The sequence below is a fragment of the Ricinus communis genome, chromosome 4 (assembly GCF_019578655.1).
Source record: "Ricinus communis isolate WT05 ecotype wild-type chromosome 4, ASM1957865v1, whole genome shotgun sequence".
Classification (NCBI taxonomy): Eukaryota; Viridiplantae; Streptophyta; class Magnoliopsida; order Malpighiales; family Euphorbiaceae; genus Ricinus; species Ricinus communis.
The window spans coordinates 18070569-18142657 of NC_063259.1; the positions used below are offsets into that span (position 1 = coordinate 18070569).

Below are 72089 nucleotides of genomic sequence, written 5' to 3' on the forward strand. Positions count from 1 at the left end.
CATACTTAGCAGAAAAAGGAAGTTGGAGGAGGTAGCCTATGTTCAGCTTAACGAGGAGTGCTCAGCAGTGTTTCAGAGCAAGTTGCCAGAGAAACGTCACGATCCAGGGAGTTTCACTATTCCTTGCACTTTAGGTAATTTGTGTGTTGATGATGCATTAGCTGATTTAGGGGCTACCATAAATGTCATGCCCACTAGTTTGTTCAATAAGCTAGGTTTGGGGGAGGCAAAATCCACTAGGATGTGCATTCAATTAGCTGACCGTTCTGTTAAGCTTCCTAGGGGAATTGTGGAGAATGTGCTAGTTAAGGTAGATAAGTTCATATTTCCTGTGGACTTTGTGGTTATGGATATAGGTAATGAGAATGGTGTAACATTGATTTTGGGGAGACCTTTCCTTGCCACAGCTAGAGCTAAAATAGATGTATTTGAGGGAAAGTTAGAACTTAATGTAGAGGATGACTGTGTTACCTTAAATTACCCCCATTTGATAGTTCTTCAAAATTGCAAACCCATAGCCAATCGGCTCTACACAGTTCCGATTAGCCAAAACTCGGGCTTTAATATCATTTTTTGGTATTTTCTAACTTTAAACATCTATAATTGACTTTCTAGAAGGTTTTTATTGATAATTATTTGAATTATAAATATCTTTATGATTAAATCGATTTTTATCAATAATTTTCATTCAAGAGTTCTGATAAGTCTTTTAATTATTAATAATTATTTTTAATTATCAATAATTAAAAAGAATATTTATCTTAGCATTTAAGGTTTCCTCTTTCCTACTCTATGTATAGAAAAGGAAACCCTATACTAAAGGGTTGGCAAGTATTGGTGGACAACTCATAATACAGAACGATCAGTAAGCTGACATACTAGATTTCCAAACACCAAACACCAAAGCCTAAAATGCTCTGGATTCCTACCCAATTTTTAGATCGACCTCTTCCTCTACTCTTGAGACGGGAGGATCTCTATAATATGGTGACAACTTGAGAATTTCTAATTATGATTTTCTTTTTGAATATAGTAACATGCTTAGGATCTATCTGAAAAATGCCATCAAATAATTGCTTGTTATGTTTCATATGTTTAGATCTAAGATTGTCATGATATTTTTATTGAAATTATGTTATTTTCACTAAGATTGGAATAATAGGGTTTTGAATCTAATAATTCCAATGTGTTTGCATGACTAGATCTAGGTATTAAATTCACATCATTAGTTTAGATCTATTGATTTCTATTTCTTTTAGGAAACTTGCCATATCTAATTAATCTGCTTGTTTATTGTAAGTTCATTTAAAGTCCATGTCACATTGTTTTGCCCTAGAAATTGGTTATTTTACGTGTTTTATTGCACTTTTACACATGTACTAACTAATATTCTTGCATTCTTTTGCATGTGCATCAACTACTTGAGGAACTTAGAGTGTTTGTTCATCAAATCCGACTTAGGAAAGCCCCTAGAACCAATCATCTCTATGAAAAGCCAATTATCTTGGTGTCACAACCAACTGATTATTCATTCTTTAGTCGCCTATTTTGCTGATTTTTAGGATTTTCAATGGTTGTTGTCCATTTATTACATATTTTTGTCAATTTTAAGTTATTTAGTTGTAGGAGGGTTGTAATGACTTAGTTGTTTTTACTTTCCTTTATTTTTGTTTATTTTCTTTGTGATATGTGATGGAAAAATGCATAATATATAATTGATACTTAAAAATGATCCAACTACACTTAGGGCTTGTAATTGGGAATTGGCATGCAATTTGTAGCCCACTAGGTTAATAAGTGTTAGATGTATGTTTTAAAAGCCAATTGGATGTTTTGCTTTTTGGTTCATACATTGTGGTATTAATATATAATGAATATCTTTTTATTTATGGTAGTTGTCTTTCATTCATTTTTATAGTAATATAATTATTGAATGACTCCAATTATATTTATTAAAGACTCCATTCTTAAGAGTTGAGAATATGAGTGACAGATGATCTTTATAATAAATATTATATAATAGTTCTTGGTCATAGGATTAAAGATTGGACATTTTTAATCCGGAAGACTAAGATAATGCGTTTAACCCTATAATTAGTATGAGATACTAATATATATAGGATGGTGAGTCTCATGCCATTTAGTATGAGTTACTAAGTTAATCATTATGGATCACTTGTAAGACAAGTGGACTGAATATGACTTGCAGAAATAATAAATCATATGGATATTTTACTTAAGTCATTGATTTATTATTAATTTGTGATGGTGTAACTAATCCTTAGACCTGAGATGACAAAGTCATTTCATGAATATATGTAATTGGAATTTGCTTATGCTATAGGTATCTATTCATGATAAGAATGGGTACTTGTAGATAGTGGCTCTAGTTGCATATACATAGAGGCGGGTATTCATCAACAAGGAATCCATTGCCTTAAATAAATAAGGAGAATGTCCTATATGATCCAAAAACATCTTGATTAGGAAATTCTTGGTCGAAGTAATTATGATTAATGGAAAACGGGGTTTTCAAATTAATTATATTTAGTCGAGATGTATCATGGATTTGGTCAAAGTATCAAGTTAGTAGATTTGACTATTCCATAATCCTCACTTGATCGGGATATTGTTCAGTGGATGGATTAATTACATGGTAATCATAAATAATGGGTTCATGGATAATCAATACCTTTATTATTAATTAGGTTATAATATGTTGTTAGATGTCCCTTATAATGTATGGAAACAATTAAGGGACAATTATTTCATTATTCCTTTAATTGATTAAATTGGTTTAATTAATATTAAAGAGTTTAAAATTAAATTTCCTTTGCCAATTAATAATGAACGTAGAAAGTCACATACATTAAGATCGACTCAGGCAAAGCGAAGGACTTGATTTATATCTCGAGTAGGAATACTAGCATCTTCTGTAGTTAAAGTCTGAAGATTAGGAATGGAGCAAGTGTTGCTACAGTCACCAATAGGAACTGCTTTTATTATTTTTTCTACTGGATGAAATTAATATTAGAGGACTGCTTATATGTACCTAATGCATATAGAAACGTCATTTCACTTTTGTTTTAGTAGTTAAGAATTATAAATTCAAGTTTATAAATGATGTTTGTCAAGTTCATTTTGGAAATGAATATATTGCATATGGTACTTTAATCAATGGTCTCTATTATTTAAATTTATATATAGATAAAATTGAAACACATAATGTAAATATAAATGACAAAGCATCCAAAGATCTAAATTTGAGATATTTGTGGCATCTTAGATTATGTCATATTGCAGAAGAAAGAATCGCTAAATTGGTTAAAATGGGATTAGTGAATTCCATTGGTTCTGAACCATATCTGATGTGTGAATCTTATCTTCAAGGCAAAATGATGTGATCACCCTTTACGGGACAAGGGGAACAAGCCTCGAATGTTTTAAGACTGATACATAGTGATGTATGTGGACCTTTTAACATTATGGCTAGTGGTGGTTACACTTACTTTATTGCCTTTACTAATGATTTATCACGGTATGGGTATTTGTATCTTATGAGATACAAGTTTGAATCCTTTGAAAATTTCAAAGAATTTAAAGTTGAAGCGGAGAATCAGACATGCCTAAGTATTAAAGCCCTTCAATCTAATCGAGGTGGTGAATATTTGAGTAGTGAGTTTGATCAGTTCCTAAAGGAACATGGCATTGTTTCACAGTTAACTCCCCTTAGAACACCATAATTAAAGGGTGTATCTGAGAAGAGGAATCGCACCTTGTTAGACATGGTACAATCAATTATGAGCTTCACTGATTTACCAACTTCCTTATAGGGATATGACCTCCTTACAGTATTATATCTTTTGAACAGAGTTCCTTCCAAGTTTGTTCCTAAAACCCCATATAAGATATGGACTGGTAGGGAACCCAGTCTTAAACATGTTAAGATTTGGGGTTGTCCAGCTTTTGTTAAAAAGCTAAGAATATGAAAAATAGAACCCCGATATGTTAAAGGGAAATTTGTTGGATATCCTAAAGAAAACAAAAGGATATTATTTCTATCTTCTTGTTGATTTGACCATCGTTATTAGCGGAGATCCTCTCTTTCTTGAAAAACAGTTTATTCAAGATAGTGGGAGCAAAAGGAAGATAGAATTCAACGAATCAGTCAAGAACTAGTTAATGAACCATCGCCTATCAACTTTGTCACTACATTACCTCGAAGATCTAGTAGAATTTCTCATCCACCAAAGAGATACGGCATGCTCCATAGAATGTAAAGAATTATTCATTTATGGAGATGTAGATCATACAGATGATCCTACTAGTTATGAAGAAGCAATATCATATATTAATTCTAGTAAATAGCATGAGGTAATGAGATTAGAAATGGATTCCATGTATAAGAACAAAGTCTAGAATCTTGTAGACCATTCTGAAGGTACTGTACCTATATGGAACAAATGGGTTTATAAGAGAAAGACTAATTCTGATGGGAAGGTTGAAACCTTCAAAGCTAGGCTAGTTGCTAAAGGGTATCGCCAAAGGCAAGGAATTGACTATGAGGGGACTTTCTCACATGTAGCCATGTTCAAATCCATTAGGATTTTATTAGCCATAGTTGCACACTATGATTTTGAGATTTGGCAGATGGATATCAAAACAATCTTCCTTAATGGATACATTGAGGAGGATATCTATATGGACCAACCTAAGGGCTTTGAATCTAAGGGCACTTATAATCAAGTATGCAAACTTAAGAGATCCATTTATGGTCTTAAGCAAGCTTCAAGGAATTGGAACATCCGTTTTGATGATGCAATCAAATTGATTGGTTTCATAAAAAATGTAGATGAACCATGTGTGTACAAAAAGGTTAGTAGGAGCGCTATCACTTTTCTTATACTTTATGTAGATGACATATTGTTGTTCGAAAATGATATAAGCATGTTGACTTCCACAAAACTATGGTTGTCAAAGATTTTCTCCATGAAAGACTTAGGTGAAGTAACCTATATTTTAGGAATTCATATCTATAGAGATAGATTGAAAAGGACTATAAGGCTTTCCCAAGGTTTTTACTTAGACAAGGTATGAAAGAAATTCAACATGCTTGATTCTAAGCGAGGATTGTTACCTTTTAGGCATGGTATTCATCTTTTAAGGAACATGTCTCCGAAGACATCTGGTGAAAGAGAACAGATGGCCAGGATTCCATATGTGATATGCATTGTCTTACACATGTTTATATGCCTAATTACTTCCATTTTTGTGCATAGTTATCTTGTTTTACTCTAGAATCACCTGTGTTTTGGTTCCTTTCATGTTTTAAGTGATCATCGATGGACATTATCAATAGTCGAGGGAGATACGTGCAAATACGGACTAGAATCTATCAAAATTGAGCAAAGGCTACCATTTCGACATTTGACCCTCAAAAGTGTCCTTTAAGCACGGTTTCCGAGGCCATCACTACCTCCATCATGATCTGTGGTGGCTCAGCACCAACGAGGGCACAGTTAGGGTGAAGACTATTTTTCGAAACTCAGAGGTCCAGCACGGCCTGGACTCTTAATCGTGCTGATTAGCACGGCCTGGACTCTTACTTGTGCTGACCAGCACGGGCTTGACCATGGCCGTGCTGAGACAATTATATTGGCAAAATCGAATTATTTTGCTAAGGTTCGATTTTCTGACTTGAGATCTCACATACACACGCGAGCCGCCCTTTCTCAGACTTCGATATTCGACTTTGGGAGACTATTTCGCATATTGAAGGACGGATTCTAGTGGTTCAAGCATCACATTGAAGATCATGAATGGATTTCGAGGCATTCAAGATGCAATTTGATGTTCATTATTCAGATTTGGGGATTTAGGATTGTTCATCTGACTTGAAGAAGAAGGGTGTACATGTCTTCAATTTGTTTTTTTGTGTTTATTCCTTATTTTTGCGTTATTTGTTAGCATGAGTAGCTAGAACTATTGAACCCATTGGGGTTCCTTTGTTTGTTGGATTACACTTAATGTTTATGAGATTTTGATTATCAATGCTTGTATTCTTCTTGCTTTCATTATTAATAAGAAATTGCATTATTCATGAGACGTCATGAATTGTGTCATTCAGATTGCTTTATGTAATTGAGAAATTCATTTAGTAATTGGAAATTTGAATAGCAAGAACTGGTTAATGATCACTTAGAGATAAGGGTAATTGACTAGCCGGATTAAGAATTAACAACTCTTAATAGCAGTGGATTTTAATCTTAAAGCTAACTTAAAATCAATCGTTAGGAAGAGATTCCATTATTTAGGTTCTTAGGTTTAGGATTTCGATGTTCTCGAGAGGGAAATCGGATTCAATTTAGAATCCGCTCACGGGTAATCACAATTAGTAATCAATATAATCTCTACCTTCAATAAAATCCAACTAGCTTAGGTCCCCTTGGGTTTGCTTTCTCCCTTTGATTGTTTCACTAAATCTTTGCAGACTGTTTGACATTTAGTTAATCATTTAGCTTGCATCTAGTCATAGAATAGTAACTCCATCAATTTTTTTAAGGTTAGATAACATAAGACACTGTAGTAGTTCTAGGATCACCCTTTCTCGAGAATACGACCTTGATACTCGCCATTAGTGCCAGTCTGCATCAATATGTTCACTACCTTAGATTGTAGCTACATAAATAGCCTATCAATATGCTTCAGCAATTGAAAGTTTAATGTATGCTATGTCGTGTACTAGGCCGGACATTGCCCATGTTGCCAGTGTGACTAGTAGGTTTCAGTATAGCCTAGGCGAGGAGCGCTAGGTAGCGATCAAGAATATCTTTAAGTACTTGTGAAGGACTAAGGATATATTATTGACATATGGTGGAGGAGAATTGAGTTTACATGGTTATACGTATTCTGATTTTCAATCAAACGTGGATGATAGAAAGTCTATCTCACAATTTGTATTTATATGCAATGGAGGAGCAGTAAGTTGGAAAAGTTTTAAACAGGGATACTCTGCGGACTCCAACTGCGGAGAAATGAGTTCTTGCATCGATGCAGTAGGGAAATGGTTTAGATTAAAAAGTCTGTGATAGAAATTGGAGTGGTTCCAACCATCGCGTTAGTAGTACCTCTCTTCTATGACAACAATGAGGCTATTGCACAAGCCAAGGAACCTAAGTCTCATCAGAAATCCAAATATATCGAAAGACGCTTCCATATCATATGTGAAATTATTAGTAGAGGCGATATAACCATGCAAAGAATAGAATCAAAACAGAATGTAGCTGATCCCTTTACCAAAGCTATGACGTAGATACAATTGGATTACCATCTTGAGAAGGTGGGTTTCAAATACTGTCCCGGTTGGCTTTAGTACAAGTGGGAGATTATTAGATGTATATCCTAAAAGCCAATTGGACGTTTTGCTTTTTGGTTCATACATTATGATTTATTATGTAATGAATATCTTTTCATTTATGGCAGTTGTATTTCATTCATTCTTTTAGTAATATAATTATTGAATGAGTCCAATTATATTTATTAAAGACTCCATTGTTAATAGTTGAGAATATGAGTGACAGATGATCTTTAGAATAAATATTATATAATAGTTCTTAGTTGTAAGATTAAATATTGGATATCTTTAATCTGGAAGACCAACTAATATATGCCATTTAGTATGAGTTACTAAGTTAATCATTATAGGTAACTTGTGAGACAAGTAGATTGAACATGACTTGCAGAAATAATAAATCACATGGATAATTTACTTAAGTCATTGATTTATTATTAGGTTTTGATGGTGTAACTAATCCTTAGACTTAAGATGACAAATTCGTCTCATGAATATGTAATTGGAATTTGCTTATGCTATAGGTATCTGTTCATGATAAGAATGAGTACTTGCAAATAGTGGCTCCAGTTGCATATGCATGAGGTGGGTGTTCATCAACAAGGAATCCATTGCTTTGAGTAAACAAGGAGAATTTCCTATGTGATCTGGCAACATCTTGACTAGGAAATCCTTGACCGAGGTAATTATGATTAATAGAAAAAGGGGTTTTCACATTAATCATATTTATTCGAGATGTATCATGGATTTTATCATAGTATCAAGTTAGTGGATTTGACTATTCCATGATCCTTACTTGATCAAGATATTGTTAAGTGGAAGGATTCTATTACATGGTAATCATAAATAATGGGTTCATGGACAATCAATAACTTTATTATTAATTGGGTAATTATTATATATTGCCATACGTCACTTATAATTTATGGAGAAAATTGAGGGACAATTATTTAATTGTTCCCTTAATTGATTAAATTAGTTTAATTAATATTAAAGAGTTCAATATTAAATTTTCATTGCCAATTAATAATGAACCTAGAAAGTTATACATGTTAAGATCGATTCAGACAAAGTGAAGGACTTGACTTATACCTCGGGTAGGAATACTAGCATCTTTCAAAAGTCCATATTGATAATGTTAAATATATATTACGGGTCTTTTGTACATATCATCACAAAAGATTTGTGATGACACGTATAAGGAGATAAATATGTTAATGATAATTTGCCATTAACATTAGGGACCAAAATGTAATTTAGATACAAAATGGTTTTGGCATGTACTTGTAACCTAAATTTTGAAAAGAAAGGGATACAGAGGAAGAAGAAGAAGTTTTCTTATTTTTCTTCAAAGAATTCAAGCTTTACCAAAGAGTCAATTGTGTGAGATAATCTAGAGGATTTGCATCTGCAAATCTCTATTTGATTCTCTATCAGAATCAACATCAAAACAAGAGAAGAAATCTGTTCTTCAAGGTTTTATGTTCTTCATTTCTTCATTAAAGGAAGAATTTGTTTTCCTAACCTAAACCTCGATTTCAACTTGTAAACCTAATTTCCAAGTGTTGTGAATCAGTTTCATGATTCCGTGCGCTATATATGTGATGTATAACAATAAGATTGCAATTGAGTCTAAATATAAAATTCAATTAGACTTAGTGTCAGCATCCATTTTTGAATTTAGATATTAAGGAAATTACGAGACACTTGATGATGAAAGTAACTGTTTTTCTCGAATCTCGAGAATGTAAGGACGGGCGAATCCTAATTAGGATTGTAAGTAATCGAGCCAATAAGCTCTGTGTACAACTAAATCACCTGCATGTAAAGCCAATAGACTCTGCATAGAGCCGATTGGCTCTACACAGTCCCAATTGGTCTTTATTTCAGTTTTCGATGTCGTTTTGTGTGTTTTCTTGATTTAAAATTCCAAAATTGGTAAAAATACACCTTATAAACCCTTTTACTGATAATAATTTGAATTTAAAATAATTCTTAAAAGATATTGATCGACAAAACATCTGATAAGTCTAAAAGAATTTTTTTTAATTATTGGTATTATCAGATAGATATTCCTAAATCCTACTTTTATAAATAGAAAGATAAGCTCTAGTATAGGGTTAGCAATTATTAGCACTTATTAGCATTTATTTTCAGTCATTAGTATTGATACCTAGTAACTAAGAACTCTCATTTTAGGCCACTTTCATAGAAAAATAATAGTTTTTTTCAAAACACTTTCACAAATCAAACACCAAAAACAAACCCTAAAGCTCTAGATTCATATCCTATATTTGATTCTACCTCTTCCTCATTACTAAAGACTTGAGGATCAATATAATACGGTGACAACCTGAGGGTTTCCAAATCCAACATCATCAGCATCCTCAAACACCAAAAACAAACCCTAAAGCTCTAGATTCATATCCTATATTTTGTTTTACTTTTATGTTATTAGAAATATGTTAGGATTGATTACGATCATTGTTGATGTCTTGAATTTTCTACATGCCTAGATTTCGGGTTTCAGTATATTTCTATAATATGTATGCCTGTTGGATTTTGAATTTGATAAAGTCTTCTCCATTGGGTTTTGGATCTGATGAATTATATGAGTAGATCAGTATGTTAAATTTGTTTTGCCTTTATGGTCATCCATATGTTTTATGATCATGTCTTATTTTAAGGTCACATGTTTAGTCTTAGGAAATTACCATGGAAAAGTTTTTGTCTTCTGTAAGTTTTCTTTTACAAGTTTTATATGTTTTTGCTTCTTAATTCAATTGTTTTATGTCCCTTATTTCCTATCTTTTACATACTAATCACTACTTTATATGTAAATCGGTTTTCAAGCGAGGGAGGACTGAAAATCAAGCCAAATCGGCATGAACTAAAGCCGATCGACTCAGTGACATCATGTAGTCAACAATTTGTTGAAGAAGCCCTAATTTTTGGACTTTCGACCCCTTTTAGCGATTTCTTTTGTATTTTATGACGTAAATTAGTTTATTTTAGTTTATTAGTTGTAGGAAGGGTTGTATTAGTTAGATTTATTTTTTGCTTATTTTGGATCTATAGCAAATATGTTATTACTCAATTGTTAATTGATATGCATAGTTTTACACATGTTTGCTTGCATATTATTGTGCATTTTCTTAGCATTTATTGTGTTTTTATTCCAAGATCACCCGTGTTTTATGTCTTTTCATATTCCAAGATATTTTACAAGTCTATCATTAGTGCTTGTGCAATTATAGATCAATTTTCGGCGAAAACGGATAGAATCATAAGTGTTTGACCTTGGGTTAACTTTTGGGAAGTCAACGTGGCCAGTGTTGGAGCCCATGCAGAAATTCCAGGCCGTGTAGCTTAAGCACTTTGAAGCAGCACGTTTTCGAGGGTACCACGCCCCATAGCACGTCCTATGTTGGCTAACATGGGCAAGAACATAGCCCGTGTTAGTAACACGGGCCAGAACATGGCCTTGCTCGATTCAGTTCATTATATCATTTGGAGACCAACATGGCCCGTATTGAGGGACACGAGTTGAGAACACGCTCGCATTTGTGCAATGTGTAAAAGGAACGAACCAAAAAGAGAAAGGAGATCGGCGATTTTAACTCTTCATCTTCCCCTATAATTTTGCTATACGTTTTTCAAACATTTCAAGGCGGATTCCAAGATATTGATCCCACCTTTCTACGTCAGATTCGTGACTCTTGGGATTGGATTGAAGATTGAAAAGGAGTTTTGGAGCAGATCAAGAGGAAGTTCTAGAGATCATTTGTAGTGCAGATCAAGGCTTTGAGCTGTTCATCCAATTTTAGGAAAAGGGTGTATATGTTTCAATTTCTTTATTGTTTCATTGTAATTGAATTCCTATTTATTTTAGACATGAACATGTGTAGCTAGATTGATTGAATCCATTGGGGCTCCATCCTCCTAGCAATCCTAGTCACAAAAGGTCTGAAATAGATCCAAGTCTTCTTTGGGTCCCTAGTACCAGTCTTGTACTGCTTGGCTAACACATATCCCATGTCCAACCTCCTTCTCTGATGCAGCGCCCATAAATAGAACACATCACGTTGGGTGACCACTCCAAACCGTCCCTACCGCCAATGTATATGCAAGCGGTGCAATGAAGATAGCATACGGACTATCGGAGGGGCCTTGGACTTGCTCGGGTAGTAACGCTCGTCCCCCTCTGAGATGGTCTCCCAAGCCTTGTCAAAAGAAACTCCTGGATTGTACAAAGGAGCCTCTGAAATCATCTGACTCTATGGTCGCCTGGTCATAGAGGCCAAGTGCAGCACCAAACTGGGGAATACTCATCATGCAATTTCGCCCTCCTAACCGAAACGAAATGGCTTCTGGCTGCGACCAGTCCTTGATCTTGGCCTGAAGAAAGAAAGTAGAGGCGAACTGAAGTGTGAGCTCCCTATAAGTGGCTCCACAATGCTGAAGAAGGCCTCAAAAGGTGGAGTCTGAAGTATCTCTCGGACCTTAGTGGCTATGCCGACCATCTCCAATGCCTGCCAACCAATGCATCTCCCAAAGCCTAACTTCTTGTGCCGCAGCTGCTGGTAACGAGCCTCATGAGTGAGGCACTGAAACTGTAAAAGTCTATGTCGTGCGGGAGCTGGAGCTCTAGGTGCAGGTGCAGGTGGAGATGGGTCGATTGTGTCTTGCAGACACCCAACTTTTGGGGTCTCTCACGCCGTTCAGCCATAATACCTGCATGGGAATTGATCAAACTCTTGCCAAAACTGTAATTCTTGCACTAAAGAGATAATTATTCCAATAACAACAATAGTTTAATAGCAATACAACGGTAATTTAACATATTTTCAACATACTTGCATTAGCTAATCTCCAATTCAGTAGCATAATGGCTAATTCACTAAACCAGCTTATAATTCAACAAGTTCAAATATACTAAACAGCGGTAATCGGGCAATTCAAATGCAGAATAACAGAAATCCAAAATATAAACAATAGTAACTAATAAAGAAAAATAAATAATAACAGCAAATCAACATTAAAGGGAGAACAAGAAATTGAATGAAGGAAAAAAATTGCAACAAAAGTGACGAATTTAGCAAAATAACAAAATTAACAAAGACATTAAAAATAAGAAACAATATCAATAATTTCAGAAATAATGAATTAAACTAGAGAAAAGAGCAAAATAACATACCACAATGGAGTATTGAATAAAGTTAAGGAAGAAACTTACTTGATTTGCTAGAAAAACACTTGAAAAATCAAGGAAAATAGGGAGAAGATATCGGTTATACATGCGACGAGAGAGGAGAGTGAAAAATTATGCTACCTGCGATATAGTGCGGCTTATATAGATGTTTAGGCTAGCACGACCGTGTTCCAAGCCGTGATGTTTAGCACGACCAATCTCCCAGCATGTGTTGGTTGCGGAAAACGTGCTGAGGTCCATTTTTTCTGTCAACACGGTTTAGGTGCCCAAAACATGATCGTGTTTCCTGACACGGCCCGTGTTCACAACCCCTGCTACTCTTGGAAGACGTGCTGAATTACCATTTCAGCTCAACACGGGCGTGTTGCATCACACGGTCGTGTCCACAAACCGTGTTACTCTGAAATTACATGTTTCTCTTAGCAAGGTTTGGTTGCCTATAACACATCCGTGTTGAATAGCACGAGTGTGCTCCGTGGGTGTATTGAGCCACTAAGATCGTGCTGAAACCCAAAATTCGTTTCATGCACTTTTTCACGTGCAATTTCCTGCAATTTTCAACAGTCAAATATTCAAGCTACCTTCCACATATCTCTAAACACTCAAATGGTATATAAAGCTCAAAAATTAAATGAAAATGAAGACTAAACTAAAAAGATAATGTTCCAAACCAATGATCAAAATGTCCAAAAACATAAAATAAAAGTTAGGGTGCCTCCCAAAAGCGCTTCTTTTTTCCCCGAGTCATTTAGCTGGACTCATAATGCTTGAGTTACTTTTGTTAATACAGTACAAGGTTGACTCGCTCCTCGAGCTCCAATGAGTCACCATAGTAATGCTTCAACCTATGCCCATCGACCTTGAAGTTTCCCTTATGCGGATGGTGCAATTCCACTATGCCATACGGGAAAACTTATTGGACAGTGAACGATCCTGACTGATGGCTCTTTAGCTTCCCAGGAAAGAGCCAAAGTCGTGAGTTATATAATAACACACTATCCTTAACTTGGAACTCCTTGGTGCTCCTTAGCCTCTCATCATGCCACTTCTTGGTATGCTCCTTGTAGATTAACAAGTTGCCATACGCTTGGTTACGCCAATCTTCCAACTCATTAAGTTGGCACTGTCTATGTTTACCTGCATTAAAAATATCAAAATTGTAAGTTTTCAAAGCCCACAATGCTTTATGCTCAAGTTCAACAGGCAAATGGCATGCTTTCCCATAAACTAGCCTATATGGTGTAAAACCAGTTGAAGTACGATAGGATGAGTTAATCCAATTGGGAATGCAATTGAAAGCTAAATTTTAATAAAGAGAATGAGAGTTAAAGAAAGACAATAAGATGAGTTAATCCAATTGGGGATCACTTTAGTTAGCCGGCTTTCAAACAATAAATTATGAATTGATTGATTAAGAATTGTGATCTGTGGATAATTTCTTGAATGAATTGACTTCTCTCTCGAGTTAACCAATTCCTAACCCTAAAGATCTAAAGCTGGAATCTTTTCCTAACAATCGATTTTAGAATAGCATTAATCTTTAAATTACCGCTAATAAGAGTGTCTAGTTCTTACGGTTTGTCTTGAAGACTCCAAAGTCCTCGTCTTTCTCCATGGGGTCTCCATCTCTCTTTCTTTTTCTTTTCTTTTAACTTAGGTTTCGGGATCCAACACGGCCTAGATTTGGGCCATGCTAGGTCCAACCCATGTTAATGTAAAATTGTACTTTCGGCCTTCTTCAGCACAACTTGGATTTAGGCCGTGCTCCTCAGCACAAACATGCTCCTAAGCCGTGTCACTCTCAAAAACCGTGTTGCAATTCACTTATTTTCGCTATAGGTAAGGCATTTCAGCACGCCTTCTGACCCTGACCGTGCTCCTCTGCATGGGCGTGTGGGCAAGGCATGTGGAACAGTTTAGCGCGCCCGATTCGTCCGTTTCTTCCCGATTATGGTCTGATTTCTCTCTATCTTTGATGATGTGCCTAGAAAAACACCCGAGACACAAAGGAAACTAAAACAGGGTGATTCTAATACAAAAACACATAAATTGCTCTAAAAATAACTTAAAATCAAGCATGCAAACATGTGTAAAATCAAGGATATCATAGGCCTTGGCATGTAAAGGAATATTCTATTTCGGTTAAGGATTGGGTAATCAAGACATAATTTATAATTGGGCTAGACTAAGTAGGTATCTTCTGTAGAACTAAATAGTATAATAGGCTAACAAAATAAATGGGGACTGGGCCTAACCAAAATGGGCTAGACTTACATGAACCTCACATGTTGTAGTGGTTATTTTTAAAGATATAATTATTATGTTTATAAGGAATAGCCCTTTAAATAATAAAATTAAAAAATAAGGATACAAAAAATAAGGAAGTTGGCTTCCAGATCCATCTCTGGATGTGGCGAAGCTTTCTTATGGAATCAAGAAACACCACTCAATTAGTAAAAGTGTCCTGAAGAATTACTCAAGTGGTGACTCCCCATCTTTGCGCTAGTCGCTATGACTAGTTAGCGTATTCTCTATTAGGTTGAAAAGCCTTACAATGTCATAGTCACTAGATACATTTGGATGCACGCCCAAAACCGCTTGCCCACAATGGCGACTCCATTGGGGATAAGAAAAGCTGATTCTCATGTATCCTTATTTTTAATTTTATTATTTAATGAATGACTCTTGCATCACTATATTATGTACTTTGGTCCAAATGGCATCGGTTAGTAGTTATTTGGCTCCACTTGAACCTTGGAATTATGAAACTGGCTGACCATCACTCACAAGTAATAAGTTTCCTTCGTCGCATGGACCTTTAAGTGGGGAGATAAGCAAAGAGAGGATGTTTTCTACTTGTGAGAGCCTTTTATCCTTACCCAAGACTTAGCCCATGGTAATGACAATAATAATCTCCCTTAGGAACCCATTTGATTTCTTTGAGAGATATTTTCCCCTATAATAACTTTAAGCCCACATCTTAGAGAGCCTCGGCCTAAGACGTGCGATGTCAGGCCTTAGGCCCAATAATATGCAAGCTTTATACTTATATTGAAACATATCAACTTTTTTGTTTTTTTTTGCTTTATTTTGCTTTAAGAGTTTATGGCATGTGCGTCGGGACTACTATCCCCTGTTGATAGTAAGCCTAGGCCTGGGGAAGAAAGACTCACCTCAAATCGTGTGTGGAGAAATAAGGTTGGAAGGATGCTTGTATAGTATTTTGTAAATTTCTCTATGATTTTTAACCCTTGATATTGTGCATCTCAAGTGCATCATGCATACCATGTATCTCTCTCTTTATTTTGAAGCCATATAGATTCTCTTTTGGGTTGGAAAAGAAAAGAGGGCGATAGGCTGGAGAGCATACCAATTCCACCAAAGATCTAGTCTGTGTTATAGTACCTCGAGAGACCAAGGCATCAAGCTTATGTGACCGAGGTCGAAGCTATACCTAAAATGGCCAACAAAAGGGCTAACGACCAGGATGTCGAAATCCTCAAGAACGTTGTTATCGAGGATTCAAAAGGTGTGATTCAGGAGGAGCTCTAACAACTTTTGGCTGGTATGGCTACAAATCAAGCCCAACCTACTGCTCTAGTTGCACTAGTTGCCTCTGCGATAGCCTCTTGTTGCTATTAACACGGATGTTGTCACTACTGCTAAAGCTGAAGACCCAATTAAAAGGGGAGTGAGTGCCTTGGAATTTTTGGGACTTCGACGAGTTTGTCCCAGACTAGGCCAAGACGGAAACTGACGTTGCTACTAATGCGGTTGTAAGTGGCTTAAGTGCAAGGCTTGACAAGATGTAAGGGATACTATAAATCAAAAGGTTGGACCCAACCTATAATTTTGATGAGTTAGTTTTGACAAGTGAGGATAAGCTACTTGCAAAGTTCAGGATGCTCGAGATGAACAAGTTTAACAAGACTGGTGATCCGAAAGTTCATCTCAAGTAGTATGATGCTGTTTTGGGAACTACTAAATTAAGTAAGACCCAAGTTATGAAGATGTTTATATTGCCCTTAGAATGACCTACTGTAAACTAGTACACCATGATTTGGAAAAGTTTGCCAAAGCTTAATGGTCAAATTTATATAATTCCTTTGTTAATCAATATGACTACAACACTCTAGAAGTGTCGATAAGGGATCTTGAGTCCACTAACCAAAAACCAAATGAGTCATTCTCTAATTTCTTAACCAGGTGAATGAATAAGGCTAGATTGATGAAGAACAAGCCTCTTGAGAATGACCAAGTTTGTATTTTGGAATGAAACGTTCTTCCAGCTTGGGTTAAAAGGCTTCAGATGATGAACCCAAAGACTTTCATGGATCTATATGATGACAGGCTTTAGGTTGAAGAAATCGAGAATGACAAAAGGAAGAATGTGCGAACTGGTGAAAGGCCAAATTGGCAGGCTGGAGGTCACAGAACTCTTGATGTGAATGTTGTTCAACAACCTAGAAGGTTCTCCAATTTCAAGTACCCTCTTTCAAAAAGGCTAGTACAAAATGGCCTACTCCAACTTATACTTTCAAGAACACTCCAAACCCCAATACACTTGGAAACAAACCCAACAGATAATGTAAATTCCACCAAGCACTCGGACACCACACAAATAACTGTATCCACCTCAAACATGAAATTCAACACCTTATCGACATCGTAAGCTAATTATCCTTGGCCAGCCCAATACTAAAAGAAACCTCAGCCTAACTATAATAATACAACACCCCCAAATCAGGTATCCATGATCACCCTTAATTTTAGTGAAAGATGGGGTCATGAATTCCTTCCAAGACATACCCTACCCGAAACTGAGCCATAGCCAGAGCCAAAAAGCCTACAAAGAACCTTCACCGAGCTAGGGGCACCATTGTCTCTGGTGTTCCAAAACCTAATAAAGAGCAAAAGACTCAAGCCACTATCACCAAGAAGTGGTCCTAACCCTTGCAATGGTCAATACTATGAGTATCACCAGACTTTTGGGCATGTGACGGATTAGTGCAATTGTCTCAAGCATAAAATTCAAGACCTAATAAACTATGGGGATTGGCGAGTAGAACAACCTCCTCGGGATGAGTGTGAAGACCTGTTAGGGCAGCCTTTAAGCAAGTTTGACTTCAAGGTCAATTATTTGAGGCCTCCTTCGGTTGACATTCGGATTGAGAATATTGTACCGAATAGTTAGGGATCGAATGACAAAGAGCAAGCAATTGGTAACTTTTGCCTTCTAGAAGTATGGAAAGAGGGTAAAAAAAGTCAGTCATTGCCATAGACATCTGGTACAATTTTAGGGACGAGTGTGAAGTCCAAGATAACTGTGCCAAGGATATCTAAGCGGACAATGATCTTGACAAATAAGCTAAGCCAATAGGTAAAGCTAATAACAAGGGGGCAGAAGAGCTGAAGCAAATAAAGAAAGCGTCAGAAGAAAAGGGCAAGGGGCTGTTAGAAGAGCTGAAGAAGAACAAGAAGACGATCAATATGTGGGAGCTACTGATGCACTCACAAGACACAGGAAGGCTCTAATTCATGCCTTGTCTAGTATCATCATAAGCACAGCAGCTTCCCCCGAGGAGGTGATCAAAACAGTAACCAATAAAACCATTGGGATGGTCACTTTCTCAGATGAATATTTTCCACTAGAGAGAAGAGACCACGAGAAGGCTCTTTATATTGCGCCTGAAGTGAAAGGGAAAGGACCACATGTGATGATAGATGATGAGTCAACCATCAATGTATGTCCTCGCGTACTCTCTAAATCGGGGATGACTGTGAAAGACCTTAAACCATCTAACATGGTCACAAGAGCCTATGAAGAGACCAAAAGAGACGTGGAAGGGGCATTCTCTGATAGAGATGGGTCCCATAGAATCCTGGGTCGAATTCATTGTCTTGGACATCCCAGTAACCTTTGCTTTGTTATTGGGTAGGCCATGATTTCATGCCCTAGGAGGAGTCCTTTCTACCGTGCATCAAAAAGTCAAATTCCTTCATGAAGGATAGATAATCACCATTAACACTGAATGTGGGAAGGTCGTCCCAGCTATTCAAGAAGTTGTTAAGGAGCTTGAGGCTGCAACTAGATTTCAAGTTAATGTCCTCTATGAGGACTATATGGATCTGAAGTTGACAAGCATGTTTAGTAAAATAGACTTCATCCTTGGAATGGGGCTCAGAAAACTCAGCAAGGAATTGCAAAGCTACCGAACTTCAAAGGACAGAAGACCTGACATGCCTAGGATACCATAAGGATGAAGATGAGAGCAAACTAAGGGGTAAGACTCTAAAAGATATTTTTGTCCAAAAGTACAAGCCCTACTCTAGGGAGCCCGAACCTATTACTATAGCTAGGACTGAGGTGCCGGGACTTGAGATCTTCAAGAGTTTGATCATCAACAGGATGGTTGAACGCATCAAGGATGTCTGAAAGAACGTCATAGCCAAGGTCGAAGAGTTAAAGTTGGAGGAATTCATTTTCTTGCCGGAGAATCTGAGTCTATAGGGTTTAGCTGCTTTAGTTGAAGAAAATATCATTGTTGTATTCTATGAAAAGACTGATGTAACAACGTCCGATCTTTATGAGGATGATGTCTGTTTTCCTTCTAAAATAAATGTTATGAATTCCAATTTTGCTTACTTGTGTGATATCTTTCCTGATGGTAGCGTGCATTTTAATTGATCATGACATGTGCAGGTTTGACATCAATTTCATTCAAATTGATTCATTTAATTTAGGCACAAATGAAAATCCAGGGCATATTTCAATTGCTCATAATATAACTCCTAAGGAGAGGAAACAATTTGAAAAAATAATAAAAAAGAAAAAATTGGTATTTTCTTGGTCATACGACGATATGACAGGGTTAGACAAAAAGATAGTAGAGTACCATATTACAACCTATCCACACATCAAGCCTATCAAATAAAAAATGATAAGGTTAATGCTAGAATGGGCAGAGAAGATCCGAGAAGAGGTTGCTAAGTAGGTAAAAGCTAATTTCCTTGATGTAGTCGACTATCCCAAATGGTTGGCGAATATTGTCTCAGTCCAAAAGAAAGATGGAAATGTTAGGATGGGTGTAGATTTTTAGGACCTAAATAAGGCATACCAAAAGGATGCTTTTCCCCTCCCTCACATAAATGTGATAGTCGACAGTGCCGCCTTAAGCGTAATGTATTCCTTTACCCATGGGTTCTTTAGATACAACTAGATTATAATGGAAGTCATGGACAAGCTGAAGCAACATTCATCACCGAGTAAGGGACGTACTGTTACAAGATTATGCCTTTTGGGCTAAAGAATATAGGGGCAACTTATTAGAAAGCAACCACTATCTTGTTTCATGATATGATGCACAATGAGGTGGAGATGTACATAGACAATATGATGGTTAAATATGAAACAAGAGAAGAGCACTTTTAGGCTCTTGATAGGTTTCTAGGACGAGTGGAAAGGTATAACCTAAGGCTCAACCTAAAGAAGAGTATGTTTAGAGTGACATTAGGAAAGCTGCTTGGGCCTATAGTTAGTCAACGAGGTATAAAGATCGATTCGAACAAGGTAAAGGCTATTTAGGAAATGCCAGCATCGAAGATAGAGAAAGAGGTTTGAGGGTTTCTAGGACGTCTAGCAGTACATCAGTAGGTTCATTTCCATGCTCACAATGGTTTGTGATCCTATCTTTAAGCTTTTAAGAAAACACCAACTCGTTGTATGGAATGGACAATATCAAAAAGCCTTCAACAGGATTAGAGAGTACCTGATGAAGTTGCCGATATTAAAGCCACCCAAGGATGGTAAGCCATTGATTCTCCACTTAGCCTTAGAAGAGGAAGCTGTGGGAGCAATGGTGGCGCAATGTGAACCCAATGACATGGAACATTCGGTCTATTACCTCAGCAAGAAGTTTATGCCCTATAATTTGAAAGTATAATCTCATAAAGAAGACTTGCTTGGCTGTGATATGGGCTACGAGGAAATTTAAATATTATTTCCAATCTTATAGGGTTCAGGAAATTTCAAATATAGACTCGCTAAGGTATCTAATCGAAGCTCTGTCCCTTATAGGAAAGCTGGCTAGATGGTTTGAGCTCCTAATAGAGTTTGACATCGAGTATGTCACCAAGAAGGTAGTCAAGGGAAGAGCCATAATAGAATTCTTGACTCATAATGTAATCGAGGGAGACAACCCTTGGAATTTAGAGTTTTTTTATGAGAATCTAGGCACGATCGACATCCGAGAGTGGAAGGTGTACTTTGATAACGTAGTAAATGCGAGAGGTGTAGAGTTAGTATTAGTTCTCATTACGCCCGAGGGAGAAATGTTACCAATAAACATGACTGAACTTTAAGGTAAAAAATAACATGGTGAAGTATGAAGCATGTTTATATGGATTAGAAGAGGTCATGGTAGCAAAAGTGAAGAAGAAGATGGTCTACAGGAACTCCATGCTAGTAATTCAGCAAGCCATCAAAGAAAGGTTGAAACCATATGTCAGCTATCTCAAGACTTTAGTTTATAACTTCTCCAAGTGTTCATTTATACACTTGCCAAAAGATGAAAACCAGATGGCAAACGCATTAGCTACTCTTTCTTCTATGTGGGATAACCCTACACAGCTCTGAATAAAGCCATTGGTGACTATGAAGTCTAAAATGCCTTGCTATTATGAAGAGAAGATAATGGAAGTCCAAATGGGACAGGAGGAGAAGCCTCAGTTTTATGACTTGCAAAAGTACGTGGAAGTCAAGGAGTATCTAAAAGAGGCGTCTACAAAAGACAGGTATGCAGTACGGATCTAATCCAGAAACTACATCAGCCACGATGGAATGTTATACAAAAGAATGGCTTCGAATGTCAAGCTTAAATGTCTGACTACAGGGGAAACATAAATAGTAATAGAAAAAATGCACAAAGAGGTGTGCGGGCCTCACATGAACGACATAGTGTTGACCGGGAAGATTATGAGTCAAGGTCACTATTGGTTAACAATAGAGAAGGATTATATAGCTTTAGTAAGGAAATTTTGTAAGTGCCATCTATACAGCGATCTGAGTCATTTACCTCCGACTAAACTCTATATTCTCACGTCTTATTGGCCTTTTCAACCTTGGGAATCAATATTATTGGAAAGATAAGGCCTCCATTGGACGGTCATAGGTTCATAGTCATGGCAATCAACTACTTCTCTAAATGAGTTAAGGCTAAGTCATTCACTACTGTGTGGGCAAAGCAAAAGGCCAAGCTTATAGAAAGGAACTTGATTTGCATATATGGGTTTTTGCATCATGTTATGACAAATAATGGCATGCAGTTTATGGGTGAGACAGCAGACCTGCTAGCAGAGTACAAGATTGAGCATCACAAATCCTCTCTATACAGGCCTCAACCAAATGGTTCAGTGGAAGCAACCAATAAGAACTTAAAGAAAATACTCTCGAAGATGGTGTGGAATCATAAGGATTGGTCGTTTTGGTTACCCTTTGCACTTTGGGAATATCGAACAACTAATCAAACATTAACAAAATAAACATCGTACTTTGTGGCTATGGAACTAAAGTTTTCTTATCAGTTGAACTAGAGTTAAAGTATTTGATGGTTGTACTAGAGGCTAAAATACCAAAGTATCAGTGGGTTGAGTAGAAATACCAGTAGTTGGCTTTCATATATGAAAAGAGGATGAAAGCCCTAAATCATATGTAGTTGTACTAAAAGCGAATAGCCAGGATATTAAATAAGAAAGTGAAACTGGAAAAGATCATAGTTGGCGACTTGGTGTCAAAGCACACAAGACCTACCGACTTCGATCCGAGAGGAAGTTTAGGCCTAATTAGGAAGGCCCCATACCTTGTGAAGAAAATCATGCCTAAGGGTGCTGCTAAGATTTAAACCTGGTAGGGAATGAATTCTCTAAGCCTGTTAACATGGATCATCTCAAGAAATACTATGTGTAAAAATAAAAATAAATAAATATGTGTAATAATAGAGAAAAATAGCCTGCTAATCAAAAAACCTGAAAAGGCTGGTAAAGCAAAAATTAGGGCAAGAAAGAGAGAAAATGTTCAACTGGAAAATCTGAAAGGACTGACTGATAACAGAAGTTGTATCATGACAAATCAAAATGTATCCATTTAGGCCTTTACTAAATGAATAAATTGTTTAGAATTTTATTAAATTTATATATGCCTATTTATTATTCTATGCATTACTGAAAGAAAAGACTAAACTAAATCTTGAGCTACATAGATGAGATCTATAAAATAAAAGCATTGTTTATTTTCTTCTTTTTACATCTACATCCCTAGATTCAGTAACTAGCTCTCAGATTCTCTTGAACCTTGCAGATCCAGGTGTAGTAGTAATGTGCTAGACTTCGGTGGAATGGACTAAATAATAATCTCTTTGTTTTACTTTAAGCCTAGATCTAATGAATGAGACAGTAATGTACCTTTTTTTCTAAATCACTCAAGCTAATGATGCAACCTAGGTTTCTTATACCATCATAGATTAAAGTAAAGATGATATTTCTAATATTTTTAACCTAAAGATTTTCATAACAAATATTACTATTAAATTGATATGATGGTCAACCAATAATAATAAATGAAACTAATACATGTATGAAGGTAAAATAATTATTCATTAAATAAATAAATAACAAGATTCATACAAAAGTAAAAATGTTAAAGTAAACGCTTATGAAAACTAACCTAACATATTTAACTCAATGATAATGGTATTAAATAGAAAGACATAAAACATGACTGGAAATTAAAGCTCCGTCTAGATCCAAGATTTCTTCAAGTAGGAAGAAGATTGGTTCTCATTCTCTACTTCTTGAAAAGTACCTTAGATCCTCAAAAGAATAATGAAAACTAAGACTTAGATCCTCAAAAGAATAATGAGAACTAAGACTAAATGTTTATGAAGAACTATAGAGAATTATGGAGAAAATAATGGTAAATAAGTGTAAAGAGCATATAGGAGAAAACTTTCCGCTCCCTCCTCTAGAATTAAGTTTTGCTGAGATATATATAGAGAAAAGTCATCCTCTATATAAATCTCCCTAGAGATAAGTATACTAATATAAATTTATCTAATAGATAAGATTTTAAGTATCTTTATCTCTACTAAATGTTATCCTATAAATAACTCTTAATATATATCCTAATAGTTATACAAAATGACTAAAATGTCCCTTCGGCCTTGTGATTAGCAGTCCATGCGTCTTAATCTTGAGCATTGACACAAACATATCCAATTAAACTTCTTTTCGAGTGTTTAGCTCCATATTTTTCTCTTTTTACTAATATTTCTGAAAATAGACAATTAAACTTAAGTGAGATAAAACATATATTTTCATCATTTTATATATAGAAATATATCATTAACTTTCTAAAATATCTTTAAATATCTATACATAATTTAGAAGATCAATTAGAATGAGTGTTTAATTAGAAATACAACATATTAATTAATAAATTAATAGAAAAAAATCACAAAATTATATCAGCCTGAATTCTATATGTCAAAGATTATCCACATGTCAAAATAAAAATCCTACAAGTTAAAAATAGAACATACATGTCAAAAATTTTAGGTCTCAGAAATTTATATATATATATAAAATAATCGTTTACACATGTATTGCATAACCGTTATTAATATTTTAATTCTAAAATCAAATTAATAGATATAATTTAATAAAAAATTTAATATTCAATATTAATTTATAAGATTTTAAAATAAATAGCAAACTAATTATTTTTAAATGTCCTTCAATTTTTTAAACTTTTAAAACCCTATTAATGCAATAAAATAAAATTATTTATTAATTAATTTTTATATTATATAAATTACTATATCAATATAATTGATATTACTACTTTTCTAGAATTAAAAATTAATTATATAATTGAAAAGTCAATTTATTATTTAATATAATATTAAAAATATAATTTAAGATGTTTTTTTAAACTAAGATTATTATCTAATTACAAAATTAATTTATCAATTAATATAATATTATAATATAATCATTATATTATTTTCTAATATAAAATTAATATGATTATCTAATTAAGAAACTATTTATTAGTTAATATAATATTAAAATATAATTAATATGCTATTTTTTAAAATTAGAGTCAATATTTAATTAAAAATATAACTTACAAATTAATAAATTAATAGAGAAAATTATAAAATTATACATAAATTTAAATCCTACGTGTCAAAAATTATATATGATAAAAAATTTAGATTTTAAAAATTAATATATATATATATATATATATATATATATATATATAAGTTATGAAAAGAATTCAAGAAAGTGCATGAAAGTGAAATAATTTATATATATATATATATATATATATATATATAAGTTATGAAAAGAATTCAAGAAAGTGCATGAAAGTGAAATAATTATGTTATACTTAAACTGTTAAAATTGTAATATAATACTTATAATAGTAAAAAGTTATTAAAATAATTAATTCTCTAAGAATTAAGAAAAATAGTTTAGGATTATATAATGTCATATGTAGGGAAGAGAAAATAATATTAAAATATTGCTTTCTTATACATTTATATAAATATAAATATGAAATACACAGAAAATATAAAATGAAAATGAGAAGTACAATAATAAATTAATAATTTTAATAATAATATAGTAAGAAAATAAAAAGATGGAACATGTATTGCGCGCTTATTTAAACATAGAAGTTCAGGCCGTAAATTGACCCAAAAATAAATTTCCTTTTTTTATTAATAAGAAAAGGGACAATTAAAACGAGGGGAGGAGATGATTAGTCAGCAAGCATGAGCAGCCCTCATATGCACCCTTGCCAGTAGCCACCCACCTAAAAGGACTGCTGAGAGGCAAAATTGCTAACATGTATTCAACAAAAATAAAATATGACATACAAATAGGCCCACAAAAATGGTTGAGCAAGACTAACTTTAACAGCAAGAACAAATGCGACAAAATAAACGCTCAGCAGATCAATTTGTAAGAGATAGAAATAAGCACCGTCCCCATCCGCAAGTTAAGAAATAGTTCCATGGGAATATGAGGACGAGGTCAACAAATTTATCAATAGTAAAGCAACAAAATAAACGCTCAGCAGATCAATTTATTGCTGACAAAAGGGCATCCAGTTGATTATATGGATGAGGAATATACACCACAAAAAAAAAAAAAAGACAAACTTTTGCTTTAGCTTGTCAAAGACATATTCTGTAAACTTTTCCACACTGCAGGACCTTCAGGATGGATATCCACAAAATATTTTTCAAAACGCGCATCTGAACAAGCAAGGATGGTGCTTAATGACAACATTGGTTTTGCTGCACCCCTGTCTTTCAGCCACACATACATTCTAAACCTATGATTAATCCTTTCTATATCATAACATAAATATGTCGGGAATGCCACCACTGATGTAAGTGGGTAGCCTAAACACCTAGTCAAGCAATCAATCTTCTTTTCAATAACATCTTTGGTCTGATTAAGTACCATCGGTGCATGCCTGATCAAGCTTGAGACAACATTGCAGTCCAAACCAGCTTGTACTAGGCAATCATACCTCTCCTGTAGTTGGTCTCCTCTACCTCGGAACTTTTTTAAAGCCCTCATCATCTCATCGGAGTTTTCGACATACCCCAATCTCAATAAGAATGCTACTTTATCCCGTTTCTTACTTTGATCCTCAGACAGTATCTGTTCACTGCTTTTACCTTTTGACTTAGAAACCAAGTTGAAGAACTTCATTGGGTCTTCCCTTATAATTTGGCATAAATCATCTTTCGTAACATTTAATTCTTTACAAACAGAATTAGGTCTTTTCAAAGAACATGAGCACAAGAGTTCCATATGCTCATATATAATGTTGGCAATTTCTTCTATTCTCATTCTAATGTACAGCAAAAATTCTAGTGCTTGCAAAATGTTCTTCTCACACTTAGCCGACAAAATTTGTGGATTTTCTATAAACAACATATAAACTTCATTCACATCAAGACCCAGTTTGAGCAACCGGCCAAACAATACATAAACTCTCTTCCCAGAGCCTTCAAGCACTAACAGAGGATTTGTTTTAAACAAGTTATACAACTGTTCCTCACTATAACCCACTTTATCAAGAAAATCCATAGTGTCCAGCATTCTCTTCCAATTACAGGAGTCCTTATACAACATGTACCCTCCAACATGATCACTCTCTATTCCCAATCTATTTAATTTCTCAAGAAAATTAACAAAATTATTGTCAATAGAGCCAATCAATAGAGATGGGCAACAACTAACAAGCTTAATGACTGTGGTTTTACTTAGACTCAAATTTTCATAAGCCTGCAGCTTCAGGACCAATAATCCAAAATCATATCTAAAAATCTCCCTAGCTTCCTTATACATCTTGCCTATCTTAACCCGAGGAATCCCATAATCACACAAAACATGAAAATTCTCAAGCAATAAATAATCATCAGTCAAGAAAAACAAGTGCCGCGGAAGTAGTGAAGAGAGCTCGGATGGGCACAAACCTATGCTCTCAAAAAATGGTTCAAACTCATTGATTGGATTATACCTAAGGAACTTACCTAATGAGCGAGCAACATCTTTGTCATTATCAATCTTGAAGAGCAACTGTTGAAGGAAATGAGGTGAATTCTTGCTAATATGATCAGCATCTGTAAAGCTGAAGCTCCTAGTTGAATGCAAGTACTCAAAGAGCACATCTTGAGCCTCAGCTCTAACGGTACGAGAGACCCGGTTACCAGAAAGCGAAATTAGTGACTCAGTTGATTCAGAATGGGAGATTTTAGGGTTGTGGGTTAATCTAGCACTGGAAAAGAATCGAACTTTAAGCAGAAGAAAACATGGGTTCTGTGTAGGATTGGATTTTTCAAAGAAAACAGGAGAGAATGCAAGAAAATGGTTGAGTTGAGCTGTCATTTGGGATAGTTTTAATACCCTTTTACAGATTCTGGGTAATACCATGGCAAAAATAGAGAACAGACAAAAGGAGATACGAGATTATAACAGCAATTTGGATTCCGTTCAGTATTTGTTTTAAGGGTAAATCATAATTTTGCATTGAAATCAGAGAGAGCATAGAAATGACACGAAGTCTGGGTTGGAGAGTTTCTTACCGAATTGGTTTCTTCTAAGCACAAGAATGGATAAAGAGGGCCTTGATAGAATGGAGAGTAGCAGAATTCACGTTTCTATAAAGTTAAATGGAAATGAAAAGCTCCGCGCAGGGATAAAACCCTACTATTAGGGTTTTGCACCTTCGGCCCGTATCTGAAGGGAAGAAGATGCGAGGTAGGTTGAGTTTAAAACCAACACCGACGGACTAAGTAGCTAAGTTCGGTGGTGTATTCAATTGGAATTTTTAAATGAATTATTTTTAAAGATGATACATAATTCATAATTTTATAAATAATTTTTATAAATTTTATTTAAAGATATTTTTATAAATATTAATAGTTTTTATTAATTTTTACAGATTATTATTTATTTATTATTTATTTATTTAAAAATAAATTTAATTTTTTTTATTTTTTTTATTATTTTTTTATTTTTATTTTAAATATTATTCATATAATGTTATATGTAACTTCATATACAAATAATAAATTTTATTTTATTATTATATTAAATTAATATTATTTTTAAACTTTTTATTTTACAATACTAACATTATTTTTTTATCAAGAAAATAATTATTTTTAAAAAAAATTATTATATTACAATTTATCTCAAATTAAATTACCAAATTCATAGCATACTCGTAATATTTATTTATTATTTATTTAATAAATATTTAAACCAATAATAATTAAGCTTATTAATTATTTAATAAATATTTAAACCGACAATTACGCTTACCAATAAAAAAATTATCTAGATAATCTTCTTAATAAAATCTGTAGGTCTATATATAGTAGGGTTGTTTGCTCAAAACAATTCATTAAATGCTTTATTTAAAATTTATATTTTTTATAAAGATCTTTTTAATTTAATTAAAAATTTAGAATAAATTTACAGTTATATTTATAAATAGTAATCAAATTGAAAACTAAGTTAAAATTAATCAAGATTGTAATTTATATAAGCTAATATATTATAATAAAAAAATTTTAGCTATTTTATTATAGTTCAACTATTTTACATTTAAAAATTTATTTTAGATTTTAAAAATATTATTTAGTAGTGAATGGCACTAAAAAGATTTATAGGATTGATTTATATACTCTTTTAAATTAACAGAGACTCGTGATATATTTAGTATGGTCTTTATTTCCATCATTCATATCTTGTAGTGATACTTTTTCTTTTTTCATATTTTGCTATATTTTTAAACATTGATGTTGATTATTTTTACTGAAAAGTTATTTTATTTTGCTATATTTGATACTTTTATTATTTCTTGCTATATTTTTAGTATTACTATTGATTAATTTAATTATTGATAAATATTTAACGAGCCCGAGTTCGAGTTCGAGCTCGAATTATACTTACCGAATTTGAACTCGAGCTTTTCTCATTATGCAATCACTTAACAAATCAAATCTAACCGAGCTCGAGTTATTCATCAAACCGAGCTAGTTGCAAATCGAGCTTGAGCCATTCGTGAGCTTAAATATTTTCCAACGAGCTGAGCTCAAGCTCTATTATAAAAACTCGAACGGAGCTCGAGCCTCTGCCAAAATCAAATGAACCTAGCCTGAAGCTGTTGATGTTCAGCTTGCGCTCGATTCAATAACAACCCTAGCTCTTTTTATTTCTAACTTGGATCAAAATGTAAACTGAAGATATTTTGTACCTTTATATAAATTTATAAATAAACTTCAACTAATTATATCATATAAAAATAAGAAAAAATTATGAATTAAATAACTTATATATACTTGACAAGTTTGTTAAAAAGAAAGCAAAAACTCATTATTAATTAATATAGAAATTCTAAGAAATCTAAAATTTTATTATTTGAAATAAAGATTTCAAATATAAAAATACAAAACCCAATACTTGAAAGCAAAACAACCAGATTTAAAGCGGGTAAAAAAAAAAAAGTCTGAGATCTCCAATCCCACAATCGACTCTCAGCACCTTCTTTTATCTTTTAGCTCCTCCTTTTCCCAATCCCTTGTCTTTCTTCATCTCTCAAACACTGCGAATCTTGCCACTCGATGGAGGCCGATAGTGGTAGGCATAAAGAAATCCAACAGCAACAACATCAAATTGTTAGGCATTGAAGCATAATTCAATAAAGGAGATCCTGCAAATGTAATGATAGAACAAGCCCAATAAATTTATAACCAAGGACCTGAGCCATCATTTAAATCATGAAAAGAAAGGATGTATGAACCACATAACTCAAGATTTCTACCATATAAATTTCTTCATCGTATGACTTGTACTAAAGTGGTTGTGAAAATCTAAAACCATAGCTAGTTATAAGATAGACTCTACATCCTTCATCTTCAAGATATTTGAATTATTCTTCTTCAGAGTGGTTGCATTCTACTTTGAATTTGAAGTCGAACTCAGAGAAGTTAAATCTCCTGTCAAACTTTTTTTTAAAATAATTTAGTTCTAAGCTGAAATTGTGAATAATAAGGTTGCTTATGAGGTTAGAGGTTATTCATCTTTATGAACCAAGAAGGGAGTTTAATGTGTGCTAAGTCAAGCAAGACTATGACTGTAACACCCAGAATTTTTATATATTTAATAATGAGTTTTTATTTAAGTTAATTTTAGCTTCATTATTATTGGGTTTAATTTGAAATGATTATATTTTGGTTATTCAAAATTTTTCCAAATGCATATTTATATAAGTAAAATTATATATTGAAAAATTTTGGAAGAAATTATAAGGGATGTTTTTATAAAAGAATTTTGAGAAAATTGGTATTATAATTGATTAGTAGTATTAAATTTTAAGTTGGAAATTGATTATTTAATTTAATTGTGTGTAGGATTTAATTGGAAATTTATTTTGGAATAAGGATTGAAAGTATAATGTTATTTTTATGGGGTTTTAATGGAAATTTGTGAGCTTGGTATTTTTGTAAATAAATATGCTCAGTCGGGGGTATTTTTGTAATTGTGTATTTTCAATAATTCGGATTTGGCCCAAATTAAATAGTTAGGGGCTTAATTGAAAGGCTAAAAAGAAGTTTGGGGGTCGTGACAAAGTTGGTATCAGAGCTTAGGTTTAGATTTCCTTCGACCTAAGTTAAGATTTTTCTTGCACCGCGAGTTAGGATCATGTCCGCTCTTGTTGTTTTCATTGACTCCGGTGTTTGACCTTCAACATTAGAGAGTCGGTCTTTCCTTTCTTGTAAGCTTGTCTTTGGTGCTTTGTCACGAGAATGAGCTTGTAGCGATGGGAAGATCCAGAGCGATAGACTCGTCTTTGTTTCTTAGTGATTAGTGCGATCCGCCTTTAGAAGCTTTGATTGTTGTTTCGATGGTGGGCACCGCAGTCGGTTTAGTGTAGAGCGTGGTTGCAATCGTGTCATGGATTGTCTCGTCATCGCATCAGGCATCGTCTTATTGAGTAGCGCCGAAAGTAGTGCCTGGGAAGTCGAGTAGATGTCAGAGCTCTATGGTTGAGTTTTGGTGATTGTAAGAAGCTTAAGAAAGGTAGCAGGAGTATTTTCGGACGCTCATAATCCAGAGAAACTTAAGCGAACATTATCTATTTTTCTAAGTAGAACAAGTGTTTTAAAATACAATATTGCGCCCAGTCCCGTAAGAATGCATATGGCATTTCACTGTTAGGCATACATAAATCCATTTTAGGACATGCATCATACATTGTGCATTGCAACCCTTGGTGATAGGGGGCATCATCACCCTGGCGCGCGATATTGTAGAATTTTATATAAAGAAAAATGGCTAGAGATTTTACGATTTTGTAAAAGTATTTTTCAAGATAATAAAGTTTTTATCAGTGATGATTATAAAGTAAATAAATAAGTAAAATTTTCAAAGTAAATAGTGTTAGCTTGAGAATTCTCTGGATGACGAGTTGAGTTATTGAGAGAGTGAGTATGTGGAGCTGTAGGCCCCATGTTAGATTATAAGGGAGGCTTTTGGATTTCAGTCAAGGAGGAATCTTGTGTCAGGATGGCATGGGTTATGTCGGTTGATGCGATCAGATGGATGTTATGTCATAAGTGATGTGACTCGGTAAGAAAATAAGGTTATGGAGACCCTTGGTTTTGTCGGCAGGTTGGTGAGGTGGCATGTAAGTTGGACTTGCCGCCAAGTATTAGTAATGTTCTCTGAGGTCAAATCCAGTTGTTTGTAAGTCTGAGTTGAGGAAGTATATTTTCGATCTTTGCTCGTGTTGGACCCTTAGTGTGTGGAAGCAAGTGAAGATTTGGTTTCCGAGGAGTAGTAAGTGAGGATCGCGGATTTTCAGGTTCGCCAGTTTTATTTAAGGGTTTTACTGATGAGTCTTGTGGTTTAGTTTAGTTTCTACCGAGGAAAGTTCTCTAGAAGCCGGGTTGGAGTTGAGAGGTTCCTAATTAGTTTCAGTCTTAGAGTGTAGCCCCTTTTCTTTTAAAATTCGAGGTCGAATTTTTTTTTAAGGGGGGGAGAATGTAACACCCGGAATTTTTATATATTTAATAATGAGTTTTTATTTAAGTTAATTTTAGCTTCATTATTATTGGGTTTAATTTGAAATGATTATATTTTGGTTATTCAAAATTTTTCCAAATGCATATTTATATAAGTAAAATTATATATTGAAAAATTTTGGAAGAAATTATAAGGGATGTTTTTATAAAAGAATTTTGAGAAAATTGGTATTATAATTGATTAGTAGTATTAAATTTTAAGTTGGAAATTGATTATTTAATTTAATTGTATGTAGGATTTAATTGGAAATTTATTTTGGAATAAGGATTGAAAGTATAATGTTATTTTTATGGGGTTTTAATGGAAATTTGTGAGCTTGGTATTTTTGTAAATAAATATGCTCAGTGGGTATTTTTGTAATTGTGTATTTTCAATAATTCGGATTTGGCCCAAATTAAATAGTTAGGGGCTTAATTGAAAGGCTAAAAAGAAGTTTGGGGGTCGTGACAATGACCTAAGGCAGTGTACCTATCAGTGGAGTATAGCTAACGGCGATTACAAAGTGTCGTATTCTCCAAAGAACATGTGAACCTAAATCTACTCAATCTTCTCTATTATCTAATCACAGAAAATAAATGGTGTTAATGAATAATTCCTAAATTAACTAATAGCTACTCTAATTGTTGTCTAACTACGGCTACTAGGGAAGGATTAATTCAAATAAAGGAATAATCCCTTGGGAATTCTTGTCTCTACGGAATGGAAACTAAAGGTGGAATTGATTGATTGAATTCAATTTCCGTGGGGAAATCTCTACGCAATTAACGCCTTTCTCAAGGACACTAATATCTTAACTTAGATTAATTACGTTGAAATCTCTTCCTAACTCTAATTATCCAAATTAGCATTATTTACCATTTAACACTATTGAGAGTTGTTAATTCTCAATCCGGTAGAACGAACACCCTATCTCTAGGCGAATTCAATTCTAGGTTGCAAAGGACAATCCAAACCTAAACGTCTTTCTCAAGATCATTCAAATTTTCAAGAATCATTCAACAAGATATGAAGAACAAATCAATAAATACTTCCATTGCAAACCAATATTGACAATCAATACATTCAATTCAAAATTGAAGTACAAAAATCCCTAGATAAAGAATCCCAATGGGTTAATAAGTTTAGCTAATCATGTTCATAATCACAACCAACAAGAATTCAATTACAAAAGATGAGTAAAGGTATAGGAACCCGAATACACCCTTGAATGAGAGTAAATAGCTCCAATTCCTTGTGCCTAATTTTGGATCGATTCTTGTTCCTCTTACTCGGATTGAAACCAATTGACAATCCTCGCCAATCTTTGATCTTAGAAGAGAATCCAAGTGAAACCTTAATCCAAGTCTCCTTTTCTCTTAGTTTCAACTCAGAAAACCCTTAGACAGAGAAAAAGATGAGTTTTGGACATTCTAACCCTAGCTACCTCCCTTTTTCTCTTTTCTTTCTTTTTAAATGAATTTGACCAGCTGCCATGAACATGGCCGTGTTGATGCCCGTGTTCCCAACATGTTCTGGTGTTAATGCCCGTGTTACTCTCTGTAGCCGTGCTCCCTAAAAACCTCTTTTTTCTTTGATGTTTGATGCATCCAACACGGCCGTGTTGTTGGCCGTGTTGGGAACACGACCAGTGTTGAATCCAACACGGTTGTGTTAACCTTCCTCATGGCATACTTAGCTTGTTTCGGCAGCTTTGACATCCAATTATGCTCCAATTCTTCCCTTTATCATACTTTGACTTCTTTTGGACCTAATGCACACAAACAAACACATAGGGTGAGTGTTGGGACCAATTCACATCCAAATGTACATAAAATCAATCTTAAAAATTCCATTTAGATGTATGTATTTTACGCACATCAGAATTGAATTGGTGAATTGTAGAAATGTTGAAAAATAAAAATTTTAATTTTAAATAGGAGAAAGAAAAAAAAAACAATAAGGAATTATAGTGATTCAGGTATTAATGATGAAAGCACCCGGTTTATTCAGCATATAATATACTAAGAAAGCTTTGCTTACTCATAATGCTCAATCACCATTTGACGCGAAGATCAATATTTGTAATGAAGTTTCCCAATTACTAAGCAACTAAACACTAGCGGAGTATCAACTTAACTCAAAATCTCATTCAATCACTAGCAATAAATAGAGACATAAGCACAAAACAATAATTAATTTTCTAAAATAATTGATAAAATGATAACTTGTAATTTTCTCAGTTATCTATGTTAATCATATGCCAAGGTCTTATGTCCAATAGTTATAAGACTTAAATACTATATAATTATGAAAAACTATATCAACCTTCTAGATAAAAAATTAGCTTTAATATGTTCATTATAGATTTTCAACGAAATTAATTAAGAAAGAATCCGAGTAATAGATAAGATACTTAAAGACAAAAGAAAAAAACACAAAATTAAAATTAGCAAAATCTTAGCTTTATTTTTCTCCCCCACATTTAATATTGACATTGTCCTCAATGTTAAATTATTTAGTCATATACAAATAAAAGAGAAGGAAATTCCCCTGATTTAAGCATATCCACATTCATTATCTAATTCTTTCTTGTCTTTAGAATATCATCAAATTGCACATGTATAGACTTTTCTTGATTTAAGATCCATTGATTGAGTGGACTATCATATTACCTTATTCTATTCCCACCAATAAATAAAATACTGCAATAATAATAATAAAAAAAAACTAAAAGAAAACAATACCGAAATAAAATTAACTAAAAAGAAAAATACTTGGATTGCCTCCCAAGAAGCGCTTGTTTATAGTTAATAGCTTGACTTTGGCATACTCTTTTCTTTTAATTCAAGGTGGCTCCTTCAACTTCTTCCTGCATACCTTACTAATAACTCTTTGAAAGTCCCCAGAACTAACCATCTTTTTCTTTTTTTTTTCTTTTTCAGCAGTTTATCCTCTTCTATAACAGTTAAGTAAGCAAAAACAATTATAAGAGAAGTATCATTGGCACCCAAAAACTTAGATGTAAGATGAGATGAGATTTATTTAAATTCAGGTTTAGGTGATGTTTTGATTGAGTGATTCGGTTTTGGTTTCCTTTGACCAAGATTCTTTAATCTCAAATTATGCTTCTTAATTTTAACACCCTTCTCATTTAACCTTAAAGCACACTCAATAATTTTCTCATTATCACTTATCTCATTCAAGCTCAATGCTAGACATGCCTCTAATGGTTCTTGATATGATTCATTTCTAAAAACTATTTCAATTAAAGGGTCAATCACATCAATTATAAAACAAGCATCATGTACATAAGGTTTCTTTAACACTTTAATAATGTCAAAATTTTTCCTTTTTACTCCCTATCCCAAATATCAACTTGCCCACCTCTCAGTACACCCGTGCCACCACCTGAGGGGACCTTACTTGTCAAATCATCATCGGGAGTTCGAAGCCCTAGATATGGATTGAGAATGATAGGTAATATAAATTATTATTTTTGATATTAATAATTACTATAAACACATTCAATATTCTTGTTTAAATTAATTGCATCAAATTTCTTGTATATAGGCAGGTACCCTCTTATCCGTACTCGACGAGGGTGATATGACCAAGGCCAAGAGTCCATATACTATAAGAGTCCAAGACCCTTTTTAACATTCAAGAAGAACCAATCACAAGATCAAAGACCAAGAAGATGAAAAAAGCACTTGTTGGTCTTATAAAGAATATTTGGGTTCAAGACATTACAAGCCATGATGAGCCAACTCTAAAATCAAGTCCAAGACTTATTAGCTTGACCCAATACTATGGGCTTGATTAAATCTGATTGGGCCTTAATTATTCCAATCAAGTTAATAAGGAACTAAGGAAGCAAGTTGGGCCAAGGAGGAATTAAGGAGCAAGCCCGTGCGTGTGACCTCCTTAAGTGATTAGGATTTCAACTTAAACTTGTTAACTAGTCAACAAGGGGGGATGGCACCTTCTATTTTTATTTCTTAGGAAATTTCTTATATCCCTTATTTTTAGAAAGTAATGATTTACTCCTTAAATAACTTATTTCCTTTTTCCTAGCTTAATTATAGGAGACACATGCTTGTTTAGCTATTTAGGAATTTAGTACTTAGTTTAGAAACTAATATATTACTTCCTAAGTGATTTTATTTCTTTTCTAGTGTCATTCTAGGATTGTAGGAGGCCTATAAATATCTTGTATTCGGCTACCTATGTCAATCAATCTTGTATGAATTATTTTCTTATCAATAAAGTGAAAGTTATTTCTTTATTTTGTTCTTTATGAACTTTTCAAGTTTTCTTGCATCGTTTACAAATTCCTTATCTTATCAATTTTCAAAACTTAATTTTTTAAGCTTTTGGAATTATGGTTACATAAATCTTTTTATAACTAAACTTCTTGATTCCTTATAATCAAAGGATTTTAGTTCCATCATCATAGGTATGAATTTGACGATCCTAAAGTTAGCATCAATTCGCTTTGGGTTCTATTTCTTTATAGATAAAGTTCATTGATATCCTTGATATTACACATGTTTGCATGCTTGATTTTGATTTGTTTTTAGGACAAATTATATGTTTTTGTATTAGAATCACCCTATTTCAGTTTCCTTTGTATCTCAGGTGTTTTTCTAGTTACATCATCTAAGTTAGAGAGAAATCGGACCAGAATCGGGAAAAAACGATGGGCGCGTTAGACTGTTCAACACGCCCTTACTGAGAAGCACGGTTAGGGTCAGAGGGCATGCTGAAACACCTTACCCATAGCGAGAAGAAGCAATTTGCAACACGATTTTCGAGAGTGACACGACCTAGGAGCATGCCTGTGCTGAGTAGCACGACCCAAATCCAAGCCATGCTGAAGAAGGCCAGATGTATAATTTTAGATCAACACAGCATGGACCAGCACGACCCAAATCCAAGCCGTGTTGGATCCTGAAACCTAATTTAAAAGAAAAGAAAAAGAAAGAGAAGGGGATTTAGAGGATTTTGGAGAGAGAGAATTTTGGGGTATTCAAGACATACCTTCAGAGCAACCTTCTAAACGATCAAGAAGAGGAAAACAGAGACGAATTCCACTTCAACATCATCCAGATAGCTATTCTTGAGGATTGGTTTGAAGATTCAAAGGAAAGAAGAAGAAGATTTTAAGCTGTAGAGATTGGATTCAGAGTTATTCAAGAGGGGATAACATTTCCACCATTCGAGAAAAGGGTTGTACATGTTCTTTTTTATTCTTGTTTGCTTTATATTTGATTCTTGTATTACTTTAATTATGAACATGTGTAACTAATCATATTAAACCCATTTAGGGGTAATCTTTAGCTATGCTAAGCTTTTTTTGTGCCTAATTGATTGAATTATTGAAGATTGTAGTTTTCATTCAAGTATAATAAAATCTATTATGTCTTCTTCATTGTTGAATCAATTTGAGAATTCCTTTGTAATTGAGAAATTCAATTGAGTTTGGACAACTACTTGTGTGATTAAGTGATTTGCATCTTAGAGATAAGTGTAATAACTTACTGGAATAAGAACTAGACATTCTTATTAGCGGTAATTTAAAGATTAATGCTATTCTAAAATCAATTGTTAGGAAGAGATTCCAACTTTAGATCTTTAGGATTAGGAATTGGTTAACTCGAGAGAGTGGCCAATTTATTTAAGAAATGATCCCCAATTGGGTTAACTCATCTCATTGTCTTTTTCAAACTTTTATTCTATTTCTTAAAATTTAGTTTTCATTTGCATTCTCAATCATTTTTAGTTAATGATCTTCACCACCTTTTGATCGGTTAGATAATAGGAATAGCGTAGTAGCAGTAGCTTCTCAATTCTCATGGGATACGATATTGATACTTGCTATAGCTAGATTACATTTCATAGGTGCACTTGCCTGTAGATTGCTAGTCGTGTTTATCCAGCGTTAAGTTTTTGGCCTCATTGCTGGGGACTTTGTTTTGAGAAATATTATAAACTGTGTATTCTTATTAATTTAGCCATTTATTTTTTGTTCTTTATTTGTTTTTGTTTGATTTTATTCTTTTATTCATTTGTGTTGTTGGTTATTCATTGTTTCAGGTAGTGTATGACCAGAAGGTCCAATCTTGATCTAGTAGACCCTGAGCGATCCCTCAAGTAGTTGAGGAAGCGGTTGAATATAGAGGAAGAAGAGATTCAAGTTGGAAAAGTCACAGACGAGAGTGAACCGGAATACACTACAGTAGAGATGGCAGACGCCAACGATAACAATAAGAATAACCGAAAAATGTATGATTTTACGAAACCATCATTGGAGGGGATGCAAACATGCATTATGAGACCGGTTGTCGCCGCCAATAATTTTAAAATAAAACCTAATGTGATTCAGACGATGCAGAAAACAGTTCAGTTTGGAGGCTTGCCAGATGAGGATCCTAACGTGCATATGGCGAGTTTCTTGGATATTTATGATACCTTCAAGATTAATAGGACAACAGACGATGCAATTTGTCTTCGCTTGTTTCCATTTTCTTTGAGGGATAGAGCAAACTGGTGGCTGCAGTTGCTACCTCCAAACACTATCACTACTTGGGATTCTTTGGCAGAAAAATTACTGTTTAAGTATTTTCCTGTCACAACCAAATTTATTTATTTTTTTTATTAATAATTAATATTCATTAGCATGTCATTTGCATCATGATTATATATGATCTATTTTATTATATTATGTGGTAGATAAATAAATTATTTAGTTACATATTGATTTAATTGAAAAGTAATGATTTTGGACTAAATTGGAAAGTTAGAAAGAAAGAGGATTAAATTGTAATTTGCCTATTTCTACACCAATATACCACCTCTTTCATTTGTTCTTATCTACGTATGCTTTCCAATTTCCTTTTCTTCTTTGTCTCTCTCATTTTTCTCCTTTCCTTCTTCAACTTTGATTTTCCAAATCAAACTCTACAAAACTTTTAGTAAGTGAAAATCAAATTCTTCTTTTAAGCTTGAAAGATTTGGGCTTTCTTAATCAAGGAAAACAAAGGTGAGTAATTTTAATTGCTTTATTTTACTGTAAATTAGGGTTAATGATATGAAATTGTTGATGATTATGTGTTTTGGAATTGTTTAATCAAGAGTAAACATGCTTTTACTTGTGATCTTGAAGCTGAAATTTCTGGGCAGATTTTTCACTTATGATTTCGTGACCTTAGAGGCTTTATCTCGAAAATTTTCAAACATGAAAGTTGTAGGTATATATCTCAAGAATATCTCTGTAAAATGGTTTTGCAGATTGTTGAGTGAGTAGGAACTTATGAGGTTCGATTTTGCTGCTGCTCTGTTTTTGGTTCAGCAGGTGACCTGGTTTTTGTGCTGACATTTTGAGGTATTTAGAGGCTGAACCAAGCAGAGAGTTAAACATGAAAGTTGTTCATTGATATATCTAGTATATTTCTGCAAAATTTCATAATTTTTGGTTGAGTATAACGTGACATATGTTGAACTTAATATGGTCTGCCCGAAACTGTTTTAAGCAGAAATCGGGCTTAGGATTCAGAAATTTGTTGCTAATTGTGTGTTTCACAACTTGAGCTAGAGAAGTCCAAATTGAGTAAAATTAGTGTCTATAGAAACTTTAGAATGTTAACTTTATATCTGGAGAGTTTCATCAGAAAATTCATTCGTTTGATTGGTCATTTAATAGGAAACTTTTTACTGTTCTGTTTAGATGGAAATTTGAGCAGCTGTATAGAAAATGTCATAACTATTTCTATACCAATGATTTTGAGGTGATTCTTTCTGCTATGGTTTCTATAAAAATGGAAGTATAATTCTGGAAAATATGAGATTTTTATTAATTGTACATAAGTTTTGGTGTAATTTCTAATTCAGTACCTACAAGCTGCCTTCATCAACAAATATGTTGATTTGTTGTCATTCATCTCATGCATCATATTAATATCTAGAATATATGTTATTTTGTTGAAATGTGATATTTTATTGATAGTAAATATATATATATATTTATGCCTTGTGATTAAATTGTATTTGTATTGAATATGTGAATAGGTTCATCCAAAGGCAAGGAAGTGGTAAGAAAAAAAAATAGGATTACTTTGTTATCCTATAACTTTTGGTAAGTATTTAATAGACTAAACTTTGTGTATATTGAGTAGGGACTGCTGTTTGATTACTTGATAATTTCTTGGTTGACTGAGTTGATATTAATTATGTTTTTGGCTTGTTATAAAGTGAATTGATTGTGATGTGTTGTGAAGTGAAATGATTATGATTAAGGATTGATGACTTTTGTATGGATATTGTGTGATCGGGAAAGCTGAGCCAGGCGGATAGCTACCCGAGTATGTGAGATGGCAAGACTGAGCCGGGCGGATAGTCTTGTCAAGTGGTTACTGAAATTTAAAAATGTGAGGAAATGTAAGGATGAGTCATCTGATCCTAATTTGATAGAAATAATGTGGAATTGAATTATTTGACTTGGTTGAGTTTGAGATTATTTGCATTACGTGAGATGAAATTATATGTTTATGAGAATAACTGAAATGGTTGATTTTGTGATTGTTAGTTAAGTGTTGGTATAATTTTCTGTATTGATAAAGATTTGATAATTCTAGCCTAATATACTATAGTTTAGTAAATTAAATGCTTATTGAGTCGCTAGCTCATTCCTTAGCAAATTTTTTTTTCAAAGTTAGTGCAGTTGTAGATAGCCTTAGGCTGCATTGCTCTTTTGCATCAGTCAATATTATCAGGTGGGCCAGAGGAGTTATCTAAAGCATTGGGGCATTTTGGGAACTTGTGTGAATTAAACTATTGTATAAATATTTCTTATATATATTAAGTATGTCATGCCACTTAAATTGTATGAATGTATATTGTAACTAGGTAGTAAATTATGTTTATAAAGTTATATATATATATATATTGCTATTCAATGGGAAGTTTGAGTTGGGGTGTTACAGTTTTTGGTATCAGAGCAGGGATTAGACCATTGGGACATAAGTTTGAGTACTTATATTTGTGTTTATGTTATGTTATATGAAGGTGTGTATGTGTTGTGATATGTTAAAGTGAGTTGGAATTTTTAATATGTTCCAATATGTTAAATGCTTGTGTGATTGAATTAATGGGAATAGAGGGGATTAAGAGCATAACATGCAAGCATATAGTAATTATGCACAACCATTTATTGTTGTGAAGTTTGTTAATGATATAGGCATGGATGAGCACTCCACTGGCCTAGTAGGTTCACATGAGTCAGTTCATGCACATCATATTGAACAAGAACAGATGCATGAAAATGAACTGTCACAAGGAAAAGCTGAAGGGTATGCTCAGTAAATAGCTGAAGAGTTAAGAAGATTAGCTCAACAACAGCCACCACCTCCACTAAACGTACCTGCATTGGATGCAAACTTTGGAAAGTTAAGAAAGCATGGCGGGAAAGAGTTTGAGGGGACAACTGATCCAATTGTAGCAGAGGAATGGCTAAAGTCTGTTAAAGGTGTGTTTACACAATTTAATACCCAACTGACAACCCAAATGAAAGTGAGGTATGCAACCTCATTATTTCTTAAGGATGCTAGAAACTGGTGGGAGACAGTCCGAGGTAGCCAAACACAACCATTGACAATGACATGGGATGTAACGCCTGCATTTTCTCATCATCCATGTTATGTGCATTTACATTTAATCATTGGGCATATGATGGTATATCAATGATATTTTTATTTTATGAGAACAGATATATATTAATTATAAGTAGAGAATAAGAAGCATGATATTAGATTATTAATTTAGATAAGTTGATTAAGTACTTGGGTTATGTGTATTAAGCCTTAAGACTTAATTGAACCAATAGTTGAAGGTTGGGTAAATAGATTGGACTTAAAAGATACAATTAAAAGTTAGTACCTATATATGGTTAGTAAGAATTAATTTCGGTTATAAAAATAGTTTAGTAGGTGGTGGCATTAAGAGAGGAATATTGGAAATTGGAACCATGAGCAAGCTCATTTTACCTCTTCATTTCTCTAAAATTCGTACATGGCCAAAAACACAAAATTTGGAATAAAAGAGAGGAGTGGAATACCTAGAAAAACTTAAGATTAAGATAGGATTTTGCCAACTATTGAAGGAGCCAAGCTAAAGCTAAAGGATTTAAGCATATTAGCAACCCAAAAGCTGAAATTGGTAAGTTGTTACTTGAGTGTTATTAATTTGTCATTAGGGTTCTTGATTACAAATTGGAAAAACTTTATTTGATGCTCTCATTGATTAATTAAAGGTCTGATTATCATGAATTAGTAGAGTATTGAATGATTGCATAAAGATTAAGCTTGATTTAAGTTTAAGTATGTTAAGATAGAAAACTGTCAAAATTCCAGCAACCTTGATGTTCTGTATTTTAGGCATAACATGGGTTATATAAGTCAAAATTAAGCTTAATTGGTGTCTATGGAAATTGTAAAGAGTCCTCTATAACTTTGTAGTTTTATGATTTTGCTATTTTTGCCGTTATGATTGCTTAAATTGAGCAAACAGATTGCTGCTTGGGTACAACTAGCTGTATGACCCTTGCTCAGTAATTTGAAAATAATTAAATCTATAGAAGTCGGAATTGAGTAATTCTTCTTGGAGATGAAACTAGACGCATAAATGGATATGTCTATTTAATATGAGATTTTTGTATTAAGCCAATTTTGCCCAGCAATAAATATACCTTGGTACTAAATTCTGTCTAGAAAACAGAAATGTTGGAGATTAGTTTTATGCAATTTATTGATGTTAATTTGAGTTAAATTGGTATTTAACTAGATGGGAAATGTTTATAGGATATTAAAACAGTAATTGAGAGTCTTAGAGGAAGAGTTAGACCTATGAATTAGAGAGGGGATGATCTTGTAATGCATTAGAACTCGCATTTACATGAATATTTGTAATATGCATGAAATGTGAATTGATGAATGTGTTGACAGGTACTCAAAGGCCTGGAAAGGAAGTTGTGGAGAAAGGAGGTTTCTATATGCTAAAGGAATAAGTATATTTTGAGTAAGTAAATAGTTAATATTTGCTATGTTCATATATTTAATCAAATGTTCCGCAAATGGTTGCATTTGCTTAATATTGTTTATGTTTGAATGACTGAGATGGAAATGATTGGTGTTGAGTGGAACAATTGTTATTGCTGAAATATGATATAAGTGAAATGATTGAATTGTGATGTTAAGTGCATATGTGCATGTGAATGGTGGATTCCCCTGTGAAAAAAAAATATATATATATAAAGCCTTGGGAGGCTAAAGCCTAGAGAGGCTATAAAAGTGTATAATGTGAGATGAGGCGAGTACCACGTGTGTGATATGCGAGGGATGAGGCGGAGCAGCACATTAAAGGGGATCCACAAGCCGTGAGAACTAACCATAATTGTTGAATTGTATTTCTTCTATGATGGTTGTAATGAATTGAGTAGAATGGTATGACTTTATACCTAAACTATGAATATCATGGAAAGTTATGTGATTGGGTGGAAATTGTATTAAGTGTATGTGATATAGATTATGTTGATTATTTATTTCACTGAAATGGAGGCTCACCCCTCTCCAAAATTTTTCTTTTCAGGTTTGTAAATAGTAGTGCATCCGTTGGTTGTATGCGAAGTCTAGCTTTTAGCGAGCCTGCCAAGTTGGGCGGTTTTGTGAAGTCTCCTCGATGCATTTTTGTATGCAGTTATGTGATATATATGGAAGTATGCCTTATAAGGCATAAGAAGATGTTTGTAATACTTGTTAAATGATGTTTAAGTATAATCATATGTTTATATGTTAATAACCTTGTGTCTGGATTCTTAACAACCTACATATTGACCTATCTACCTGTAGTATATATTCTACGACGCTTGTATGCTTCCTGGCTAATGTTTATTGGTTAGCATGTGATGGGGGTGTTACATGGGAAGAATTCTTAAAGGAGTTCAAGATGACGTATATGCCACCAATATATCAAGAGAGGAAGAAACTTGAATTCCTTGAATTGAATCAACATGAGATGTCTGTTGCCGACTATGAATTACAATTTACAAGGTTATCTAGGTATGCACCAGAGGAAGTGGCAACTGATGAATTGAAGAGAAATAGATTTGAGAGGGGTTTGAGATTGGAGATTCGTGAAAAGTTGGCAGTGCAACCACCTACCTTTATTGCTTTATTGGAAGCTGCAACAAGAGCAGAAGAATTATTCTTAGAAAGAAATATATTAGAAGCAAAGAAAAAGAAGATAATTGGGACATTTACTCCATCTTTCTCTAGAGGTACCTCATTTACACCTAGGGGAGGATCAGGAGGTCAGCGAGGAGGTTTTAGAGGAAGGGGTAGTTATCAGTTTAGAGGGCCAAGTAGTATAACTTTGGGTAGAAGTGGTGGATCAGTGAACATGCGAGGTAATTCTGAGTTTACTGGTAGAGGATATAGACCCGTTTGTGGCACTTGTGGAAGGACCCATTCAGGAGAGTGTTGGGGACCGAGAGTGCAGGTTTGTTATAGATGTGGGAAACCTGGGCATTATGCCAATGAGTGTGTGGTAGGTAGAGGAGCATCGAGTACCTACCATTCAGGAGGACAAAGTAGTGTTGGGGATAATGTAGTACCTACAACGACTGGTCGTGGAAGAGGTAGGGGAGGTAGAAGTGCAGCTACAGCAGCATATGTCCATATTGAAGATGCGAACCAATCCTTACCGCAGGCAAGAGTGTATGCTGTTACGAGGCAGGAAGCAACTACTTCTCCAGAGATAATAACTGGTATAATTCCTATTTGTAGGCATGATGCATATGTGTTAGTTGACCCCGGATCTACATGTTCATTCATTTCATGTGATTTTGCATTGAAAATGCATTGTGCCATTGAATCTTTAGGACATGATATTTGTGTTTCGATGCCTGTTGGAGGAGTAATAATGGTGAATACTGTAGTTCGGGCTTGTTCTGTGATGATTTGTGGTACAAATATGTCAGTAGACCTAATTGTGATCAATTTGTGAGATTTTGATGTGATATTGGGAATGGATTGGTTATCTAGAAATCATGTCATAGTTGACTGTTTAACGAAGGAAGTAAAAATGGTTATAGATGGGGAAATAAAAACAGTGTTCACGGGTGACAGGAAAATTGTACCTACATGTTTGATTTCTCACGCACGCTTTTCATTTAATGAAATTTGGGTGTGATGCTTATCTTGTGAATGTGGTAAACACTGGAATTGTTAGTCCAGGGGTTTCAGAGGTACCAATAGTCAAAGAATTCCCAGATGTATTTCTAGAAGAATTACCTGGATTGCCACCTCAACGAGAAGTGGATTTTGAAATTGAAACTATTCCAGGAGTTGCTCCTATTTCTATAGCACCTTACAGAATGGCACCGGCAGAATTACAGGAATTGAAAAAGCAACTTGAGGATTTATTGGAGAAAGGTTATATTCGACCTAGTATATCACCGTGGGGAGCTCCAGTGTTGTTTGTGAAGAAAAAGGATGGAAGTATGAGACTTTGCATTGATTATAGGAAGTTGAACCAAGTTACTATCAAGAACAAATATCCTTTACCTCGCATTGATGATTTGCTTGATCAACTCAGAGGGGCAGCTGTATTCTCCAAAATTGATTTGAGATCTGGGTATTGGCAATTAAAGGTTAGAGAGACTTCTATACCTAAAACGGCATTTCGGACACGATATGGTCATTATGAGTTTGTTGTTATGCCATTTGGTTTGACCAATGCACCTACAGCATTCATGTCTTTGATGAATAATATTTTTCAACCATATCTTGATCAATTTGTGATAGTCTTCATTAATGATATTCTGATATACTCCAGAAATTCTGAAGACCATGAACATCATTTAAGAACAGTATTACAAACTTTGAGAGAAAAACAGTTATATGGTAAGTTCAGTAAATGTGAGTTCTGGATGAATAACATTGCATTCTTGGGGCATATTATATCTGCACAAGGTGTTCAACTGGACCCATCTAAGGTGAATGCTATTCAGGAGTGGGAATCACCAAGAAATATTTCAGAAGTTCGTAGTTTTCTGGGATTGGCTGGGTACTATAGAAGATTCGTGAAGAACTTCTCCATTTTAGCAAAGCCATTGACTAATCTGTTAAAGAAACAAGTGACTTTTCAGTGGAATGATAAATGTCAAGCTAGTTTTGAGGAGTTGAAAAATAGATTGATTACAGCACCTATACTTACATTACCTATACAAGGAGGGGAATATGTAGTCTATACAGATGCTTCACTTAATGGTTTGGGTTGTGTATTGATGCAGAATGGAAGGGTTATTGCTTATGCTTCTAGACAACTTAAACCTCATGAACAAAATTATCCTACACATGATTTAGAATTGACTGCAATTATACATGCTTTGAAAACTTGGAGACATTATCTTTATGGAGAGACATTTCGGATATTCACTGACCACAAAAGCTTAAAGTACATACCTACACAGAAAGAGTTGAACCTCAGGCAACGAAGATGGATGGAATTGTTGAAGGATTATGATTGTACCATTGATTATCACCCAGGAAAAGCAAATATTGTGACAATTCTTCCCATCAATTAAAGTATAGCGGAAGAGCTTACAAGTGGCAATGGGAACTAAATTGCATTTCAGTACTGCTTTTCATCCTCAAACAGATGGGCAATCTGAGAGAACCATTCAAACTTTTGAAGACATGTTACGGGCTTGTGCATTAGAGTATAGCGAAAATTGGGATGAACAGGTACCACTTATGGAATTTGCTTATAATAATAGTTTTCATTCTAGTATTGGTATGCCACCATACGAGGCATTATATGGGAGAAAATGTAGAAGCCCTATATGTTGGGATGTAGAAGGGTTGAGACAATTGGAAGGTCCTAAAATTATTCAAGAAACAGTAGACAAGATACAAGTTGCGGGCGATGTATCAAGGCCGCACAAGATGTATGGAAAAGCTATGCAGATAAACACGGAAGGAAATTGAGTATGAAGTTGGGGATAAGGTTTTCTTGAGAGTATCACCATGGAGGGGTATCCTTCGATTTGGTAAACAAGGTAAACTAAGTCCTCGATATATCGGGCCGTATGAGATTTTAGAGCGGGTTGGTCCTTTAGCCTATAGACTTGCATTACCCCCAGAGTTAGCTCAAGTACATAATGTTTTCCATGTTTCTATGCTTCGACGATATCGATCTGATCCTAGCCATGTCATCAAGATACCAGAAATTGAAGTTTCTGAGAAACTCACATATGTTGAAGAACCGATTCAGATATTAGACCGACAGGTTAGAAAATTAAGAAACAAGGAAATTCCTTTGGTAAAGGTGAAATGGAGTCAACATACATCTAAGGAAGCAACTTGGGAAGTAGAGAAGCAAATGATGGATAAATACCCGAGCTTATTTGGCATGTTTGTTGGCGATTAGTTAATTTCGAGGACGAAATTTTCTAAGTGGGTAGGAATTGTCACAACCAAATTTATTTATTTTTTTTATTAATAATTAGTATTCATTAGCATGTCATTAAACATGTCATTTGCATCATGATTATATATGATCTATTTTATTATATTATGTGGTAGATAAATAAATTATTTAGTTACATATTAATTTAATTGAAAAGTAATGATTTTGGACTAAATTGGAAAGTTAGAAAGAAAGAGGATTAAATTGTAATTTGCCTATTTCTACACCCATATACCACCTCTTTCATTTGTTCTTATCTACGTATGCTTTCCAATTTCCTTTTCTTCTTTGTCTCTCTCATTTTTCTCCTTTCCTTCTTCAACTTTGATTTTCCAAATCAAACTCTACAAAACTTTTAGTAAGTGAAAATCAAATTCTTCTTTTAAGCTTGAAAGATTTGGGCTTTCTTAATCAAGGAAAACAAAGGTGAGTAATTTTAATTGCTTGATTTTGCTGTAAATTAGGGTTAATGATATGAAATTGTTGATGATTATGTGTTTTGGAATTGTTTAATGAAGAGTAAACATGCTTTTACTTGTGATCTTGAAGCTGAAATTTATGGGCAGATTTTTCACTTATGATTTCGTGACCTTAGAGGCTTTATCTCGAAAATTTTCAAACATGAAAGTTGTAGGTATATGTCTCAAGAATATCTTTGTAAAATGGTTTTGCAGATTGTTGAGTGAGTAGGAACTTATGAGGTTTGATTTTGCTGCTACTCTGTTTTTAGTTCAGCAGGTGACCTGGTTTTTGTGCTGACATTTTGAGGTATTTAGAGGCTGAACCAAGCAGAGAGTTAAACATAAAAGTTGTTCATTTATATATCTAGTATATGTCTGCAAAATTTCATAATTTTTGATTGAGCATAACGTGAGATATGTTGAACTTAATATGGCCTGCCCGAAACTGTTTTAAGCAGATATCGGGCTTAGGATTCAGAAATTTGTTGCTAATTGTATATATTGAGTAGGGACTGCTGTTTGATTACTTGATAATTTCTTGGTTGACTGAGTTGATATTAATTATGTTTTTGGCTTGTTATAAAGTGAATTGATTGTGATGTGTTGTGAAGTGAAATGATTGTGATTAAGGATTGATGACTTTTGTATGGATATTGTGTGATCGGGAAAGCCGAGCCAAGGATAGCTACCCGAGTATGTGAGATGGCAAGACTGAGCCGGGCGGATAGTCTTGTCAAGTGGGTACTGAAATTTAAAAATGTGAGGAAATGTAAGGATGAGTCATCTGATCCTAATTTGATAGAAATAATGTGGAATTGAATTATTTGACTTGGTTGAGTTTGAGATTATTTGCATTACGTGAGATGAAATTATATGTTTATGAGAATAACTGAAATGGTTGATTTTGTGATTGTTAGTTAAGTGTTGGTATAATTTTCTGTATTGATAAAGATTTGATAATTCTAGCCTAATATACTATAGTTTAGTAAATTAAATGCTTATTGAGTCGCTAGCTCATTCCTTAGCAAATTTTTTTTTTCAGGTTAGTGCAGTTGTAGATAGCCTTAGCTGTGCATTGCTCTTTTTGTATCAGTCAATATTATCATGTGGGCCAGAGGAGTTATCTAAAGAATTGGGGCATTTTGGGAACTTGTGTGAATTAAACTACTGTATAAATATTTCTTATATATATTAAGTATGTCATGCCACTTAAATTGTATGAATGTATATTGTAACTAGGTAGTAAATTATGTTTATAAAGTTATATATATATATATTGCTATTCAATGGGAAGTTTGAGTTGGGGTGTTACATTTCCTCCCTCTAAAACTGCTAAACTTATAAATGACATATCTTCTATTGTGTAGTTTGACGATGAGTCGATATATGACACTTGGGAGAGGTACAATGACCTACTGTGATGCTGTATACTCCATGGACTACCAATCTGGTTACAAGTACAAACTTTTTATAATGGTTTAAATTTGGCTACTAAGCAGATAGTAGATGTAGCTGCAGGTGCTTTTTTGAGCAGCAAGACACCAGAGCAAGCCTAAAGCTTGATAGAAGAGATGGCCATAAACAATTACCAATGGCACACTACTAGGAGCAGGACAGGAGATGAAGGAAGTGTACACCAGTTGGATGCCACTGCAGCCTTGCGGCTCAAGTGGAGTTATTATCAAAGAAAATGGATCAACTCCAGATGCCTGTCCAAGCAGATGTGAGTTTTATGGTGGCCCGCATTTTCAGTAGTAACTGTATGTTGGGAGGTAAGTTTGCTTCTTCTTCATCTAACCATGAACAGGTGGACTATATGGGGATTCAGCCTAGGCAGCAGAACAACTCATATACTAACACTTATAATTCGGGATGGAGAAATCATCCGAACTTCGGATGGAGGAATAACAACAATCAGGGGCCACCAGGGTTTTAGTGACTACATCAGTAGCCACAACAATCTGTTCTCCCATCTTAGTCTCCTCAAACTCAAGAGGAAAAGCCTAACTTAGAGGAGCTGATGATGAAGTTTGTGTCCACTTTAGATACCAGATTCTAGCAGACGGATGCAAATCTTAGAAATCAATAGGCCTTTATTGAGAACTTAGAGTATCAAATAGGACATATTTCTAAGAAAATGGTTGAGAGGCAACCAGGAACTTTGCCTAGCATATAAAGTCCAACCGAGAGAGCATGTGAAGGTTATCACTTCGCGATCAAGTAAGTAACTATCTAGTTCTATTCATATTCCTGATGATGATGATGTTGTGCAAGTAGATTCATGATGCAACCAAAGATGCATCTAAGTCAACTAGCATGGATCCACTAGCCTATGGAGGACCGATGACACGAGCAAGGAGTAAAAGGTTCAAGCAAGCCTTAAATTCTTACTTGGAGCATGTTTTGAAGATGGCTAATGATGGTGCTTTTAATGAAGATAACAATGCCTTGAAGATAGTGACATTAATTGCTATTAATGAAGCTTAAACTTCTGGTCATGGAACAAGGTCAAGGTCAAAGATCAGGGATCAAAGTCAACAGGCTTTCCTAGGGTTTCTAGAAGCATTGGGCCGCACATTAGGGTTTCTAGAAGCATTGGGCCGCATTAGGGTTTCTAGAAGCATTGGAGGTCTCACCTAACCCTAGGGCAGCCACCACTTATGCTTAGAGAAGGAGGCAGCGCATTAGAAGTCTTTTAGGGTTTGATTCTTTATTGCTTATCTTTTAGTCATTTTTAGGGTTAGAATCATTTCAAAACTCTATAAATAGAGCTATGTATTTCGGGCTAAAGGACATAAGATCAATATACATTTCTGAATGAAGTTTAATTTGAGTTGTTAACTCTTATTCCTTAAGGTGTTCCTTATTGAATTTCTTGAGATTAAATTAACTTGTTTGATTTAAGTTTCACATCTACATGTTTGATCAATCAATTAACTTTTTATTAGTTTCTTGAGTTGTTTGAACATTCTTCATCTATTTATAACTAAAGGGCTTAGTAGTTCTATTGCTAAGTTTGTTAGTTCCATAATCAATTGCAAACTTTCAAGTTAGATCTTGGGGCGACAAATTCGAACTTATTGGTAAGGGTGCTTCCTCTTAAATAGGGAGAGCGTTTATCAGTTTGATTTTCTCACCATTACTTATCTTGGTGTTTGAACGTATCCGGTTCGATTCGTATCATTTGGTATCGGAGCCAAACTTGTTAGTTGGTTCATTTTTTTCAATTAAAGAGTCTGTCTTCTATTTCATCTCAATTTCTACCGCATCATTATTAAAAAAAAAAAAAAGTATACTATTTTCATTCGCATACCAAGGCAGATTTCCAAAAAAAAAAAAAAAAAAGAAAGGGAAGGAACGGAAAACTAACCCTAACCATTTGTGTTGGGTAGTTCTCGAAGAATTGACTCTTGATTGATTCATTCGCAATTCCTTTTAATTAATTGGAGCTGTTCTTCATTCTTATAATTCCGATTTGGGTAATTTTGTTTGTTTTCTCTTAAAAAGCTTTTCTTTTGGGTTAATTGAGTCTTGTTCGATTAGTTGTAAGCTTGTTTTGTTCACACGCTTATAATTCGTTTTATTGATTCACGAGTGTTCTATTGAACTTCGGAATTAATAAACGTTAAGAGGTTGTGAAAAACTTGTTCTTGTGATTACTAGAACAATTTGATTTAATTTCTATAAGGAATTCAATTCTTTGTGAGTGAAACACGTGAGGGAGTGATCTTTTCTTGTTTTTGCCTTTAACTATAAGAAGCCTCCAGGAGTATAACACTTGATCACGTCCTTTTTTCTTAGTCTTTTGGTTTAACCATGTCATCTGAACCATCATTGACTTTGGAAAATTTAGCTTATACATTGAGAGATGTAGTAGAACATATGATAAAACAATTTCAAAAACAAGATGACAAATTAACTAGGTTATTGAATGATATGCCTAAAACGTCTAAAGGGGATGGTTCCGATAATGACCAAGAAAGTGAGTCTAAAGGGTCTAGACATAATCTCCAACCCAAAATTGACACTAATTTGGGTAGCATTAAGATGAAAATACCATCTTTTCATGGTAAAAGTGACCACGAAGTTTATTTGGAGTGGGAAAAGAAGGTTGAAAGGGTTTTGAATGTCATAACTATAGTGAGTCTAAAAAGGTTAAACTTACTTTGTTGTTGAATTTTGTGATTATGCCGCCATTTGGTGGGATCAATTGGTGAGTGGTCGTGAGGGCGTCATGGGGAACACAAAGTTGGTTCATGGGATGAGGTTAAACGCATTATGCGTAAAAGGTTTGTGCCATCGCACTACCAAAGGGATTTGTACAACAAGTTACAAAATCTAGTACAAGGTAGTAAGAGTGTTGAGGAGTATTGGCAATCTATGGAGATAGCTATGATTAGAGCCAATATAGATGAGGATAGGGAAGCCACAATGGCAAGATTTTTGCATGGTTTGAATCGTGATATTGCTAACATAATTGAATTGCGGCATTATGTAGAGATGGAGGATATGTTGCACATGGCCATAAAGGTGGAAAAGCAATTAAAAACCAAGAGCGGAAGTGCGCCCCTAGCTCAAAATGGAGTAACGCATGGAAAGGGAGCAACCAGCCCCCTAACAAGGGTCGTGAGGCATCAAAGGACATCAAGCCAGCCCCTAAATTTGATGTTAACACTAAACCAATGACGCGAAAGTGACCTCGAATCAAAGAAAGTGCAATGCTTCAAGTGTTTGGGGTATGGACATATATCTTCCCAATGTCCAAACAAGCGAACCATGGCAATTCGAGGTGGTGAAGTGGTCTTTGAGAGTGATGAAGAATCCGAACCAGGTGAGGAGGATTACCTATACATGCCCTGAGTTGGAAGAATGTGATGATGTGCAATTGGGTGAGGTTAGTAATGTACTTATAACTTTTAGAGCTCTTAATTTACAACCTATTGATGATGACGCTCAAAGGGAAAACATATTCCATACTACATGTAAAGTACAAAACCACGATGCTAATTGTAGTTTAATCATTGATGGGGGTAGTTGTACTAATGTAGCCGCTATGATGGTTGATAAACTTAGACTTCCAACTATTAAGCATCCCAAGCCATACACCTTGCAATGGCTTAATGATCAAAGTGGGATTAGAGTTACTAAGCAAGTACGGATTGCATTTAGTGTAAAGAAGTATAATGATGAGGTATTATGTGATGTTGTTCCCATGCAAGCATGTCATATGTTGCTAGGTAGACCATGGTTATATGATAGATCTATAATTCATAATGGTCGAACCAATGCATATTCTCTTGTAATGGATGGAAAACCGTATGTTTTGGCACCATTAAGTCCTAAAGAAGTTTGTGAATTACAAAAAGTTGTGAAGGACCGAATGGAAGCATATGAGAAAGAAAAAGAAAGTGTGAGAGTGCATATGAAAAAGAAAAGGTGCACAAGCAAAAGGGGAGTTGTGTGGAAAATAATGAGGGGGGAGAGCAACGAGTGGTAAAAGGAGAGTTTAGCGAGGGTTTGCGCAAGAATGTGAGCAAAAGAACGAGTAAGGCGCAAGAAAAAGGGGAGGCAAGCGAGAAAAAAGTGAGTTTCTTAGTTAGAGAGCGAGACATGAGAAAGGCTTTGAGTGAAAATAGGCAAGTACTTGTACTTATGTACAAGGAGACTTTATTTAACACTAATAATCTTAACTCTTCTCTTCCTAGTGTGTTTGTAAGTGTTTTGCAGGAATATGACGATGTGTTTCCCGAGGAGTTACCTAGTGGGTTGCCACCACTAAGGGGGATAGAGCACCAAATTGACTTTGTACGGGGTCATCCATTCCAAATAGACCAGCCTATAGAGTCAATCCGGAGGAGACCAAAGAGCTGCAACGCCAAGTTGAGGAACTACTAAGTAAAGGTTATGTTAGGGAAAGTCTTAGCCCATGCTGTTCTGTTTTGTTAGTCCCTAAGAAAGATGGGTCTTGGCGTATGTGTATTGATTGTCGTGCAATTAACAAGATTACCATTAAATATCGTCATCCTATTCCTAGGTTAGATGATATGTTAGATGAATTGCATGGAAGTGTTATCTTTACTAAAATTGATTTGAGAAGTGGCTATCACCAAATTAGAATGAATATAGGTGATGAGTGGAAAACGTGATTCAAAACTAAATTTGGTTTGTATGAGTGGTTGGTCATGCCTTTTGGCTTAACTAACGCACCAAGTACTTTTATGAGACTAATGAACCATGTTTTGCGTGCGTATATTGGTAAATTTGTGGTAGTATACTTTGATGATATTTTGATTTATAGTAAGAGCTTTAGTGAGCATGTTGAACATGTTCGGATGGTGTTGATGGTTTTGCGTGAGAATTCTTTATATGCTAACCTTGCTAAGTGTGATTTTTGCACAAACAAACTTGTGTTTCTTGGTTTTGTTGTTAGTAAAAATGGAATTCAGGTCGATGAAGATAAGGTAAAAGCAATTAAGGAGTGGCCAACACCAAAGAATGTTAGTGATGTGAGGAGCTTTCATGGGCTTGCAAGCTTCTATAGGAGGTTTGTCAAGGACTTGAGTACCCTTGCCGCACCACTTAACGAGCTTGTAAAGAAGAATGTGAAGTTTCATTGGGAGAACAACAAGAAAACGCATTTAATATGCTAAAAGACAAACTTACTTCATCTCCCATTCTTTCACTTCCCGGATTTTTCCAAAACTTTTGAAATTGATTGTGATGCTTCCGGTGTAGGTATTGGAGCTGTTTTAATGCAAGATGGGAAGCCAATAGCCTATTTTAGTGAAAAGTTGAATGGAGCTAGCTTGAAATATCCAACTTATGACAAGGAATTGTATGCTCTTGTGCGTGCACTCAATGTTTAGCGGCATTATTTGCTACCTAAGGAGTTTGTGATTCACACGGATCATGAAGCATTAAAGCACTTGAAGGGACAGAACAAGTTGAATAAGCGCCATGCTAAATGGAGTGAATTCATTGAAGCATTTCCTTATGTCATTAAGTACAAGCAAGGTAAAGAAAATGTAGTTTAGATGCACTATCTAGAAGGTATGCTTTACTTGCTTCTCTAGAAACAAAATTGCTTGGTTTTGAGTATATCAAAGACTTGTATGTTGATGACCACGATTTTGGTTCTATTTTCTATGCTTGTGAACATGGTGCTATTGATAAATTTTACGGACATGATGGATTTTTGTTCAAAGAAAAACGTCTATGCATTCCTATGTGTTCTATGCGTGAATTGCTTGTGAGAGAATCACATGAAGGTGGTTTGATGGGACACTTTGGTGTTCAAAAGACTTTAGATGTTTTGCATGATCATTTCTATTGGCCTAAAATGAAATCCGATGTGAATAGATTATGTGCTAACTGTATTGTATGCAAGCAAGCTAAGTCTAAATCACAACCTAATGGGTTATACATGCCTTTGCCCATACCTAATTCTCCTTGGATTGACATATCTATGGATTTTGTGCTTGGATTACCTAGGTCTAAGCATGGGCATGATAGTATTTTTGTTGTGGTGGATAGGTTTTCAAAGATGTCACACTTTATTGCATGTAGGAAAACCGAGTGATGCACAACATGTTGCTGAATTGTTCTTTAGAGAAATTATACGTTTACATGGTATGCCTAGAACTATTGTCGTTGATAGGGACACCAAGTTTTGAGCTATTTTGGAAGACCTTATGGGAATGGCGGGAACTAGATTACTTTTTTCTACTACATGTCATCCCCAAACCGATGGTCAAACTGAGGTAGTAAATAGAACTTTGTCACAATTACTTAGGACCATGGTTAAACGAAACTTGAGAACATGGGAAGATTGTTTGCCGCATGTTGAATTTGCATATAATCGTAGTATGCATTCTTCTACTCAATTTTGCCCATTTGAGATTGTTTATGGCTTTATTCCTTTGAGTCCTTTAGATTTGATTGCTTTACCTTTGAGTGAACAAGTGAATTTAGATGGTGCAAAGAAGGCTGAATTTGTGTTGAAGTTGCATGAGCAAGTGCGTGCAAATTTGGAAAGACGCAATGAACAAATCACCAAACAACGCAATAAGGGCCGCAAAAGGATGGTATTTGAAGTTGGTGATTGGGTTTGGGTGCACTTCAGGAAGGAAAGGTTTCCCAATCAAAGAAAATCAAAGTTGATGCCACGTGGTGATGGTCCATTTGAAGTAATAGAGCGCATCAACGATAATGCATACAAAGTTGACTTACCTGGTGAGTATAATGTTAGTGCTACTTTTAATGTTGCTGATTTGTCTCCTTTTGATTTTGATGAAGGCGTTGATTCGAGGTCGAATCCTTTCAAAGAGGGGGGAATGATGCAACCAAAGATGCATCTAAGTCAACTAGCATGGATCCACTAGCCTACGGAGGACCGATGACACGAGCAAGGAGTAAAAGGTTCAAGCAAGCCTTAAATTCTTACTTGGAGCATGTTTTGAAGATGGCTAATGATGGTGCTTTTAATGAAGATAACAATGCCTTGAAGATAGTGACATTAATTGCTATTAATGAAGCTTAAACTTCCGGTCATGGAACAAGGTCAAGGTCAAAGATCGGGGATCAAAGTCAACAGGCTTTCCTAGGGTTTCTAGAAGCATTGGGCCGCACATTAGGGTTTCTAGAAGCATTGGGCCGCACATTAGGGTTTCTAGAAGCATTGGGCCGCACCCTAAGCATTGGGCCGCACATTAGGGTTTCTAGAAGCATTGGAGGTCTCACCTAACCCTAGGGCAGCCACCACTTATGCTTAGAGAAGAAGGCGCACATTAGAAGTCTTTTAGGGTTTGATTCTTTATTGCTTATCTCTTAGTCATTTTTAGGGTTAGAATCATTTCAAAACTCTATAAATAGAGCTATGTATTTCATTTAAAGGACATAAGATCAATATACATTTCCGAATGAAGTTTAATTTGAGTTGTTAACTCTTATTCCTTAAGGTGTTCCTTATTGAATTTCTTGAGATTAAATTAACTTGTTTGATTTAAGTTTCACATCTACATGTTTGATCAATCAATTAACTTTTTATTAGTTTCTTGAGTTGTTTGAACATTCTTCATCTATTTATAACTAAAGGGCTTAGTAGTTCTATTGCTAAGTTTGTTAGTTCCATAATCAATTGCAAACTTTCAAGTTAGATCTTGGGGCGACAAATTCGAACTTATTGGTAAGGGTGCTTCCTCTTAAATAGGGAGAGCGTTTATCAGTTTGATTTTCTCACCATTACTTATCTTGGTGTTTGAACGTATCCGGTTCCAGTTCGTATCAATTCAGATAGGAAAGATGGAGATAACAAGGTGATGGAGCCAGATAAGGTAGAGGGCAAGAAGAAGAGTCCTTTGAGGGAATACTAGGCCCCGATCCCATATCTTGCCAGGTTGAAGTAGGAGAAAGTCGAAAGGGACTATAATTGGAGATACCATTATTTCTGGTACAGAAGTTCTTATAAAAATATCAGTAGTTCGGTAAGTTTCTTGACTTGTTTAAACAACTACGAATTAACTTACTTTTTATTGAAGCTATTTCGCAGATGCCTAGGTATGCGAAGTTCTTAAAGGAGATTCTTAGCAACAAGAGGAAGTTAGAGGACTTGGCAATGATGACTCTAAATTAGGAGTATTTGGCTATACTTCAAAACAAATTGCTAGAGAAGAAGCGTGATCCAAGGAGTTTTACTGTCCCCTGTGTGATTGGTGATTTGACAATTAGCAATGCTTTAGATGACTTAGGAGCTAGCATTAATTTAATGTCGTACAGTTTTTTTACCAAGTTGGGGCTGGGTGAGACTAAATCCACTAGGATGAGCATACAATTAGCTGATAGGACTGTTAAGTATCCTAGGGGTATTGTAGAGGATGTACTTGTTAAGATTGATAAATTTATATTTTCTGTTGACTTTGTGATCATGGACATGGAAGGTGAGAGTAATGTACCTCTAATTCTAGGTCAACCTTTCCTTGAAACATCTAGGGCTATTATAAATGTTTGTGATGGAAAGCTTGGACTTAGGATAGGAAACAAAACTGTCACTTTTGATTTGAACAATTCTATGAGACAGTCCTTAGATCATGGTGATACTGTATTTTCTATTGATTTACTTGATGATGTTATTGATACACGGTTGCAGGAGATATTGCTTGATGATCCATTACAAGTTGCCTTGCAGGCAGAGGATGAGCATGAGCTATCCAATTAGAGTGTGTTAGAACAATTTGCATTTTTATTAGCTAATGAACTAAGCAAGAATATTGATAAGTTTGTTGAGATTGACAGGGTAAGTGTGCAGAAATTGAGGCCATCACTTGAGGAACCACCAATCTTTGAGTTGAAAGAGCTCACAAAGCATCTCAACTATGCATATCTGGATGAGGACAACATGTTGCATGTCAATCTAGCAGCGGACTTGACACTCGAGGAGAGGGAGATGACTTTGGCCTCTCTTAGGAAGTACTAGAAGGCGTTTGATATGCATAGTTTTACACATATTTGCTTGCATATTATTGCGTATTTTCTTAGCAATTATTGTGCTTTTATTCCAAGATCACCCGTGTTTTGTGTTCTTTTGCATTTCAGGAGAATTTATAGGACCATCATCAGTATTTGAGCAATTATAGATTAATACATGCGAAAACGGACGGGAATTCATCAAGATCGGACAAGAGCTCGCAGTGCATACATTGAGCACAGCCTAGGTCAAGGCTGTGCTGATCACCACGGCCTGGACTCTGGCCGTGACCAACCATGAGCTTCTGGTCTTCAAAACATGGGATTTTGGGCACGGTTCAGCACCGGCGGGGGCACGGCCATGAAGAAACCCTAATTGTTGAGATCAGAATATTTAGCACGGCCTGGACTCCGGCGGTGCTGACCAGCACGGCCTTGACCACTGCCGTGCTAAGACAAATATATAAGGAAAACTGTTTTTTTAGGGTTAAGGAAGCGAGGAGCGAGAGAGAGCCCCGGTGGCTAGTTCAGTTTTTGCATAGTTCTGAGTTTGGGAGAGAGTTACAGAGAGGAAGAATCCCGAAAGACTCCGAGTGCAAAACAGTAGTGGAGCAAATCGAGAGGCAATTAGGGAGATCAATCGTAGTGCAGATTTAGATTTGGAGCTGTTCATCTAATTCGAGAGAAAAGGGTGTACATATTTTATTTTCATTATTCTTTCATTGTAATTGATTTCCTAGTTGTTTTAAACATGAACATGTGTAGCTAGATTGATTAACTCTATTAGGATTTCTTTACTATGTTGGCTTATACTAAATTGTTGGATTGTTTGAGTTTAATTTTGTATCCTTCTTGCTTTCAGTATTAATAAGATGATGCGTTATTCATGAGACGTTATGAATTGTGGTGTTTAGATTGCTTTATGTGATTGAGAAGTCCATTTGGCAATTGAAATTTTGAATAGCAAGAACTGATTAATAATCACTTAGAGATAAGGATAATTAACTGGCCGGATTAAGAATTAACAAAGCTTTATACAGGCGGATTAAAGCTTAATGCTAATTTAAGAATCAATCGTTAGGAAGAGATTCCAACTTTAGGTTCTTGGGTTTAGGCATTCGGTTATCTTGAGAGAGAAACCGAATTCAATTAAGAATTCATCTACCAGTAGCATAATTGGACTCATCAATCTTTTATCTTTTGTTTGATTGCCAACTAGTTTAGGTTCCCTTTAGGTTGCTTTCTTGTATTAGTTGTTTCATTTATCCGTTCATTCCTACATCTCACTTAGAACTCAGCTTGTAGTTATTAGTTAATTTAGAAATTATTCATCATTCATTTTAGGCTAATATAACAGAGAACAAAGAAGTAACTCCGGGCTTTCACTTTCTCGAGGAATACTGATGGTTGCTACCTATGCAGTTACAATCTAAGGCAGTGTACCTATCGATGCAGTCTAGCACTAATGGCGAGTATCAAGGTCGTATACCTTGGGAAAGTGAAAGCCCAGAGTTACTTCTTTGTTATATTAACCTAAAATGAATGATGAATAGTTTCTAAACTAACTAATAGCTACAAGCTAAGTTCTAAGGGAGATGCAGGAGTAAATGGATAAATGAAATAACCTAGACAAGAAAGCAAACCCAAAGGGAGCCTAAACTAGTTGGCAATCAAACAAAAGATACAGGATTGATGACTCCAATTATGCTACCCGTGGACGAATTTTTAACTGAATTTAGTTTCTCTCTCGAGATAACCGAATTCCTAAACCTAATAACCTAAAGTTGGAATCTCTTCCTCACGATTGATTCTTAAATTAGCATTAAGCTTTAATTTGCCTGTATTAAGCTTTGTTAATTCTTAATCCGGCTAGTTAATTATCCTTATCTCTAAGTAATTATTAACCAGTTCTTGCTATTCAAAATTCCAATTGCCAAATGGACTTCTCAATCACATAAAGCAATCTAAACACCACAATTCACAACGTCTCATGAATAATGCATTATCTTATTAATACTGAAAGCAAGAAGAATACAAAACTAACTCAAACAATCCAATAATATAACATTAAGCCAACATAGTAAAGAAATCCCAATAGATTTAATCAATCTAGCTAAACATGTTCATTATCAAAACCTACAAGAATTCAATTACAATAAAGAGTAAAGGTAGAGAAACCCGATTACACCCTTGGATGAGAGTAAACAGCCCTAATTCCTCTTGCTCAATCTTGAATCGATCCTTGTTCCTCTTGCTCAAATTGAAATCAATCAACGAACCTCACCCAATCTTCAATCTTTGAAGGGAATCCAATTGAAACCTTGGTCCAAGTCTCCTTTTTCCTTAGTTTCAGCTCAGAAAACCCTTAGGGAGAGAAAAATTAGGGTTTGGGACGTTCTCCCTGCCCTCTTTCTTTCTTTCCTCTCTTTTTTCTTTTAATTAATTCCCCCTATCGCCGCCAACACGGCCCTGTTGATGCCCGTGTTCCCAACACGGCTAGTGTTTATGCCTGTGTTACTCTCTGTGGCCGTGCTCCCTAAAAACTTCTTTTTCTTTGATGTTTGATGCACCCAACACGGCCGTGTTGGTGCCCGTGTTCCCAACACGGCCAATGCTGAAACCAACACGGCCATGTTCGGCTTCCTCACGCGGATACTTATCTTGTTTCGGCAGCTTTGACGTCCAATTATGCTCCAATTCTTCCCTTTATCATTCTTTGATTTCTTTTAGACCTAATGCACACAAACAGATGCATAGGGTGGGTGTTGGGACCAATTCACATCCAAATGTCCATAAAATTAATCTTAAAAACCCCATTTAGATGTGTCTATTTTACGCACATCAAATAATCCCACACTTAGCTCATTGCTTGTCCTCAAGCAATCAAAAGTAAAATAAGGAAAATAAACCACTAAGGAACAACACTTAAACTGACAGACAAGCTAGAGAGCTCCTGCACATATCCTTAACAAGCGTAAGTCAAACAAAAAGAAACGAAGCAATCAATTCAAGTATCACAACCAAAATGCCAATAATTCGTAAAATATTGTCTCAACAAAATTATTTAGAACCAACTCCTCACCAGATTCACTCTAAATCACTCAAAGTGTTTAAAGGGTAGTGTTTAATCGCTTAATGCATCAACTACTGCCTTACTTACTATATGCTTGCTCTTAAATCCTACTCCTACCACTTATAGGGAGTCAACAACCATGTCAAGAGGTTTTTATAAGGGTTGTAATTGGGATTATGCAAGGGTAGGTAAATTTGGTCAGAGTTGAACCTATGGTGTTCTGCAATGAAATACATGACCTTCACACAAGTCACAATAATCACAAAGGATAAACAATGGATAGTAGTCTAAGGTGAGAAATAGGAATCAAGTCAAAATGTAAACTCCGAAAAGCAATTAAACAATTAGCTCACTTACTTCCTTTCTTTTCATCACCCTTCCCTCTTATTCTTCTTCTTATTATTATTTTTTTTCTTCTTTTTTTTTTCTCTTTTTTTTTTTCATAAAGGAAGAACATTCACTTAATAGAGTCAATTTCTTTTGGATTGAAGAAAGCTGCTACAAGATTCCATACTATTCCCAAGATAAAAATTTCCAATAAAAACAACTCATATGCAAAATCATAACCCAAAGCAGAATAAAACTAAGTGGTAATGGAATATGATAAAAAAAATGGTGAAAGAAGGGGTTATCTACAGAATCAATAAACGAATGAAGGCTATTTGGCTAGAATGAAAAACCTAAGTGCCTCTATCATACCAAAGTGTTAAACTCTCCTTGTGGCCCTCACAAGCATTACCGAGCAAGTTCTAAAAGTAAAGATAGTAATTGGCACTCTCAACAAGAAATAAATACAAGCATATAAAGTGTACGCTTACAATTTAGGCTCAATTTCTCACAAGTGTGCTTTTGAGTAGTTTCCAAACAAAAATCATCAAAACAGAATTAAATAAACCAAAGTAACTTAGTGCAAAACTCAAACTAATTATCTTACAATCTTCCGCAAAACTCAACATTATCGGTTTTACCTGATCACATGGACATAAACAGGATTTCAAAAGCAAGTCAACAGTAAGAGCATCGAAACAAAGTGAAAAATTTTCAAAATTTTACAAAAGCTTGCATAAAGAATAAACAAATAATTGAGATGGCATAAATATCACCCACCCCACACTTGAAGGACACACTATCCCCAGTGTACAAAATATATAAGAAATGAAAAAGGAAAAAGAACTAATACTGCCCTGACTACAGCTCCGGAGTGAAAAGAGGTGCATCAGCAAGTACATCAGGGCGTTGGCTGGTCTGTGGTGGAGGAGTGGCTGTTCTCTAAGGATCGGAAGTAGTGTCACATGCAGGAGCTGGTGGATCAGCAGGAGCAGCATCAATAGGAGGCTTGTTAGGCTGCTGTGTTGAAGGGTGCTCAGTCGGAGAGGGAGGGTCAGCTGGATCATCCGCTAGAGGGATGTCAAAATGGCTCTGCGCTGGAACCCGGCTGTGTGGACAGGCAGGGGCAAAGTTTGTAGTAAAAATATCATTAAACATGTCATTGGCCATAGAGGCCTCTAACCTACCTCCCTGCTCAATCAGGGCCTGAAGCATAGCCCTCTGCCTCTCAAACTGAGCCATCATCTGGCTTTGAAACTCAGCCTGACGCTGTAAAAGGTCCTACTAGAAAGCCTCTTGTCGAATGAAGTGCTGCTGCTGCTCCTCTGCCAACCTCTGCACTGTAAGCTGCAGCTCTCTAAACTCAATTGGGGAGACTCCTAAAACAGCTGATGAAGAACCAGAAGGAGCTGAAGTAGATGGTTTGGAGGAAAACTCCGGAATATCAGAAAAAGGTGGGACATCCTGTGTACCATGGGCTCATGGGGCAGGTCGCTCCTCTCTGAGTGCTACCAAGAGAGCATTCCTCAGTCTATACTCTGGTCCTAGCGGACCCTACCTACAAGTCACCATCCCCATACTAATCAACTGGGGAAGTCCCAAAGTCTCCATCACCCCCAGCTCTATCAAATGTGGTACCGCCTCCTCCAAAACTCCTAAGCTCCTAGCCAGTCGAGTAATTTAAGTCCCAAAATAGAAAAATACCTTCTTTGAGTTGTTGCAGAAGGCATTGATCTGTTTGGCCAACAAATATCCCATGCCGACGGACTGGTGCTGATGCATGCTGCAAAGTAAAAACAGGTCCGGTTGGGTAACTACATCACCGCTATCTCCCCTGCCAGTGATGGTCCTAGCCAGCAATGCATGCAAGTACCGCAGTCCCTCGGGCAAGTTAGACGCATTGGACTGGCTGGCACTGTACCCCTCAGTGTCATCATAAATCTCGGCCCACATCTGCAGATATGACACACCAGCCGTGTGTATACAGCGACTGTAAACCTCCCCAGCTGCATCCTCGTCAATCCACAAGCCCAAGTGTACCCCAAACTGTTGTACACTCATCGTGAAAGTCTGCTCTGCTAGTCTGAAACTGATCGCATCCGGTTGTTGGAAGTCCCGCAACTGGCTTTGCAAAAAGAAAGTGCTGGCAACTCCACAGTCAACTCCCTATATGTTGGTTCAACTCCACAGTCAACTCCACAGTCTGCTCCGACGGTCTTCAGTGCTGGCTAGTCTATCCTACGCCCCTTTCCCAAATCTTTGTGCCTCATTGATTGATATCTCTGCTCAAAGGTGGGCTGCCCTTGGATAAGTAGGAATCGATGGCGCTGCGGTGGTCTAATTTGGCCTGAACTAGTCGGTGCAGTGCCTGACGATCGAGAGGAAGAGGAACCATCGGTCCGCCTCCTCTTGTAAACTCCTGATCCTCGTCTGGTAGACATGGTACCTAAAAAAGAAATTTTTAATACTAAGGATCAACGAAATTCTGGCAGCATAACGGCATAAAATGGACAAACCGAACAATTTAACTTGATAAAATTAAACCGCTCAATGTCCTGCAAAGAAAATTCAATCCACAACACTGCCAACCAATGCTAACCAATTAAATTTTCAATTCATCCACATGGAGTTTAACTTTGCCATAATCCATCATAAGGCAAACCAACATGCTAATATAAAACAGATACAACAGAGTCGACTATATATGACAGAGCCTATTGTTTAGCGGCCAATAATAATAATAAAGAGGAAATTAAAGAATTAATCACAATCTTGAATAATAGTAGAAAAGAAAAATAGAAAATATGAGCAAGTTAAGTATATAAACTAAATTAAAGAAAATAAAAGAAAACTAAGCACAAACATAAATGTAAATGCATGCACCAAATAATAAAATAAGGAAATAAACTAAAAAAATTGAAACTCAAATTCGAACACAAAGAAAACAAAAATTCAAACTAATATCAAAATAAAAAAAAATGGAAAATGAAGTTGGAGGTAGGGCTGAGCATGGATCTCGGTGATTCATTGAAGAATAAATCTTAGAAAAATACCGAATCGAAAACGAAAACTTTTATGGCAAGATTGAGCCGATCCGAATTTTTTACTATTACGGTAAGGTACTAGTTCTTTAGTAAAAACCGTCACAGTAACTATCTGTGTAGTGCGAGCCAGGTCAGTCTTGTCTTGATCCAAGACCAAGCTATAGAACCAAGATTTTTACATATATTTATAAATAATTATTTATATTATATAAAAAATATATATATTAAAAAAATAATACATATACTCTATAAAAAATTATTTTATATTTATCATTTATATAATATATATTAAAAATAACTATAATATTATAATATACTTTATACTCTATAAAAATATAAGTTATATATATTAATATGTCACATAGTATATTGATACTAGTAATCTAGTATACATACTATAATAATAAATTTAAACTTTATTTACTATCTAGAAATTTTTGACAAGTTAATTAAAAAATTACTTAATTTAATAAAAAGTTATATAAATTAGTAAAAATTATAAAAAGATATTGTTATACAAATATAATATTATTTACACTATATTTATTAATAAATTACTTTTTAATTATATAATATTTTTATTTTAAGAATTATAATATTAATTATACTAAAAGTATTAATTTATATAAATATTAAAATTAAGAAATAAATATTTTAAAAATAATTTTTATATTATTATACTAATAAAACTTAAAAAATTAAATATTTAGAAATAATTAATTTATTAACTTTTAAAATATTATAAATTAATATTAAAATATAAAAAAATATATTAAATTATATTTTATAAATTTAATTTTTTTTTTTGAAAATGATCAAACAAAACTTGAGAAAAAATTGTCAAAACATCTTTTAACAATATAGAAGTTCTTTACTTCCTACAACAGCAGAGGTCCTCATTTGTTGTCAAGATTAGCTTAGAAGTTCAAATAAACCTATCCAACTAGAAGAATCAATAGATGATATTGAAAGCATTGAGTCAGGTAAAATTTCTTTACTTCTTACATATGTTTGTTTATTGTTGATGCTATTAAGTCTTATTGACGTAATTTTTTACTTTTATTGTAGGAATTATTCAAGATCCTGAGATTGGTGAGTCTCTTATGCCAAGATTAAATGTGGAGTGCTAATTTTGAGGGGAGGTAATAACATTCCTTTCCTAATTTTGGACATGTATTTTAGTGCTACATAAAGTTTGTAAATTTATTTATTTTAATGACTGCCATCTGTAAAATATTTTTATGCTTGCAGTAATATATATTTTAATGGTTGTATTTGAATATTGAATGAATTATTGTATTTGCAAGTGAACTGAATTGCGAAACAGGTTGTTCAAGAATGTAATTGCAATTTTAATTTAGATTTTCATGCTACTTTGTTTAGGTTGGTAATCATATTTTCTCTAAATGTATTTGATTAAATATGAGATTAAAGTTATATTTTTTAAATTTTTTAGAACCGAAAATATGCCAAGAGCTGTATTGAGCAGTAAAATTGGTACAATCGGTATTGGATCCTTTATGTTTGGTGCAGTCGGTATCTTCAATTTTAAAATAACCGAGGTTTGGTATGGTACTGGTGATTTATAAATAACCGAATTGGACCGATCCGTGCTCAGCCCTAGTTGGAGGGTACTTACTTGACAAACGCAATATCCAAAGCCTTCAAGATGAGAAATAAGAAGTGAAAGAGTAAGAGAAGAGAGAATTGCTAAAACTAAAGGGAGAGAGCAAAATTTTTAGCCATTTTGAAATGAAGTGGTATATATAGGTAGTGTACGGAACACGCCCGTGTTCACCAACAGGGGCTGTGTTAATGAACATGGTTTGGATATCGGGCCGTGTTAAGCGAATTTAAACGTGCTGACTTACCAACTTCTGAGAACACGCCCGTGTTTATGGAACACGGGAACGTGTTGGGGACACGGTCGGGCATAAATGCCCGTGTTGCCTTCTGTGAACGTGTTCATCTTAATTTTTTTTTCTTCAATTAGAACACGGTTCGTGTTAATGAACACGGTCTTGAACACGCCCGTGTTGAGCTCCAAAAAATGCAAAACTTGCGATCCTCAGCACTTTCTCACTCTTTCTCACCTGCACAACCAATAAGTCCTCAACTCATACACTCAACATAAATAAAACTTAACAAAAATAAACTGTGAAATCTAATCAAACTAAGTTCACAATGAAAGGGTAAATTATTAAAATTGAAAAATAGAATTTGGGGTGCCTCCCAAAAGTGCTTTTTTTTTTATGTGATGAGTCTTCTTAGCTGGACTCATGGTGAAAAGCAAACGATGGGGATTGATGACCATCCATCCTTCTTCCAAGCAAATGGCTTCAAGTATCCGCTTAGAGGGATAATCGTTAATTTCCTTTTCCCGACTATCAAGCAAGCTGCCAGTATGATGGGCAAAACTCGCTTCTTGTATAATTGCACGTAGTCATGATGCTCTAGGGGCTCTTCCAATTTGAAAGCTGAAGTTTCACCAATTGGAAGGATTGACGGTTGGGCAATTTCTTCAGGAATGTCGATGGTTTTCTCTAGTCCTTGGCTTGGTTCACTTGCTAGAAGAAACTTGAGCTCCTCTAAGACTTCTTCATTGGATAACTCGTGCTCATCTTCCATCATCGAAGGGACTTGTAGAAAATCCATAAAAAATTCCTCTAACTGCAACTCAGCATCATCAACTGTAGTTCCTGTTGGTAGTCTTTCAGAGGGATCATGTTTGCCTCTTCTTTTTCTAGTTCTATCTCCATGTTCAAAGAGTTGTCCTGCACAGAAGCATCATCGTCAAACATAATAGATAACCTAGAAAAATTCTCACCCGAACGCAAAGTGACGGCGCTCAAGTGTTCCTCAGATTCAGTAGCGTTTGATGGAGTTCCCAATTGCTCTTCATCTAGTAACTTGAAGATTAAGCCTACTTGATGCTCTATGTTCTTAATTGACGCTTGTTGATCTTCAAGTATCCTCTCTGGTTGTTGGAATCTATCCTCAAGACTTGCAATAAACCTCATCATCAGCTCCTCTGACACTAACTCTTCACATTGAGTTGATGGTACAAGATTAGGCTGCTGAAATTCTGGTGGTTCTTTATTGTCTAAGCTCCATCCAAAGGGTGAATGAGTGCTCCACTCTTGATTGTAGGTACTTCCATACGAGTCATTTGGCCAATTGCCCGTATAATTCACCTATTCACAGTTATAAGAACAAGGAGTAAAATCATTACTCAAATGTAAACCACAACAAAATTCACAAAAAACTTGAGATGAAAGGATAGGAGTGGAGAGTTGATCGGTAGCCCTAAGAAACGATTCCACTCAAGCTTCTAAAATTGCATGGGTATCCCAATTTTTAGCACTCTCTTGGTTCCTAATCCCATTTTCCAACGTGTCATACAAAGAGTTTAGCATTGAACCTCCTTATCATCCACTACCCGAATCATAAAATTAACTAAATAAATATGTATAAATAAAAGAAAATAAATAAATAAATAATAATAAAAACCATAAAATAAAATAAAAAAATGGCTAAATTAACAAATAGCAAATTTCACTCTAGTTTTTAAACAATTCCCCGGCAATGGCGCCAAAAACTTGATGGTTACTACCTATGCAGCTACAATCTAAGGCAGTGTACCTATCGATGCAGTCTAGCACTAATGGTGAGTATCAAGGTCGTATACCTTGGGAAAGTGAAAGCCCAGAGTTACTCTTTTGTTCTTTGTTATATTAACCTAAAATGAATGATGAATAATTTCTAAACTAACTAATAGCTACAAGCTAAGTTCTAAGGGAGATGCAGGAGTAAATGGATAAATGAAATAACCTAGACAAGAAAGCAAACCCAAAGGGAGCCTAAACTAGTTGGCAATCAAACAAAAGATAAAGGATTGATGACTCCAATTATGCTACCCATGGACGAATTCTTAACTGAATTTGGTTTCTCTCTCTCGAGATAACTAAATTCCTAAACCTAATAACCTAAAGTTGGAATCTCTTCCTAACGATTGATTCTTAAATTAGCATTAAGCTTTAATCCGCCTCTATTAAGCTTTATTAATTCTTAATTCGACTAGTTAATTATCCTTATCTCTAAGTGATTATTAACCAGTTCTTGCTATTCAAAATTCCAATTACCAAATGGACTTCTCAATCACATAAAGCAATCTAAACACCACAATTCACAACGTCTTATGAATAATGCATTATCTTATTAATACTGAAAGCAAGAAGAATACAAAACTAACTCAAACAATCCAACAATGTAACATTAAGCCAACATAGTAAAGAAATCCCAATGGATTTAATCAATCTAGCTAAACATGTTCATTATCAAAACCTACAAGAATTCAATTACAACAAAGAGTAAAGGTAGAGAAACCCGATTACACCCTTGGATGAGAGTAAACAGCCCCAATTCCTCTTGCTCAATCTTGAATCGATCCTTGTTCCTCCTCAAATTGAAATCAATCAACGAACCTCATCCAATCTTCAATCTTTGAAGGGAATCCAATTGAAACCTTGGTCCAAGTCTCCTTTTTCCTTGGTTTCAACTCAGAAAACCCTTAGGGACAAAAAAATTAGGGTTTGGGACGTTCTCCCCGCCCTCTTTCTTTCTTTCCTCCCTTTTTTCTTTTAATTAATTCCCCCTGTCACTGCGAACACGGCCATGTTCAACTTCCTCATGCGCATACTTATCTTGTTTCGGCAGCTTTGATGTCCAATTATGCTCTAATTCTTCCCTTTATCATTCTTTGACTTCTTTTGGACCTAATGCACACAAACAGATGCATAGGGTGAGTGTTGGGACCAATTCACATCCAAATGTCCATAAAATCAATCTTAAAAATCCCATTTGCATGTGTGAATTTTACGCACATCAAATACGACCTTGATACTCACTATGAGTGCTAGACTGCATCGATAGGTTCACTGCCTTAGGTTGTAGCTGCATAAATAGCCTATCAGCGTTCACTTGGAAAATTGCTGACATTCCTAGGATTAGTCCTAGCTATTGCTCACACAAGATCCTTATGGAGGATAGTTACAAGCCAGCGGTGCAACCACAGCGCAGACTGAACCCGAACATGAAGGAAGTGATAAAAAAGGAAGTAATTAAACTTCTTGATACAGGTTTGATTTACCCTATCTCTGATAGTTTCTAGGTTAGTCCTGTACAGGTGGTCCCCAAGAAGGGATGTATGACTGTGGTAAAAAATGAGAAGGACGAGCTTATACCGATTAGAACAGTAACTGGCTCTCGATTGTGCATAGATTAGAGGAAGCTAAATGATGCCACTCGAAAGGACCATTTTCCCCTTCCTTTTATTGACCAAATGTTGGAAAGGTTGTTTGGGAATATGTTTACTATTTTCTAGATGGTTTTCAGGTTACTTCTAGATTTCCATTGCACTTGAGGACCAAGAGAAGACAACCTTTACTCCCCCGTATGGTACATTTGCTTATAGGAGGATGCCATTCGGATTCTGTAATGCACCTGTGACTTTTCAAAGGTGTATGATAGCGATCTTCCACGACATGATTAAGGAGTCCATGGAGGTCTTTATGGATGATTTTCTATATTTGGTAACTCCTTCACTCACTATTTGCATAATCTAGAACACATGCTTGAGCGATGTGTGGATGCTAACCTAATCCTTAATTAGGAAAAATGTTATTTTATGGTTAGGGAAGATATAGTGTTAGGGCATAAAATTTCTCATATGGGGATGGAGGTGGATAGGGCCAAGGTGGATATTATTACTAAATTACCCCCACCTAGTTCAGTTAAGGCTGTTAGGAGCTTCTTAGGTCATGCAGGTTTCTATAGGAGGTTCATTAAGGACTTCTTTAAGATTGCTAGACCTTTAACTCAATTTCTTATAAAGGATGTACCTTTTGTATTGTTTGATGATTGTTTGCAGGCTCTTGAGTTATTGAAGGAGAAACTAACCGCAACCCCGATGATGATTTCCCCTAATTGGGAGCTGCCATTTGAGCTTATGTGCGATGCTAGTGATTTACAATTAGAGCTGTTTTAGGACAAAGGAGAGATAAGAAGTTCCAACCAATCTACTATGCTAGCAATACATTGACTGATGCCAAGAGCATTACACCACCACTGAAAAGGAGCTTCTAGTTGTTGTTTTTGCATTTGACAAGTTCAGATCTTATTTGGTGCTATCAAAGACAGTGGTCTACATGGATCATTCCGCACTCAGGTACTTATTCAGTAAGAATGATGCAAAGCCTAAACTAATTCATTAGATTCTGTTGTTGCAGGAGTTTGATATTAAGATCAAGGATAATAAAGATGCTAAGAACTTGGCAGCAGACCACCTTTATAGGTTAGAAAACCTGACTTTAGAGGTACTTGATGAGAGGGCGATTGATGATAATTTTTCGGATGAGTTCTTATGCTCAGTTCAGCTTAATTATGATATCCCTTGGTTTTCTAATTTTGCACACTGTCTGGTTGCTAAAGTCCTTATGAAGGGGTATGACATTTCAGTAAAAGAAGAAATTCTTTTCTGAATTGAAATACTACAATTAGGAGGACCATTTTTTGTTTAAAGTTTGTCTAGAACAGGTTATTCGGCGATGTGTACATGGGGAGGAGATCCTCTAGATTTTGAGCCATTGCCATGAAGGACCAACAAGTGGTCATCAAACTGTAAATCACACAGCTAGGAAGATGTTATACTCTAGATTCTACTGGCCGACGATCTTTCGGATGCTAGAGCATTTGTTCAGGTTTGTGATGCATGCCAAAGATCAGGTAACATCTCTGCGCATGATGAGATGCCCCAAACGAGCATTCAAACTATTGAGATTTTTGATATTTAGGGCATCGACTTCATGGGACCCTTTCCTTCTTATGGTAATAAATACATCTTGGTTGTTGTTCAGTACTTTTCTAAATGGCCAGAAGGCGCAAGCTTTTCCCATTAATGATGCTAGGATAGCTACAAGAT

The 72089-nt window shown here is 35.0% G+C and overlaps 1 protein-coding gene and 1 long non-coding RNA gene across 2 annotated transcripts; both read right to left on the minus strand.

Moving 5' to 3' along the window:
* Positions 1-11524: 11524 nt before the first annotated feature.
* On the minus strand, positions 11525-28085 carry LOC125369815. Its single transcript, XR_007215560.1, has 3 exons — positions 27734-28085; positions 12684-13700; positions 11525-12085 (listed from the first exon to the last, which is right to left on the minus strand). It is a non-coding gene; the product is annotated as an uncharacterized LOC125369815 (long non-coding RNA).
* Positions 25561-27735, minus strand: LOC8284151 (transcription termination factor MTEF18, mitochondrial). Its single transcript, XM_048373080.1, has one exon. It carries the CDS (start codon positions 27579-27581, stop codon positions 25800-25802), a length of 1782 nt encoding a protein of 593 aa, XP_048229037.1. The 5' UTR covers positions 27582-27735; the 3' UTR covers positions 25561-25799.
* Positions 28086-72089: the final 44004 nt, after the last annotated feature.

Bases quoted from the DNA above. Each gene is read 5' to 3' on its own strand.
- LOC8284151 (XM_048373080.1), bottom strand. From the start codon at position 27,581: ATGGTATTACCCAGAATCTGTAAAAGGGTATTAAAACTATCCCAAATG.